Source organism: Salarias fasciatus, chromosome 18 (genome assembly GCF_902148845.1).
Source record: "Salarias fasciatus chromosome 18, fSalaFa1.1, whole genome shotgun sequence".
NCBI classification, from domain to species: domain Eukaryota; kingdom Metazoa; phylum Chordata; class Actinopteri; order Blenniiformes; family Blenniidae; genus Salarias; species Salarias fasciatus.
In genome coordinates, this window is record NC_043762.1 from 6,376,444 (window position 1) to 6,445,832 (window position 69,389).

General features: G+C 45.0%; 5 protein-coding genes across 15 annotated transcripts; 1 reads left to right on the forward strand and 4 right to left on the reverse strand.

The window, feature by feature from the left end:
• Positions 1-5,267: 5,267 nt before the first annotated feature.
• On the forward strand, positions 5,268-18,160 carry prkacbb (protein kinase, cAMP-dependent, catalytic, beta b). Of its 2 annotated transcripts, XM_030114346.1 has the most exons (11): positions 5,268-5,515; positions 13,106-13,114; positions 14,358-14,419; positions 15,238-15,366; positions 15,512-15,610; positions 15,681-15,763; positions 15,859-15,985; positions 16,674-16,769; positions 17,034-17,156; positions 17,237-17,401; positions 17,895-18,160. In XM_030114346.1, exons 1-11 carry the CDS (start codon positions 5,470-5,472, stop codon positions 18,018-18,020), a joined length of 1,065 nt encoding a protein of 354 aa, XP_029970206.1. In that variant the 5' UTR covers positions 5,268-5,469; the 3' UTR covers positions 18,021-18,160. The 2 variants fall into 2 exon arrangements, with proteins under 2 accessions (XP_029970206.1, XP_029970208.1); XM_030114348.1 differs by lacking the exon at positions 13,106-13,114 and having other exon boundaries at positions 5,269-5,515.
• gpaa1 (glycosylphosphatidylinositol anchor attachment 1) lies at positions 16,315-35,655 on the reverse strand. Of its 2 annotated transcripts, XM_030114345.1 has the most exons (14): positions 35,603-35,655; positions 35,324-35,445; positions 34,879-35,058; positions 34,692-34,803; positions 34,455-34,602; positions 34,273-34,374; positions 33,996-34,192; positions 33,716-33,912; positions 33,446-33,599; positions 33,280-33,351; positions 32,971-33,164; positions 32,604-32,774; positions 32,234-32,504; positions 16,315-16,327 (listed from the first exon to the last, which is right to left on the reverse strand). In XM_030114345.1, the coding sequence occupies exons 2-13, from the start codon at positions 35,395-35,397 to the stop codon at positions 32,261-32,263; spliced, it is 1,845 nt and encodes a 614-aa protein (XP_029970205.1). In that variant the 5' UTR covers positions 35,398-35,445; positions 35,603-35,655; the 3' UTR covers positions 16,315-16,327; positions 32,234-32,260. The 2 variants fall into 2 exon arrangements, with proteins under 2 accessions (XP_029970205.1, XP_029970204.1); XM_030114344.1 differs by lacking the exon at positions 16,315-16,327 and having other exon boundaries at positions 31,963-32,504.
• On the reverse strand, positions 20,825-29,574 carry LOC115404973 (synaptogyrin-2-like). Of its 3 annotated transcripts, none has more exons than XM_030114351.1 (5): positions 29,434-29,574; positions 24,985-25,192; positions 24,743-24,888; positions 24,300-24,468; positions 20,825-21,382 (listed from the first exon to the last, which is right to left on the reverse strand). In XM_030114351.1, exons 1-4 carry the CDS (start codon positions 29,509-29,511, stop codon positions 24,313-24,315), a joined length of 588 nt encoding a protein of 195 aa, XP_029970211.1. In that variant the 5' UTR covers positions 29,512-29,574; the 3' UTR covers positions 20,825-21,382; positions 24,300-24,312. The 3 variants fall into 3 exon arrangements, with proteins under 3 accessions (XP_029970211.1, XP_029970212.1, XP_029970210.1); XM_030114352.1 differs by lacking the exon at positions 20,825-21,382 and adding an exon at positions 23,955-24,175; XM_030114350.1 differs by lacking the exon at positions 20,825-21,382 and having other exon boundaries at positions 23,955-24,468.
• A 358-nt stretch (positions 35,656-36,013) lies between the features above and the next one.
• exosc4 (exosome component 4) lies at positions 36,014-38,568 on the reverse strand. The gene is made up of 3 exons (XM_030114349.1): positions 38,377-38,568; positions 37,274-37,480; positions 36,014-36,447 (listed from the first exon to the last, which is right to left on the reverse strand). Exons 1-3 carry the CDS (start codon positions 38,545-38,547, stop codon positions 36,091-36,093), a joined length of 735 nt encoding a protein of 244 aa, XP_029970209.1. The 5' UTR covers positions 38,548-38,568; the 3' UTR covers positions 36,014-36,090.
• Positions 38,569-39,801: 1,233 nt separating this feature from the next.
• On the reverse strand, positions 39,802-58,709 carry dtna (dystrobrevin, alpha). Of its 7 annotated transcripts, none has more exons than XM_030114342.1 (23): positions 58,378-58,709; positions 52,707-52,774; positions 52,550-52,630; positions 52,253-52,466; positions 51,526-51,611; positions 50,989-51,143; positions 50,806-50,911; positions 49,566-49,732; positions 49,076-49,200; positions 47,814-47,822; positions 47,462-47,545; positions 47,215-47,280; positions 46,319-46,414; positions 45,716-45,797; positions 45,273-45,382; positions 44,064-44,177; positions 43,890-43,986; positions 43,510-43,669; positions 43,331-43,420; positions 42,720-42,813; positions 42,161-42,278; positions 42,021-42,058; positions 39,802-41,423 (listed from the first exon to the last, which is right to left on the reverse strand). In XM_030114342.1, exons 2-22 carry the CDS (start codon positions 52,771-52,773, stop codon positions 42,038-42,040), a joined length of 2,142 nt encoding a protein of 713 aa, XP_029970202.1. In that variant the 5' UTR covers position 52,774; positions 58,378-58,709; the 3' UTR covers positions 39,802-41,423; positions 42,021-42,037. The 7 variants fall into 7 exon arrangements, with proteins under 7 accessions (XP_029970202.1, XP_029970198.1, XP_029970199.1 ...); XM_030114338.1 differs by lacking the exon at positions 58,378-58,709 and adding an exon at positions 55,617-55,673; XM_030114339.1 differs by lacking the exon at positions 58,378-58,709 and adding an exon at positions 55,617-55,633 and having other exon boundaries at positions 42,021-42,055.
• Between the last annotated feature and the right edge of the window lie 10,680 nt (positions 58,710-69,389).

Sequence of the window (69,389 nt, forward strand, 5' to 3'; positions counted from 1 at the left end):
TTTGAAAATGTTGTTTTAGAAAATATCAATATCAATGTCTGAAAATTCAGTGTTCAAAAAGTCAGTGATTCATCATCCTAATTAATCGTTTCAATCCCTGTACTGCCGAACATTGAAAAGAAGGGAATTCTTATTGCCTTATTATCAATGTATTCATTGTCTTTACACTGAATTAAACATGCTAACAATTAGTTTTAGCAGTTCTGTCTTCAGTTGAAAGAAAGTAGAGGTTGAGATGCTGCAGCCTGGTTGAAGGCTCCACTCTCCATTCAGAGGAACTGCTTTCTGATGAATCCCTGCTGAAGGCCTGCAGTTCTGCTGACAGGAAGCTTCAGTTAAAGAGATTCTAATCAGAGCGCTGACACATCGATTGTTCGATCAATCGTGATGAGAGCCGTAAAGATTCAACCTCCATTCATAAATGTCCAATGTCCCCTGATTTGGTAGAACAGTGTTTTCTATCTGGCTACAGAGTTTCATACGAGTGTTGATGGCTGGTAGGAGGTGATGCTTTATAAAGTATCGGCATTGCTTCTCTGAGTAACGGAGTAAAATAACACATTACACTTAAAATATCCTGGACAGCAGTGACGTGCTTTTCTGTCTTACTGCAGTCGTGTTTTCCTCTGTGTGTGAAGTTCTGATCTGTTTCAGAGGTGTAGGCCGTAAGGTAACCAGGACTATCCTTTCATCTCACGCCAGCCTTCGTTAACCACAACGTCTTGAGCTCATAAAACACGAATGTTTTCACTCACCTGAACGCCATCAGGTCTCCCACTTAAAACCAGCACAGCTCCTGTGATCCAGTCTGGAAATCAGCACCATGATGTTCTGAGTCGTGATACGATGGTCTGCACCAATACGGTTCCTGCTTTTCAGACACGACCTGGATGCTCCGCCCCTTGACCCTTTTGTCAAATTCCCCGCCCCTTTCTTGTGACAGCCGGGTTGTGAGGAGTAAAGTGTTGGAGACTGAGTAGAAAAGAGATGAAACTTTGCAGCTTCTACAAAGAGCAATGAGATCCCCACTGGTCGGTACTGATCACTATTGATCCCCACTGGTCAGTAGAGATCACTATTGATCCCCACTGGTCAGTACTGATCAATATTGATCCCCACTGGTCAGTACTGATCACTATTGATCCCCACTGGTCAGTAGAGATCACTATTGATCCCCACTGGTCAGTAGAGATCACTATTGATCCCCACTGGTCAGTACTGATCAATATTGATCACCACTGGTCAGTACTGATCACTATTGATCCCCACTGGTCGATACTGATCACTATTGATCTCCACTGGTCAGTACAGATCACTATTGATCCCCACTGGTCAGTACTGATCAATATTGATCACCACTGGTCAGTAATGATCACTATTGATCCCCACTGGTCGATACTGATCACTATTGATCCCCACTGGTCAGTACAGATCACTATTGATCCCCACTGGTCAGTACTGATCAATATTGATCCCCACTGGTCAGTACTGATCACTATTGATCCCCACTGGTCAGTAGAGATCACTATTGATCCCCACTGGTCAGTACTGATCAATATTGATCCCCACTGGTCAGTACTGATCACTATTGATCCCCACTGGTCAGTAGAGATCACTATTGATCCCCACTGGTCAGTACTGATCAATATTGATCCCCACTGGTCAGTACTGATCACTATTGATCCCCACTGGTCAGTAGAGATCACTATTGATCCCCACTGGTCAGTACTGATCAATATTGATCCCCACTGGTCAGTACTGATCACTATTGATCCCCACTGGTCAGTAGAGATCACTATTGATCCCCACTGGTCAGTAGAGATCACTATTGATCCCCACTGGTCAGTACTGATCAATATTGATCACCACTGGTCAGTACTGATCACTATTGATCCCCACTGGTCGATACTGATCACTATTGATCCCCACTGGTCAGTACAGATCACTATTGATCCCCACTGGTCAGTACTGATCAATATTGATCCCCACTGGTCAGTACTGATCACTATTGATCCCCACTGGTCAGTAGAGATCACTATTGATCCCCACTGGTCAGTACTGATCAATATTGATCACCACTGGTCAGTACTGATCACTATTGATCCCCACTGGTCGATACTGATCACTATTGATCCCCACTGGTCAGTACAGATCACTATTGATCCCCACTGGTCAGTAGAGATCACTATTGATCCCCACTGGTCAGTACTGATCACTATTGATCCCCACTGGTCAGTAATGATCACTATTGATCCCCACTGGTCAATACTGATCACTATTGATCCCCACTGGTCAGTGCTGATCACTATTGATCCCCACTGGTCAGTGCTGATCACTATTGATCCCCACTGATCAGCACTGATCACTATTGATCCCCACTGGTCAGTGCTGATCACTATTGATCCCCACTGGTCAGTGCTGATCACTATTAATCCCCACTGGTCAGCACTGATCACTATTGATCCCCACTGGTCAGTAATGATCACTATTGATCCCCACTGGTCAGCACTGATCACCTGCAGCGTGATGCTTCTCTCCACCCACTCATCAGTCGGCAGGTTTCTGCCTCCAGCAGCTCCATGCTGAGAAGTTTCTGTCTTCTCTACTGCATTCTTTGCATTTCTGTTTTAATTTTATAGGACAAAATCATCAGACCTTTATTTTGATATTTCTTATTGACCATTTCTTTTTTTTATATGAATCTGAGGAAAAGCTGCTTTTGTTTTCAGGTGAAGGGTTTTTTTCCTCCTGTGCTCTGAGACTTGGGCGTTTTTCTTTTCACAGGCGGGGATATTGATCTCTCCAATAGTTTCACATTAATCAATAAACACTGTGGACAGGACAGGTGATGATACGGAGGCGATGTTCGAGTGATTTTACTCGCGGGATTTATGATTGGGGGGAGCTTTGTTTTGTCTTGAGCTCCACTGAGTTCCCAGCAAAAGGTCTGGACCAGGTCTGGACCAGGGTGTGAACCTCCTGCTGGTCTTGTGTCAGGGTCGGGGTGTCTCTGGTGTGACCAACCAGGACCATCTGGTCTGGACAGTTCCCTCTACCTTATTCCCTCTCTGCAGGCTGTTATTATTGACAGGGCTAAAAGCTGAAGAACAATCCATGAATCCGATCTTGCATGTGGGCGTGTGGAGTCCAGCTGTTTAACAACTAAATCTAAAAGCGTTGGAGCTAATTAAGAAAGTCAATTTAATTTGTTTATTTGATATAAATTTAAGTTATGGAGGATGGTGTTTGTTTTTGTTTTGTAGATAGTTATTAGTCTGCGTCTCTCCTCCTCCCAGTCAGGCCCTCCTCTCTGCAATCAGGATAAAAGCGCAGGTGTGAGGTGAGGCGAGGCGTGGAAGGAGGAAGGAGAGAGACAGTTTTCAGTAAAGGCAGGCACAGAAAATGCAGACGGATTTGATTTGTTTCGTTATATTTTGAGATAAGTCAACAGCAGAGAGTATTTTGGTTTGTTCAAATAAATTTGGAACTTTGAGTTTAAGGAAATATCTCTGCTAGTGCTTTTTGGAATCTGCGAGTCGGGACCTCCCCCTCAAACGGCGACTCTTGTTATCTTATTGTTGGACATTGGCACGAAAGAGTCGCCGTAACAAAAAGAGTCAGACTTCATCATCAGGACCTCTTTTTGCCTTGGAGGTAAACCGGAGTGGATCCAGTTCACCATCTTCACCAAACAGCTGACCACTCCAGACTCTCTCCATGGATGTCAGGGTCCCTGGTCTAGAGTCCTTCAGGTCTCTGGGTTTGCTGGATGGTTGATTGATTCCACTGTTTTGGAACCGAGTCCAAGAGGTGCTGAAACAACCTGGTAAACACTCCACCTAGCTCCACCGAGCTGGCTGGAACAGCCCTCCAGTCCCCTGCCCTGAGCCTGTCTGGACCAGCTGCCCTGTTGGGGTTTACTTTGTGTAGGACGGAGGTTACCAGAGGGGTGAAGGAGGGGTCCAGGTGGGGTCCAGGTGGTTGGTGAGATGCTGTTTAACTGGGTGGAGAAGGTGTTGAGGTGTTATGCTTGAGAGGCGGAGTCTGGACAGTGGACCGCTGCAGGCCTGGATGACCTGCTCATCATGATGTCTGAACCCTGCCAGGCCTCTCTCGTCTCACCTGATGTTCATCTTGCTCAGGTTGGCTGAATGGTTACCTGTTAAGTTTGGGTGACGGTTCTTCACAGACGATCATGTACGAGGTGACGAGGTGAGTGCGTCACAAAGTTGACCAAAATCTATATATCTATCGATCAATCGATCTATCTATTAGGGCTGAAAAAGATTTATTTTTAATCACAATTAGTCATGTTGTTTCCATAGTTAATCACAATTAATCAAGCTTTGAAATGCATTGTTTAAATTGTGTTGTTTTGCATTTCGAGGCAGTTTTCAGTCCAGAGCGTAAAGCATTCATCAGTCCGAACAGTCAGTTTTTAAATCAGAATTTAAAGTCATTGTTGAAGTTTCAGCATGGAGACTTCCTGCAGCCACTGACTTCTGACCAGAGCGTCCTGACTGAGAAAGAATTTCCTTTTTGACCTTGTTGGGTTTTCTTTCAAAATAAAGTGCCTTGTCGACCAACTTAATACCATGTCTCTGCACGCTAAAAAATGTTGGGTAATTTTGTTAACTGGGTTATGAAATCAGTAACCCAATTTGGGCTATTATAACCCGCTTGGAGTTGGGCCAACCCATTTTGTTTGGTAAACATACTGTTGGATATTGATTAACTGTTGGGTTAAAAAATAAACCAATTTGGGTTGTTTTATACCATTCATTTTTTAGGGTGTGTTAAAAATAGTCTTCAAACGAAAAAAGCCCTAAGACTAAGTAAGTGATTAGTTAAAAAAAAAAAAAAAAAAAAAAATCTGAAGTTATCCCTAATCAGTTATTTGTGATTTAGATTTTTTTTTTATTTTGACTTAGGCTCTCAGAGTTAATGGCATTAATCGTGATCAATTAATGTAAGCTTGACAAAAGATACATTTTTTTTAATCGTGACTTATATGATTTTGCATATAATCCAGTGAGCGACAGTAAAGATGTATTTCTTTGCATTATGTGTGTAATAACTGTATCATTAGGATCTATGGCCGATCTGCTCACAGCTTTAATCCGTTTTCATTATTGACATATCGATCTGTATTATTGATACATAATAATGAATTTAATGAACTCGTCAATGCAAAATGTGTGTGTGCGCGCGCGTGTGTCTGCGTGCTCGCGCGCGCACGTGTGTGCGCGTAGCAGCTTAGTCACAGCGTCCGCTGCAGCTCCTGTAGCAGCAGCAGGAGGAGAAGGAGCAGCGGGAGCGCGCACTGCACCTCCTCGCTGTTTACCACCGCCTGCTCCGCCGCGGCTTCACCTGCTTCGTTTTAGGGGGAAAACACGCACTCATCAGCGGGGAGGTTCGCCGTAGCCGCCGCCGCCGCCGCCACCATCTCTGCTCCGGGTCTTCCGCACCATGGGCAACGCAGCCACCGCCAAGAAGGGCAACGAGCTGGAGAGCGGTGAGTCCGGGCTGCGGCGCGGCCCCGCCGGGGAGGGGATTCACGCCGCGGGGCTGGGAGGTCAGGAGCTCCGGGGAGCTCCGGGGGAGCTCCGGGGGGGAGCTCCGGAGCAGCGGAGAGCCGGGCTGGAGGAGGCGCAGGGCCGCCTCACATCCTACGACCCTCCGCCGCTCCGGACCCCCGAGCTCCTGCGGCCCGTGTGACGGCTGCGGGATGTTAGCATCCAGCGGCGGGGTGGAGGAGGCGGGGGTCACCGGGGGCAGGAGGTGGAGGAGGTGGGGGCGCTCCGGACAACCTGTTACCGCTCCGGGCCGCCCTAACCTCCTCCGTTAAGCCGCCCGGTAAGCGGCTGGCCCGTCACGGGGCTCCGGGAGCTCAGCTAGCCGGCTAACTTTAGCCGCGGGTCGGGGGGATTAGCCCTCCAGAAGGCCCCGCTCAGACCACCGCCTCCTCCGGCCGGACCCCGCCGCCCGGGGCCGGCCTGTCCCGGGGAGACATCTGGCTCACAGCCGGTCCTTCTGGGCACCAGCCAGCCCAGCTTTCTGGTTCCAACTCACACTTTTTATACTTTAATTTCCAATTAATGTATGTTAAATCACTTTCAAATGCAACTGAGAGCAGACGAGTAACTGTTACCGTCAGTAAAATGTCTCATATTGGATCATATACACTCAATTTACTGTAATAAAAAGTATTATAGGCAAATATTACTGTTATTTTCAAGTGTGTACTACTTATTAAGTACAATTTTCAGCATTTAAAATATGTTATGATCATAACAGGTGGTAGCAATGAACTATAAGAACTCACATTACTGTAATTACACAGTATGCTACTTGCATTACTTCTTTACAAGTCTGCACTGCACTGGTAATCTTCTTCACTACTCTTTAAGCCATATAAAAATATCAGTAATGGATTACATTATATTATGAATGAAAATGTACTTTTTCATTTATTGTTTTTAATTTGACTCACTGATTTTTTTTTAAGTCTACAGAGATGAGGTTAGTATTAAGCTACATGTCGATGTTGTTATAGTTAAGTAGTATTTCAGGTATTTGTACTTTGCTGAGAATTTCACACAATTTTAATTGGATTTAGCAGATTTTCTAGATTATTTAAAGCCTAAAAGAACACATGATACTGTTTTCTCCAAACTTTTAAAGCTGCAGTACGAATGGAATGAATAATGTCATGTTTGTGCTGTAGGAGGCGTCACTGAGCCGCTGCTCTGCGTTACTAAAACCAGCGTCTTCATCATATTTGTCCTTTGTTTCTGTCACATTCTTTTTCTGTCTTTGGTTTGAATGCAGTGAGAAAGTTCCAGTAGCTCACTGCACCGTCTGGTGGCACAAAGCGGTATTACAAGACTGAAACGCTGAAAAGCTTTCCATGATCGTTTGATGATTTAGACTAAAATTCATCTTGATGTCCCTGGCAGCATGGTTTCAGGGGGTGCATTAATTTCCTGGTCTTCTAGTGACACACAGCTGATTGTGAGCCCTTTAATGTAATCAGGATTTATCTCTTTGGGCCAACTTTTGACCCTTTGCTGAATCGTACTTTTCACTTATTTCACAATTCAATCTGTGTTTCAAATGGGCAGAAATCTACATTTTTGACCATTTTCAACAATTGAAACCAGTTTTCCAGTATGAACTTAAAAGGAACCAGATACCTTTCGCCATTGATCCTTAACTCCTCAGCATTAACTCCTCAGCCGGATGGGTCACTCTGTGTTCGGCCATGATCAGGTAGAAACACCTGAATCTAGTGTGGTATGACTGTATTAGAGGAGAGTTAGAAATGTCTCGTCGAAGTCTGAATTTGAAGCAGAGGCAGCGAACGTCCCGCTCTCCTCACATACGATGCATATTTTGGACATATTTCTCAAACTGAAGTTTTTGTGAATGAAATCAGACAGATTGTTCTCATTTGTACTCAGATAAAGTTTGGACTAGAACAGAATCTCTCTCTTTTTCCCGACATGCCGGCGTGCTGGAGCTCCTCCAAACACACAGTTAGATCTGTTCAATCCTGGCCAGATTATCCCGAATAGGCCGAAGATTCCCTCAAACACGGCGTCTGTTCGGGAGCGGGTGAACAAATCTCCTTTAACCTGCAGGAGATGAGCAGAAAAACCTCTCTGGACTGCGGTTCAGCTGCTTCCAACTCACATTTACATGTCAAACCTGGATTAAACTATCCAAAAGAGACTGAACTTTCATCAGAACTGGTGAAAAGTTCCATTTTTTTTCCTGCATTTGGTCTTAGTTTAATTTAAAAATACACATCTAGAAGATTAAAGTCATGAAAACATAATGAAAATGTTCAGACTTCGTCAGATCAGGTCCAACTGAAAGTAACGGGAGCTTTAGATTAGTTAAACCTGGATTAAACTTTCAGAATAAAGGTTTACATCACCACGGAGAGGATAACTTTATTATACACCGATGAGAATCCTAACAGGGACACTGCATTTCCACCTCACTGGATCTGTTAAACCTGGATTAGATAATCCTAAAGGGAAACTGTCATTTGTTTGTGAAATTCTTGACTTTTTGCTTTTTGTCGTTTTCTGTCCACATTAAAGCTTTAAAAATAAAAACAAATCAGTTTTTTGTCGTAAAAACTGCCTTTGTTCAAGACAATGTCTTAAAAGTACTTTTTTTTCTTTACATCAGTTTAAATGAAAATATTTGCACTTGTTTAATTCGGACTAAATGCTGATAGAGGCCAGATATTCATTAAAACTCTCCATGTGTTTGGAAATGTGCAGTAATAGTTTTAAGAAGTATATTTCATATCTATATATGAGATTTAAATTAGAACTACATGCTGAGAGAGGAAAGAGACTTTAAGCCGGAGGACTTTAAGTCACGCTGAATGTGGGACTGCAGGGAATCAGGTTTGGGGGTCAGACTGCACGCGTGCGTGCGTGCGTGCGTGCATGTGTGTGTGTGCGTGTGTCTCCATGCTTCTCCCCTCGGCTGCATAAACAAAACTCTTCGTGACCAAATATGGTGAAGAAATGACAAATGTTCTGTTTCCATTCATAAAACTGCGACCTACTACTGTCTCACTGCTTGTCCCTCTCTCTCTCTCTCTCTCACACACACACACACACACACACACACACACCCTCCTGCAGTAATCTGTGGTGAAGGTCTGTCCGGCCCCTCGTCACTCACCTGCCGCTGAGCAGCAGCTTGTCGACGGACCTTCGTCAGAGGATAAGAGGTTTTACAGGCTTTGAACACCCTGACATAAGCTTAACCCGGCCCCGGCCCCGGCCCCGGCCCCGGCCCGGCCCCGGTCCTCGGCCCGGCCCCGGCCCCGGCCCCGTCTCTGCCCCGGCCCTGGCCCTCCCGTGTTCCCGTGTCACCAGTCCGATCATCGCCCCGGGGTCTCGTGCACAAACTCCCAAATCCTGCCCCACATCAGTCGTGAATGCAACACCCGCAGGAGCTGTGCTGCGTTCAAAGACTCAGCAAACTGTGGGGAAAATGGCTGGAAATGACAGTTTATTTCCCGTCAGTCTATTGTTAGAATTATTTCATTTTGAGTGATTAAGTTTGTAAGTAATTTAAATCAAAAACACTGTTTCAAAATATTTCATAAAATCGTTTTCCTTTAAACTGTATTGTCACAAGTAAAAAAAGAACATTCTTAAATATCTGCACTTTTTCAATAATATTTAACTATAAATCATATTTAAATATTTAATATTTAGTGTAAAAATCTGTTTGAATTCCTTTTAAATTAATCCCTCAGAAATGGGACCATATCTTAAACCATAAGATCCACTGAAATCTCATTAATTTGAAGTATAGTGCCTGTAAATCCGTACTGTTTTCATGAGAGCATTTTAGAATCATAATGTAAAAATAAAAATAATAACTTCTAGAGATGGGACAAGATCTCGTGTTATGAGATCTCGCGAGATCGAAATACCGCGAGATTGAGTACGTTTATGTGTACGTTTTTTAACTGGAATATTGACGGAATAATACATTACATGGCGCACACACAGCCATATAAAGATGTGCAAAACCCCGAATATGCTCATATTCATATTTAAAAACCCGGTCGAAAGGGACATGAAATACTGTTCTGCGCATGTTCTATCTGCAAGGAATCTTGGTCTTTTGAGCACACAAACTACTTGTGATACAGTTTGATTGCTACGACATAAATAAAATGTGCGGAAACGATCGTTCAGTTCTTCTTTTTTATTGAAAAAACGGTGCATCGCATGAACATTTTACCACGTCTTGCCGGCTCACACTCTTTTTCTAACAACATGCAAGAGAGAGCCTGCAGCGGCTGCGGCGCCCTTCTTGTTCTGTGGTGTCTGTGTAAAATAAGGTTGAACATGCAAACAGCACACCTAGTGGCATGAAGTGCAAATGCAGTCATGGTGTCGTCTGCGCGCCTCGGTTTGAATGGGAATAGGCGAACTAGGTGAAGGTGCAGTGTACTGGGGGGGGCACCGTGGCCGTACAAGGCCCCCCCCCCCCCCCCCCCGTCTCGTCTCGTGGACTCAATCTCGTGAGACATCTTGTCTCGTGGAATTTGTGTCTCGTCCCACCCCTAATAACTTCTAAATATGAAAAACAGCCTTAATGATTTGTCTCATACCTTTAGAGTTTACATTTCTTGTTATTTCTGCTGATTTATCATAATAATTCAAATATCAGTTGTAGGGCTGGGCGATATAGGCAAAAAAATAAATCTTGATTTTTTTTTTGCTTGAAATCCGATAAACGATTTTAATCAATTTTTTTCTGTGTAAAGAAGCACAATTAAACATTTTTTCAAAAATAGGATCTTTGATCGAATGGCAAAACCTCAGCATTTAACTGTATAGGCAATATAGTTATACTACTAAGGTAATTTTAACAAAAACACTTGCATGGGCCTTGAAATAAAGAAATAAAAGGAAAACTGGAAAAAAATAAACAATTTATAAAAAATCCCACACAGATCAAATTTAAGCGCTGACAAAACACGCAACCTAATTTTCATTTTCATTTTTATCATACCGTAAATCCTCTAATAATTACCTGTACTCCATTAAAAGCCCGTCTCCTTTAATGACCGGGTGCGGTATAAACGGTATAAACCCTATGCAATATAAATTTGGCCCACGGTGGGGATTTTGGTCATACTGCCCAACCGCGATAGCACATTATGTCCTCTAGGTGGCAGTAATGCAACTTTTTAGATGCCCGGTTCCCAGAAGAAGTAGTACACAACAACAGCGATGGTGGCGAGCAGTGGACAGACAGAGGAAGAGCTCGTGAAAAAGATTGGTGCAACATCTATAACCGCAATCTGTAACTGGCGGCCCACCGCCCAAAAAACAGTATCTGGCCCGCCAGATGATTTTGAGAATTTGAGGCAGCTGCTTCACGGAGGCAGTAACACCGTCCATTAACCCGTTAGTATCCAGCTCCTCCTAAACCGCCTTCATTACCTCTGAAACACCTGGAAACCCTCTGATTCAGTGAACAACCGGAGCCCTGCAGCTCCTGCTGCCTTCAGGGACGCGTCGTAAAAGTAGCTGCTGATAGACGCTACCGGTGCCTCAGTCAGCTGTTAGCTTAGCCACCCACGAACGGGGATCAGTCAAAAAAAAAAAAAAAATTGGCCTGACGCCAAATCAAGTTGCCGACCCCTGATTTGTCATCTGGACATGGTTTGGAGTCAAAGTAACTTGACTTCTGTTATTTAATAGTTTAAAAACTACTTCCTACTTCCATGCGTTCACCATGTGCTATGGTAACCATTAAAACACTGTTATGCTGAAATTTATATATCAAGTTATCCCGTGATATAAATTTTCGGGCATATCGCCCACCGCAATGTAACACACAAAGACCGATACCGGGAGAAATTACGGATTTCAGGCTTGCAGCATGGCCCGTACTTGAAGCCAGCCCCCCTGTTCCAGCCATGCACGGCTGACACTCAAGAACCCCCCAACCTGGAGTACGCCGACATTTACTGCTATCTAATCGACAGTTCTTTGGCGTACACAAAAGCAGCGATGAAGGTGTACAAGAGCCTGGGTTCCTACAAGTTTTTCGTTTCCGGCTTTGTGGGAGCACTGGGACAACACGGACAGCGTTCTTGTAAAGTCTCAGGTGTGTAGATCTGCTAACTCGCACGTCAGTGTTAAACTCCAGGCCAAAATGGACTTGTTCATCACAGAAGTCATTTTAACCCGTTCGGCCCGACGGTCCCTGAAAATCCATATGCAACAATTCGACGCGCCCCCTGCACCCGAACCTCCCGACACAAAATGCAACACAACGCAAGATCCGTGTGCTCCACCCCAACATATTGGATATCATATGAAACTAGGAAATCTCCACTTTAAGAGACAGCAGGCAGAATATTCTCTGAGCCGACCGCCTCCCGTCAGCGGCAGAACAAACCCAAAACCGATCTTTACATTTCACAGCCAACACCTCAGATCGCATGTTTCTCACACACTTCTTCACCAAATCTCAACGCTATTCACACCAAACACAACATATTTTGTGTCTTTACCGTTTTGTGATCTTTTTCCATCTATTCACGCTCTCCTCTGACCAAAATTAGGGGCATAATCCTCTCGAATAGTGAAAGAGCCTCATACGCCCGAATGTTTGTTTTCACTCCAACATGACGGCGACTACCCGGCGTGCATTGCGAGGCTGGGTGTATGACGTCAGCTGCAAATACTCTATAGTGCCCTGTATGTTATACAAAGCAGTTGATACCACATCTGGCCAGTAGATGTCGCCCTGTGACACCAGAACACTGAGACGTGAAACTGTCGCCGCGATGAAGACAATAAGACGACCGATTTACAGACTTCATAGTTTCAGAGTACGTCTTTAGGTGCAGTGGTTGTGGTGGATGGTGTCAGGGAGGTGTTGGGTGGTATCAGGGGTCTGGTGGCCACCGGGGGGGGGGGGGGGGACGGGATCAGTCAGCCAGCCTTGAAGCCGTGTAAGCCGCCGACTTGACTTCCTGATCACTTGTCTGTGTTTACTGTTTATAGATGACACCAGCTGGAGCAGCGCTCGCTCGGTGTGTGTGTGTGTGTGTGTGTGTGTGTGTGTGTGTGTGTGTGTGTGTGTGTGTGTGTGTGTGTGTGTGTGTGTGACAGTCATATAGGACATATTTAAACAGACTTGATCGACAGTGTTTTTTGTCATTTCACTTTACTGAACTCAGATTCCAGCTGGCTTTTCCAGAGCTTTATCTCAACAATGTGACGCTGAACGTTGTGATTTTCTATGTGTGTGTGGGTGTGTTTGTGTGTGTGTGTGGAGTGTGTGCCGACGCGTTTGTCCGTAGAGAGCCTCACTCTTCGTTTCTCGCCCGTCTTTGAGAGAAGCGATGGGAAAGTGATTCATTGTGTGAGATGAACCAGTCTGCTCCACCGGTCCGTCCGGCGGCGCCGTGTTTGACTCCCGCAGGTTTCTGTGTGTGTGTGTGTGTGTGTGTGTGTGTGTGTATGTGTGTGTGTGTGACGCTCTCTCTCCTGTGTGTCTCCCTCCATGTGGGTGGTGTTCACCTGCTGGGTATCAGAGACCTTCGGTAGGCTCCTGCTGGATGTGCCTGCTGCTCTGCTCCGCCCGGCTCCGCTCTGCTCTGCTCTCTAACCCTTTTCATTTGGTTTTCCTCTCATCTGCTTTCTGTCACTCTGGATTTCTGCTGCTGTCTTTCTGCCATTGGTTTGTTTTGCTCGCTGTTTTTTTGGTAGAGGAGCCTGTACTTCCTGCTGTGGCCCCTCCTCTTCCTCCTCTTCCTCCCTCTGAACCAAGCAAACTCCGTCCTGTTTCACCATCGGGGCTCCGCCGAGGCTCAGCAGGGCCTTTCTGATTCTGGACAAGAATTCCTGATTTATTCAAAAAATATAAAATGTATTTATTTATTTATTTTTTTTAAAAACACCATTTCTAGCTCATACAACAATAAAACAAGTATCTTATATATTCTGAAGAAATCAGTGGAGGGTAAAACTCAAATAATGTCCAGATTTGTGAAAAGAGGAGGTAAACTAAAACTAGAATAAGATTTGCAGTTGTGGACTGATTGAATAGATATTTCAATATTAAAAAAAAAAAAAAAAAAAATTACTAGCCTGTTTCTTGTTTTCAGCTTTTAGGTCTTAGAACTGTAAGTTTGTCAAAGTCCCAGACACTGAAACAGATTTCAGTTTGTTAAGTTAAACATTTCTAATATATTGGACCAAAACTCCAATTGATAATTATTTATTTATTATTAGTAAAATTAACTAAATGTGATTCTGTGGAAAATCTGTGCAGCTTTTTTAAAACAGTAATTTAGTTTTGGTGCAGTTTTTGGGTTGATGTGACCGGCTAGGCTAACATGCTAGCAGCTGATTGATGTGAGGCTAACATGCTAGTGGCTAACTTGGCTGGCTAGTGTGCGATGGAAAATAAACGAAACTGCTGAAACATTCACAATGCCGCCGTACAGTTTACAATAAAAAAAAAATCAAAGCCAACCCCCTGGTGGCGCCCCCCGGTGGTGACAACAGGAAGTGCAGGGAGTTTGTCTGCCTGCCTCTTCCTCTGTGACGTGCTCGTTTTGGTTTAGACTTTTTAACCTTTGATTTCCATCCAGATGAGAGTGGACTGTGCTGTCTTTTCTTCTGATTTACCGTTTCTGCCCTCCCCCACCACCTCCACTACCCCCACTACCCCCCCCACCCCCACCCCCGTCCCCCGTCTGGTGAAATAGTTTGACTTTAATCCAGAGACGATGCTTTAAACGAAGCAAACTCACTGATTGACTGTTTCTTCTCTGTGTTCAGTCAAAGAGTTTCTAGCCAAAGCCAAAGAAGATTTCTTACGGAAATGGGAATGTCCGCCACAGGTGAGTGTGTGTGTGTGTGTGTGTGTGTGTGTGTGTGTGTGTGTGTGTGTGTGTGTGTGTGTTTTCTGTTTCAGTTATAATCAAGGAAAATCCAATAAATAATAATAATTGTTGTTGTTGTTGTTATTACTATACATTAAACAATTTGTTTTTCAAAACTGAACACAAAATGTATTTAATATTTGAGTTCATTTTAACAATAATATGTTAAACTTGACGGAATTTGAAAGATTGATTTTTTACATTCTCAATTTAAATTCTGACATTTCCATATTAAACATGTTGATGTCAATATTTTTTTTCATAATATTTCCTGAAAATCAACCTTAGCTTAAATTATTATAAAAAAAATTTATTTGACAGTCTCATTGAAGAAAATTATCTTCATTTCATTAAAAAAAATTCATTAATTTTGAGTAATGATATTCCTAATACAAAAAGCTTAAATAGACCTAATCAAAAATGCAAGTGCTTTTAATAGAAAGACAAACGAACAAGGCCAGATTTGTCTTTTTTTACTTAATTTAGAAAATGTGATTTAATCCCACAGATTATTTTTCTTTTAAATATTTCAATGAATTTTAACTTTAGTCTAAAAAAAATGTAAAAATGTACTTTATGTACAATTATACACAGAATTTAAAAGAAAATAAGAAATATTTTAACAAACTTTTATTCCATAGATTTACCATAAATCCCAGAGATGATTCTGTCAGCAGTGTAGTTTCCGTCAGCTCGTCTGGTCCAGAACCCGCCGCTGTTGAGGAGGTAGGAGGAGCAGAACGCGTTGATGGAATCGGAACCTTCTCCCCCTGCAGAGCACCACGTGCCTCGACGACTTCGAGCGGCTAAAGACGCTGGGAACCGGCTCCTTCGGCCGAGTCATGCTGGTCAAACACAAAGCCACAGAGCAGTACTTCGCCATGAAGATCCTGGACAAGCAGAAGGTGGGAGGAGAGCGCTCACAACTCTCTCCTCAGACCTGTCCTCTGAAGAGCATCAGTATTTTAACAGCCCCTACAGAAAATGGCTCTAAACGCAACTTTGATGAAAAAACCCTGTTGCATTCTGGGTGTTTTCGCTCTACTTCAGGTGGTGAAGCTCAAACAGATCGAACACACGCTAAACGAGAAGCGGATATTACAGGCGGTCAGCTTCCCCTTCCTCGTCAGACTGGAGTACTCCTTCAAGGTAAGACGCGCCGCTCCCGTCCGCCTGGCGCCACCCGGAATCTGACCGGAGACCCTTCCCCCCCCCGCAGGACAACTCCAACCTCTACATGGTGATGGAGTACGTTCCCGGAGGAGAGATGTTCTCACACCTGCGGCGGATCGGCAGGTTCAGGTAGGAGGCGGAGCGCCGCCCCGGCTCCGCCCGGCTCCGCCCCGGCTCCGCCCGGCTCCGCCCTGTGGTTTGACTCCCGCCGTTCTCTCCTGCAGTGAACCTCACGCCCGCTTCTACGCCGCTCAGATCGTCCTGACCTTCGAATACCTCCACTCCTTAGATCTGATCTACAGAGACCTGAAGCCGGAGAACCTGCTGATCGATCACCACGGATACATTCAGGTCCGAGCGCAGCGCTCCCGCCTCTCACTTTACTTCCTGTTTCACACTAAATCACTTAAAAAAAGAAAGGAGATCATTCCGTTTATTTCAACCTGCTTTATAATTTTAACTCACCAGTCGTGAAAATTCAAAACTAATCTTCAAGTGTCAGAATATTTCCATCATTTTTCAGATGGAGTTTCATTAAAAAGTTCAGAACTGTTGAAAAATGAAGCTCTGATGAATGAAGCAGCTCTTTAATACATAAAACATTGAAAGTAACTGTTAGTATAACCTGCTCTGTGCTTCAGCTTCACTGTTAACCCTGAAAATTCAACCAAGGTTTTTATAGTTTCATTCAAACTGACATTTCTTCCCTTCATTTCAGATAAAACTTTTTGTTTTATTCTTCTTAATTTAGTGTACACGTCATGAAAAATATAACTGTTCCTTTTTTTTTCTCACTATTCACCATTTATTTTTCACTATTTCATCATCATCGGCCATAATTCATCATAATGAACATTAAAAAATTCTTTGAACTTTTTACTCTGTGAGATCAAAGAACTGGAAACTTTTTTTCTTTGATGTTTTCTTCGGTGTGTGAAAGAAGAAAGAGAGTTAAATCAGGTGCAAAGAGATACAAATATGGATGACCTCCTCCTCCTCTTCCTCCTCCTCCTCCTCCTCCTCCTCCTCCTGCTTCCAGGTGACAGATTTTGGATTTGCTAAGCGGGTCAAAGGTCGGACCTGGACGCTGTGCGGGACGCCAGAGTACCTGGCTCCAGAAATCATCCTCAGCAAAGTAAACCTCTTCTTTTCTTTTCTTTTTTCTTTTCTTTTCTTTTCTTTTCTTTTCTTTATTTATTCCCTCTAAATGAATCTTATAACATCTGAACAATCACTGGTTTTTTTTCTTTGTATAGTTTGAGATTTTTCTGTCGTCTCTAGAAAAGCTGCACAAACTGAAACATCATAATGATGTGTGTGTCTGTGTGTGTGTGTGTGTGTGTGTGTGTGTGTGTGTGTGTGTGTGTGTGTGTGTGTGTGTGTGTGTGTGTGTGTGTAGGGCTATAACAAGGCGGTGGACTGGTGGGCTCTGGGCGTCCTCATCTACGAGATGGCAGCAGGTTACCCCCCCTTCTTCGCCGATCAGCCCATCCAGATCTACGAGAAGATCGTGTCGGGGAAGGTGCGTTCGACTCGCCTCCGCCCGGGCCGTCACACCGCCGCCGCCGCCGCCGAACTGACGTGCTCTTCCCGTGTGCGCAGGTTCGATTCCCGTCGCACTTCAGCTCGGACCTGAAGGACCTGCTGAGGAACCTGCTGCAGGTGGATCTGACCAAACGCTACGGCAACCTGAAGAACGGCGTCAACGACATCAAGGGACACAAGTGGTTCGCCACCACCGACTGGATCGCCATCTACGAGAGGAAGGCAAGGGCACACGCAGCAAACACACACACACACACACACACACCAATCATGTTTGTGATCCAGTAAAGTTCAGCTGTGATCATTTTAAGTTTGTTTTTTTTGACCTTTGACCTTTGTTAACTGGTTGACGAGTCGTCCTGAAAACTCAGCAGAGGGTTGAAGACTCAGTTTACACACAAACACTCTCCTGATTCCCGATGTGTGTTTGGTAAATACTGAGTGGAGCGCACACGCACACACACACACACACACACACACACACACACACACACACACACACACACACACACACACACGCAGGATGTTTGTCTGGACTCTAACTGCACTCGTCATCCCAGCGTTGACCACTAGAGGTCACTGTGTCTTCAGAAAAACCTCCATCACTATTGGATCTGACTGTTTCATCTTCTCAGTGCATTTTGACCTAGAACACACACACACACACACACACACACACACACTGCCCGCCTGTTAAAGTGTGTGTCTGCCGCAGGTGGAGGCTCCGTTCATACCAAAGTGCAGAGGCCCCGGAGACACCAGCAACTTCGACGACTACGAGGAGGAGGAGATCCGCGTGTCCGTGACCGAGAAATGCGCCAAGGAGTTCGCCGAGTTTTAGGCCACGCCCACACGGATATATCAGGGAAACCAAGGGGATGTTTGCACTCTTCTAAAGACTCGGGACGGAGCGGAGACCATCTGTTTTCTTCAGAGGTGGTCCTCTCACTGTCACACACACACATACACACACACACACACAGACACACACACGCCACCTTTCCTTTATTTTCTACCCTCCACCCTTTCTTTGGTTTTTTTTACTTTGAAGCAGGTTTTCCTCGACGTCCCAACCTCCACCTTAAACCGGGACACTCTGTGAGGCGTGAGGAGGAATCGCAGCCGGTACGGGGAGCGGGGGGGTCCGATCAGGGCCGAGGGGGGGTGGGGGTGGATCTGGTCCTACGTACATATCCGTCAGTTTGTGTTAAAGCATGACCAAATAGAAAGGACCCCTCCCTGTCTGACGTCTGCCTCAGAGCGTGAAGATCTCTGGAGAACGGAGACCTGCGGCCAACACAAGTTCTTTAATCAGTACGGAGAACCGAACCTTCAGGGTCACAAACGCAGGAGCGTCTGGCTTCAGGTCTAAAGGTTCAGGAGCTAAAACGGCGATGTTTCTGTATTTCCTGGACTATAATTGAAACCTTTAGTGTTGATTAATCCTTCGGAATGTAGGGTTCTTACCACCTGTGGCCACTAGATGTCACTGTACGACAGCAGAAAGCTGCAGAACCCTGTTTTAACAGAACATTTCTCCACAAAGATTAATGTTCTCAGCAGAATTTTAAAACTAGTGCTGTCAGTTTTAATTGCGACTAATCGAAGGAGGGCAGTAAACGATTAATTTTTTTGGAAAATGCGATTGAGAGCATCATTTGTGAACTCGTTAATCAAGCTTCAAATGAAGAATCTTATCCTCATAATTCACCCGTTCTGCACAGGGATGAAAAAAACAATGAGGTCCCAATGACGGGAAAATGACTTTTATTTCTTTTCGATGACAGCCTTCCATCGATTGATGCGATTTAAACGGACAGCGCGAGTAAAAATGTTCAAATGAAGAGTTCAGAGGAAGAAAACAGAATGTCTGTGTTCTGAAAGCAGAGGAGCTGACTGAGCTGGATCATCAACACATCTGAACACGGACAGTGAAGTCTTCAACTTCTCCCCTGATTTTCTGGCAGATCGGATTTATAGTCCAGAAAATATGGTTACGATTTCAAAAGCTTTAGTAGCTGATTGTTATCAGGTTTGCGTTGAAATGGTGACGGTTCCAGGTTTATCTCCAGTCTGGACTCCCGTCATACTCGGTCCGGCCACCGGGGGGCTCCCCGTCTCCCCCGGCCTCCTCCTCACGGCTCCGCCCGTCTCGCCTGGAGTTTCTCTGTTCCGGCTTCGTTGTGTCCTGTTGTCCGTAGAAGACTGAAGCGTGGAGCGATGTGGAGCGGCGTCGGCCCCGAGCCCCCGCAGTGTTAGACGAGAGTTTTATTAAAGCGTTTTACAGAAAGCGTTGGGGGAGGGGCGGGAAGGCGGACCTCCCGGGAGACGCTCCGTCCGTACGTTTGGCATTATGAAAGCTTGATTTCCGGGTTTTCCTCACGAGACACTGGCTGAAACACCAACTGCTCCTTTGTATCACATGTAACCGTCAACGTTCAGCTCGCCACGTCACGTCATACGCATCGTTTCATATATGTTTTTATTTATACACATTAGAGATGCTAATAAATTTTATTTTTAAAAGTGTTCAGTTTCCTGGCTGTGTTTTCTAACCCAGCAAACCTGCGGCACGCGGGCCAGAAGCAGGTCCGTCATCGGTAATTCATTAAATATCAGCTTCTTAATAAATGTATTAACACTTTGTCACAGTAAAGCAAGAAAGACGAGAAAAACGCCGTTTACTTCCGGGAGACGTCAGTACGTCACAGTCACCCCCCGTCCAATCAGAACGCTCTGCAGACCCCGGCATTAAAGGGGATTTAATCCTTTGTTTTTCCCATGTAAACACCAAGCTCATCAATATAATTCCAAATTACTTAATTCAAAATAAACCAATTCTGAATTAAAAACACCATGGAACCACCCTCACTGAAGTTAAGACGGTTTCCGAAGGTTTGTCACCCCGTGTGTCCTCGGGTAACCTTGTAAAATAGTAAAAAAAAAAAGCTGCTGTCTGGTGTTTTGGATTAACTAGTTTCCTTGCTAACTGGTGACCAATCTATTTAAACTTCTAAGCAGATGTTTAATCTCTGACACAAATCTGTAGCTGTCCTGGTGAATTTACGAAGGAAGTTTTGAAGCGTCGTACCTTTTTTTTTTTTTTTTTCAGTTTTTCCTCCTTGGTTTGGCTCGTTTATTGAAACAGAAATCACATTGACAAAACTCTTCACATCTTTTTTTCAAAACCGTTTTGCAGTTCAGCACAACACCTGTTGAAGCTCACATCTCTCCCAAACCGTTGACTCAGGTGTCGAAGCTAAACTTCCGTGTTGGCTTCGTGTTTGGAGCCAGGCTGCTGCGTACCTCTTCTATACACTCCATGGTCCAGACAGCAGATCACCACTTCCTGTTCACGCTGATGATGAAGCATCGAACAGTGAAGACATCCACAGAGCCAGTAATGCTGCCTTCAGGGACTGTAGGGAATATGGGTACAACATCTCTCCTGAAACTACTTCATGCTTACCTGCGAAAGTTCATTTGGGAAACTTTTCTTTACTTTACTACGGAACCCCAGACATCTCAAGGAAGACATTCAATTATGGCCATGAAATAACACAACAACAAAAAGCCATAAAATGACAGCAAAAGCCAGAATGTAAATGCTTTTGCCACAATGTAAGCACAGTGTTTGGGGGGATATTTATTTATTTTTTCTTTAAATTGCTTTTCCATACATTGAACATTGTTAAAGGCACTTATACGAGCAGCACTGAAGATGATAACAGATGCTTCATTTGAGCTGTTTGCCGTCCAGAGGGTCTCATGTTTTACATTCCTGGAAAGGTACTTTTAATATCAATTGTCCATTGATTATTGTACTGATTTCATGAACTGTTTCCAAAGTGCTGAAGTAGCATTTTAAAGCATCCGTCTTACCATTTCAAGCTACGTCAAATAAAAGACCAGACAAAAGAAAACAGCTTTAAAAATCTAAGTGAAGACCAAAGACAGGACGATGTGGGTTGCATTAGCTGACGTTGAATCATAACAGATCACACTAGTGCAAAAATGAAATGTCTTTATTTCAGACGTTTGAAATTCTGATGAACCCACTGCACACCCTCAAGTTCACGCAGTAAAGCCATCGCTACGCAAAGGAGCACAGAGGAGCTGCACTGAGGCTGAAGGAGGACCAGCTTCACAAACCACCAGTTTTTCTTTGGTACAGCGGAGTGAACCACGAGACCGCGGGAAATACTGTAGACACAGAGTGAAACAGTGAATGCGAACAACTGCACTGCTCAAGTTGTAAAAAAAAACAACAAAAAAACAACTGGTTCAGCATGTATCCTGTGGATTATGTGGCAGGACAATCATACATGTGTCACCAGCGGGCCCGGGAATGGAATAAAATATGGCAGATGCAGTTTCAAACTCAAGACACCCAAATCAACTACATGACAGCACAAAAAGAAACTGGTTCAGTGCGTAACAGTGATTTTTAGTGGGTTTTTTTTTTAAAGGTCAAATAAATGCAGCATTGCAGTATCAATGGTGAGGATATGATCATTGCACAAAGTGAAGCTTGCTCTGAGAGCCAACAACTATTGCAATTCTCTTAGTTGTTGGAATGGTACACAGCTGTCAATTTGACCTGAGAAAAGAGTTCTCAAAGAAAACTTTTTGTTTGGCACTTTTTGGTTCTCAATCGTCACTCAAAAAACTGGGGATCAGCCGGTCACTGGCCGGGCTTCTGATTGGTTACACTCAGAGCCAGCAGGGCCAGCAGCCAATCAGCACAATGTCTGCAGAGCTACAGATATGTGCATAGAGCCATAGATACATGTGCATAGAGAAGACAAGCCATGAAGCTTAGTCAGTGAATTAAACTCTGCAGAGAAGAGGTTTGTCTCCTGACTCCTGATTAATCATGTAAAGGCTGAATTCTGCTTTCCACGTGGACGTGTCGCCGTAAAACACAGTAAATCACAACATGCATTATGAATAAAGTCCCACTAGCTTAATGCTACCTTCTATGAGAAAACCCATTGACATGCTAACAGTTAGCACAATAGTCGTGGAACTTGTTGAAACAAATTAAACTGAGAAACATTCAAAACGCTAATTATTTAAATACTAACAGGCATATATTTCACTCACTCAGAAAATGATGAACAACGCTGAAAAGCCCTGAAACTCTGAAAACTCTGCTGTTACCCTACAAAGCACAAATCCAGACACAGCATTATCCACTGTTATTGATGTACGTCTTTTGTTGGGAAAATATAATTTACACTGTAATAAATGGAAGAACAAAAATCCCTCCGTCAACTGTTTTAAAATCGGTTTGATCTTTATTTTTTGTCTCTTAAAAGGATGTCTGGTACTGTCTCCCAAAAAATTAGCAGAGATATGTCTCTTTTTCTTTTGATCTGATTTCAGCACGTAAGGCCCAGATGAGTGCACATTTAGACCGATGCTCACTTGTGTTGGTTTGGTTGCACCTTTGTTGATTGTTTGCACCTGCGCCTTTTTTTTTTTTTTTTTTTTTTTGCTTGTGTTCTCTTTTCTTGAGTGTCTGAGTGCTTGCCTCCCGTTTGTATATGTCCTTCCAGAAAAAAAAAAAAAAATGGAGTAGCTACGGAGGCCTGAGAGGCTTTACACTATTCAAAATTTTGACACCAATATTTTTAATTTTACTGCAAATGAATATCAGCAGTAAATATCGGTTATCGGGCTCTTTGACTGCCGAGCGTCGGTATCATCCCTGAAAAACCTGTATCGGTCCATCTCTACTCAAAACTAATAAAAACGGGCATCTGAACAAGTTGTTTTGATATAAGGACAGAAGAGCTTTACAGGAGCCGTATCCTGATTTTCAAAGCCTTCCAAAGTCATCTCCAGTCAATAAAAAGCTATTTTAGCCCCTCTAGCGCTACAAAGACTTTATATTCTGAAATACTAGTAATTCTATCTGCCCTGTTTTCAACAGGAAGTCCAAACAGCTGGACTTGTTGCCCCGGAACCTGCATAACAGCATGATCATGATAAGCAAAGACATACTGACCATAGGCCCCGCGCCGACTGTGGACAGACAGTCTACCAAGTCTATATTGTATGTATCTACGTGCCTGTGCGCTGCCATCCTGTGGAAGTTGTCGGTGAAGCAGCAGTTGATGAAAGTCTGGAGCTCAGAGGTTCTCCTCATTGATACATACATTAAAGACTTGATGTGTGACCCGCGCTACCGGCCAGCGGAGCCGAACGTCCGCACTTGGCGGCCATCTTGGCCCAGGCAGCTGGCTCATTCAGAACACTGCGCTCTTCCACTTTTAACAACTACAACTTGATCCGTCTTACCGATTTTCTACTGATTTTGAAATGGGTTGGTTTGTTCTAAACTTCAGAGATGCAGTTATAATACTGGATACTGAGGAATAATTAGCTCGGACTGAATATTCATATAGATTACTCAAATATGCACTAATGAAGAGAAACGGTGATTTAAAGGTGCTGTAGGCAGGATTTTGCTAGTCAATGCTAATTTTTCTGTGTTTTCTTTGGATTAAATGTTAGAGTATCCATTGATAATCCTTTAGGAGTGTAGCATAATTGCAGTACTGCGAGGGCGCAGCGTTTCCATCTGTCTCTGTTCTGAGCTGAAAAGGAATCTCGACAGCTCCAGGTATCTTTGACCAATCAGAAGAGCCCCTGAGGCTCTAATCGTGATTGGTCGAGGGGCGTTTGTCGCACGTTCTTGTGGGAGGGGCTTAACATGCGTAAGGGCGTGATGTCAGAGAAAACAGGACAGGATTGGCTGTGCTGGGTTTCAAATGGCCATCTTAGATGGGTCAAATCGCCATCTTGCTTAGGTAACCCTAAGCAAGATGGCAGAGATGCGGAATCCTGCCTACAGCACCTTTAACTGAAGTTTTATGAGGTAACCACACACTAACAATGTTAAAAGCTCATCGAAGTCCCTTTTTTCATGATCGGGCTCCTTCAAAGGATACAGAACCATTTCACCTGCACAGCAAGAAATCCACCAAACTGAAAGAAAGTTACAGTACATGAAAATATGCAAACACAAATCTGGAGTGCAGGGAGCAGCGGTCGGTGGAAATGGAACCACTGGAACACGTCTTTATTTAAAAGAAGAAGAAAAAACACTAACTTCCTGGTGGCATTCATGCCTGTGAGTCAGATGGAGGCTGGGGCTCCCCGGTCTGCCCTGGCTGCGGGACACAGGTGATGGTGCAGGGGCGGCATTTGTCAATGTGTTCCTGGTTGAAGTCAGTCACTTCCTCACGATAGTGTTGATACGCAAAGCAGAACAAGACGCTCTGAGGGAAGAGGATTGAATCGATCAATAGACTGAAACATTCACACAGCCACAAACATCATCAGATGAAATAACCACAAAACGAAGCAAAGGACACAGCCAGCAGGGAATACACACAACATATGAATGTTCAGCAGCAGCATTCTGTTGTCAAACAGTGAAATTGCTTAGTCTTCTGCTAAAACTGAACCACACTCCACTTTGAGATAAAGAAGACATAGTCTGCCATAACAGCCTGGAGACTGGGCTCCATGTGGCGGGAGGGCAGATCTCACCCAGGATAGGATGGAGAAGAAGGAGAAGCCGAGGACAGGATGGTGTTCATCGTCATTTCTCCTGTACCAGCGGGGATAGTGGAACTGGTTTTCCCACAGGTTCAACAGGAAGCAGAAGCAGATGAACCACAACACGGTCCAAAACCCTGTCAAAGGAAAACACACCGAAGAGAGGAAGTGATGACAGGACTTCTACTTCTACTTTATTCTGGACTGTGGGAGAAAACTAAAATCTGACTGACCTGTGAAGATCAAATTCCCTGTCACGATATATTTCCTCACTTTGGCATTGCTGATTTTCAGGAAGAAAACATCCAGTAGGAGAACCACAACACAGCCCAAGAAGGTCAGGATTCCAACTCCCATTGTGAGGCTGCAGGTCTGGATAAACACACACTTGACATTCACCAGAGACGACGCACCGATCGTTAAGACCGCAACAGAAAATGCCTGCAACAAAGAGAAACACGGGGTTTTACTGCCAGAGGGGGGTGAGGGGGTGCAGTAGTACTCAACATCTGTCAAGCAGATCTGGGTCCATTTCAATACTACAGACACCGCTTGAAAAGAAGTGCTTCTTCTGATTCACAGCAAATCATTTCAACCCACCCTGAGAATAAAATGTTGCTGTTTATGAACCCAACCAGGAAATAGGAGGGATGCTTTGGAACCGAGGCCTCGGTTTGTACAGATCACGTGATTGGTTCGCTCAAAGTGTTCAAACGCGTCAGACGGCGAGAGACACTGTAGCGAGGTGGAGCGAGGTGTACACTGTCTCTTTCTGGAACTCGTTCTGTAGCCTTGGCCAGCAGCAGCAGCAGCGGAGAGCTTTGTTCCTGCAGGACTTCAGGATCTTCTCTTTCAGGTCAGCTGATCTCTCCTCGAGCCGTTCTGAGGGAAGATGGTCACTACTGAAGGGTTGAACTCCCTGGAGTGGTAAGGTGTGGTCAACGTGATCAGGAAGGACTCCAGACATTCTCCATTAGCCTCCCCAGTAGAACCATGTCAGCAAGGCTTTACATCTTCCAGCTCCTTTCTGAACATGCAATGTTAAATATGGTTGAATGAAGTGGATCGCCATCTGGCAGCCCTTCGCATGGCAAGAGCTGAGGATCCAGTGGAGCACCGGAGGTGCGTTGAACTGTATGAGTTGGCAGTGATGTGGTTGTGCCGCCCAGCATCCTCAGGTTTTTTTTCAAGGCAGCAGAAATCTAGTCTGAAAGGAGAAACCTCCCACTGAGCAAAAGTGGTCCAAAACATGTCTGTAAGACGTTACCTCTGCACATCCAGAAGACGTCTTCAAAGGAGCCATGCAGAACAAACACACAGCACAGCAACACGTCCCAAACACGTCTTTTCAAACTCGCTTTTTGCACGTCCAGTTCTGGTCCCATGACGGTGACTGTAGCATCAACATTAATGTTGTTCAAGATTCAAAATATTTATTGTACCCTTAGGTAAATTCAGTTTACAGTGAGTGAGTCTTCCCATTTTATAACACACACCTAAAAACAACACAAGACAAGACAAAGAGACGACAGTGCTGCAGCTAAAACCAAGGAGATAGCCCCAATAAAACCATAAATAATACTAATTCGAAAGGCAACTATATTAGTTATATTTCAGTTCCTCTCATTTGTTTAGAGCACAAATTGCTGCTGGTACAAAGCTGCTTTTATAACGTTTAGTTTTACAGGCAGGTACCCTGAACCTCCGACCTGAAGGGAGCAGCTGAAATTCACCGTTCAGAGGGTGGGAGTCATCTCTTACAACCGAGTTTGCTACCCTCTGTAACTGTTTGGTGTACAGCAATTGTGGGTGAAGCTGAGACTCTCCAATCAGCTTGCTGGACCATTTAACGATTTGGTGCAAGTAGCTTTTGTTTTTTAAGGACACATTTCCAAACCATGAGACAAGACAAAAGGATAAAACCGATTCGATAAAGGCACGATAAAACAGGATCAACATAGTCCTATCAATGTTAAAAATGGACAGTTTTCTCAGACAAAACAGGCGCTGGCGTCCTTTTTTACACACAGCTTCACAGTTTGCTTCAAATTTCAGTTCATTGTCGATGATGGTTCCGAGATATTTGTATGTGTCAACACACTCCACTATCTGACCCTTTAAAACTGTGGCCTCTTGATTGGGAGGCCTGTTTTTTCCGAAAGTCGATGATCATGTCTTTTGTTTTGGAGATATTCATCTCAAGGAAAGATTTACTGCACCAATCCAGAAAATCATCAACAACTGGGCCATGGCTCGTCTCGTTTTTCAACCGGCTAACAATAACGGTGTCATCTGCATACTTTAAAATAGTTCTGTCCTCTCTGCTGCTGCGGCACATGTTTGTATACAGAATGAACAGGAGAGGAGACAACACACATCCTTGTGGGGATCCAGTGGAGGATGTAACCTGATCCGAGACAGTTCCATTCACTCTCACTTTCTGTGTCCTGTCAGTTAAAAAGTTCAGAATCCAGCCCACAAGATTGTGGCTAATGTTAAAATGGTCTAAACGCCTTGAGGTTAAAACATGGGGTTGGATTGTATTAAAAGCAGATGAAAAATCAATAAATAAGAGTCTTGCATGTGTTCCTATCTCCTCCAGATGTTTAAAAAGCAAATGTAATAGAGTGACTGTAGCATCTTCTACCCCTCTGTTAGATCTATAAGCAAATTGCATGGGATCAAGGTCATGCTCAGTATACTTCAGAATTTCAGATCTAACAATTTTCTCGAAACATTTCATTACAATCGATGTCAGTGCGACTGGTCGGAAATCACTGAGGGTTTTAGGGAAACTAATTTTTGGGGCAGGGATGACAACAGCATCCTTCCAGACTCTTGGCACATGCTGCCTCTTTAGAGACTGATTAAAAATGTGCTGAAAAATAGAGCTCAGTTCCTGTGCAAAAAGATTTCAACAAGCGGCCGCATATGTTATCAGGACCATAGCTTTTGTTTGGTTTGAGGGAACAGAAGGATTTTTCCAACATCCTTCGAGGAAATAAAAAAGTGCTGATCGTCACTTACTTCATGACTCACTTCCTGTATTTCCTGACTAAAATCAAAAGCATCAAAACGTGTATAAAAACAATTCAGTGCATTTGCAAATTCGAGGTCTTACTCAAAGCCATCTAAAGAGGTGATACTACTGGTTTTGGAGTGTTGGAGGCCTGCAATGGCTTTCATGCTTGACCAAGCAGATCCAAGATTATTCATAGCCATCTTGTTCTCCAGTTTCCGTTTGTAGTCCTGTGCTTTTAAAGTTGCTGTAGGCAGGATTTTGCTAGTCAGTGCTAATTTTTCTGTGTTTTCTTTGGATTAAATGTTAGAGTAACCATTGATAATCCTTTAGGAGTGTAGCATAACTGCACTACCACGAGGGCGCAGCGTTTCCATGTCTCTCTGTTCTGAGCTGAAAAGGAATCTCCACAGCTCCAGGTATCTTTGACCATCAGAAGAGCCCCTGAGGCTCTAACCGTGATTGGTCGAGGGGCGTTTGTCGAACGTTCTTGTGGGAGGGGCTTAACTTGCATAAGGGTGTGATGTCAGAGAAAACAGGACAGGATTGGCTGTGCTGGGTTTCAAATCGCCATCTTAGATGGGTCAAATCGCCATCTTGCTTAGGTAACCCTAAGCAAGATGGTGGAAATGTGGAATCCTGCCTACAGCACCTTTAAGATGCCTATTTTCACCTCCTTAGTGGCTGTGTGCAGCTCGGAGGCTGCTCCTTGCTTAAAAGCCAGTCTCTTAGCCTGTATACAAGCCTTAATCGACTCAGTGATCCATGGCTTGTTATTTGGAAACACTTTTACACGCCTGCAGGGAATGATCACGTCTCTGCAAAAAGCGGTATATGAACAGATGACGTCGGCAAGTTCATCAAGATCCTCTCCACAGGCTTCTTTGAACATATCCCAGTCAGTGCAATCATAACATTCTTGTAGGCATTGTACAGCCTCCTCAGTCCAGTCCTTCATCTCTCTTGTGTGGGCCTTTTCCCTGTATAATACAGTTTTCACTGTGATTAGTTAATATGAGTAAAACAAATAATAGTAAGTTATTACACTTCAAAAAAGGTGGACAGTGAAATCAGACTAAAATTCTTTTCCAGATTTATGTCTACAAGTATATTTACCATAAAGTTCTCCCTACTTGAGTGCTGTGGTTGTTTACTTCCTTAATGTATTCTGGAAGACAAAGTTCTTTCACAGATACTACTTGGTACTACCGGAGCTCATCAAATCTCAAAAGCTGAGCAGGGTGGGGCCTGGTCAGAACCTGGATGGGAGACTGAAGAGGAACACCAGGAAACCTGGTTGGATGCAATGGAAGGGGCTGATGGGTAGCCGTGGCTAGCTACAGAACACCTTAGAGACGTGTTGTGGACCACTTTTTGCTCAAACCTGAATCCCAGCAGCATTAACTGGTGTTTTTGAATAAAAATACCTCTTGACAAGTTTTTGTTGATATTTCTGTTCAGAACGGAGCTCTGTGTCCCTGCTGGGGTCCACATACGGACACATTCATATACTACAGAAAAATCCATGATGTTTCTGCACACAAAAGTCCTTTCGGCTCAGGCCATGGGTCTTCGACACTGACTGCAGTACTACTTTGTCCAGCAGGTGGCAGTGTACCCCGTTTCCCCAGGTCCGAGGACCGATCAATCATGAGAAACTCACCCAGAGCAGAGAGCGCAGGACGGTCTGAGGATGCTTTATAGAACTCCCCGGGTCGAAGCCGTGAGCGCCGCTCTGCATCTTTCACCCTGAAACACCGAACCGAGCGTCTGTGGCGGAGCCGGGAGCGTCTTCCTGCCCGGAGAGGAGGACGTTAATTGACGCGCAGTTTCCTCACAACTGTTGCGGCGCGTTCAGGGACAGCTGGGAAATCACTCAACTTCCCCTCCCCGAGTTCTCCTTTTAATGCTGCTAACACAGAGAGCGCCAAACTGATATTCACGGTTTGATTTATTCAGTAAACTGCCACAGCCATTGTTGGCGCTGATTTAGTGCTCCAGCATTCTGAAATGTGACTGCAGGGTGATTTCAGTAAACCCTGCTCTGACTGCAGTGGCTGCTTCACGTCCTGCTGTCCTTCTTTACCAGAGGCACCATGGGAGGTGTGCTCAGTTAACACAACTCCCACACAAATGATTGATATTGTTGCGTTTTACTTATATTCTCCTTGTTGTTGTTGTTTTGAGTAAAGTCCAGAATAGGGAGAATGGAAAAGTTAGAAATATTGATTCCACTGTGAACTGAGCAGCCCTGCAAGTCGGAGTGAAACCAAACCGATCGGGGTTTAGCATAATTCTTCTCGATGCTCGGCTAAAAGAAAACCCTGGAAGCTCGTGTTGTTTTTCTTTACAATAAGGGCTACCGTCTTGTATTTTTAAAAGAGGAAGCTGCAGGTGTGATAAAATCTGAAATCAGAGGTTTCACATGAAGACATCTCAGGAAACAGCAGCATAGTTTCTGAATGTCTTTGAGAGGCAGTTTTCCACCGGGAGATGACACAAACCGGTACTTTAAAATTCATGTGTCATATGTCTTTAATAATTGAGTCCCATTCAGTTTTCCAGATTTTCCTCAATTATCTTGTTTTTGATCATAATACATCCTTTGTAAAATAAATAAATGAATAATTTATTTCTAACTTTTTTTAAAAAAAAAGACACTTTTTGTATCACAACCCTTCTAAAGCCTAGATGCATTTCCTATGGTGCTTCATGTACAGTTGAATGTCTGTGGCCTGCTTGAAAAAAAGGTTTATGTTATCATTTGCTATTTTAATTATTTAGTAAATATTCTTTTTGTATTTTAGTCCGAATCCTCATTTCTATTTTCTCTTTCCTACTTGATGAACGAGGCTAACTTTTGTACGTCCTAAACCTCCGTCATGCATTCACGACTTTATTTAGTAGGAACCTTTAGAATCTGTGCATTTGCAATCAGGAACAGTTTACTGAGAACTACTTGTCCGTCAGACATTTCATAGATGAGCAACGGCGGCTCCCCTGCATGCCTGTTACAAGTCATGTTTCATTTATTTATTCTAATCTTACCAAATAAAAAAATGGTGAACAGTGAAAATAAATGTAGAGTAACTGATTAGGCTTATTTTCTAGCAACATATCAATCTTATTTTTCCAATGTTAGCATGTGTATGTGTTTTTTTACTTTTACTTTCTGTTTAAGCAAAATAGAAAAAAGAAATCTCTTCTTAAAGGGAAGTTTATGTGTGAAAAATGACAAGTAAAGAAGCTTTAAACATAAGTTGTAGGCACAAATCAGCTAAAGTGATTATTTGAAGCAACATATTGCAACCGTTTATGAAGACTTTCAATTGGCGTCTCCTCCGTCAGGTCAAAGTGGGGTCAGGGTCAGGTTAAAGGTCAAAGTGTCAGCCACATTACCCAAAGTTGGATGAAACTAGAAACACGGTTCTGTTTTTCTGAGGATTTCATTTCATTTTTATCAGATGAGTCAAACCAGTGGAGAAAAACTAAAATCTTCCATTACTGGAAGTGCTGAGGACAGTTTCTCACCGGTTAGCAGGGAAACCAGATAATCTGAAACACCGGGCTGGCAGCCTGTAAACAGGAAGTGGTTCTCAAACCAGCTGATCTGGAGCTAGAAGCACCTGAGGAGCCTATCTATGTCTTAGATATTTTAAATAGGAAGTTTGTTTTTATATTTTTCCATTACAGTTTTGTGTTTGTTTTTTTTTGATAGATTCTCAATCCTATCAAATAAACTCTACTATAGTGTATTTATGACTTACCAACACCACAGATGGACTTCAATGACGACCTACTGGCCACTCCGGTATGGAAACACAGAACTGCCTCAGTGAAGAAATATATTCATGAGCTGCATCTCGTAGCGAGATAATGTTCTTGTTATTAACAGTTCAGTGATCACTTCCCCTGCCCTGCAGAGGAGCCACACTGCTGCTGTGAGGAGATGGAGCCATGCCGAGGATCATCACAGAGTCGAAAGATTCCAGAGAAATGTATTCCTGAACAGTCCAGTAAAGTTGGCAACATATTCACAGATTCGGACTTTCAGTCTCAACAACTCTAACAAAAAGTATGAAAAGTGATTAAGAGTTATTAAAATGAAAACCTGCCCTTGACTGGTGCTGCAGCTTCGTAACAAAAGGCAGAAATACTCGGGTAAAAGTTTTTAATCTTTTATTTAGTCAGCAATAAATATGAAATAAACACATTTCAAATGGAAAAAAACAAACTGTATAAAAATCTTGCCAGTAGTTTCTGTCATCAACAGTCTGATCAGATAAAAACTGTACAGTCAGTTCTTTGTATCAATTAAAAAAAAAAATCTGTAACACTTTATAAAAACCTTCTTTAATAAATGGAAAAATTAAAGTTTGTCTTAATGATGAACATTTATCACCGATGGCTTTGATAAAGCGTTACTCCCCAAAACCTCTTCAGCCAAAGTCCAGTCAGAAAACAGAAAAGTCCAACGTCTGCGAGCGGCTCTACTTCCAGAAGAGGATGTTCCAGAAGAGCAGCCAGCAGGGGTAGAGCAGCAGCGCCGCCAGCGGGAAGAGCAGCGAGCCGTACAGGCAGTGGTCCAGGATGCCCTGGGAGATGACCGACAGGTACAGCAGCCAGCCCTCGTGGAAGCTCACCGGCGTCTCCTGCAGCTCGTGGAAGAAGAAGACGGCGAAGAGGAGGGTGCAGGCGGGGCTGAGGAGCACCAGGACCACCGCCGACAGCAGCCTGGCCGGGGGAGGGGTGAGAGAGGAGTGAGTAAAGTGAGGAGAGGGAGAAGAGAGGACCTGTAGCAGGGAGTGGTGTATCCCTCTCTCTCTCTCTCACTTGGGGATGTGCGGAGTGACGAACGCCGCCACAGGAACCAGGCTGAGAGCCAGGATGAAGCCCAGAGAGAAGTTGATGAGGGCGGTGCAGCCGAGCAGGACGGCCAGGTAGAGCAGAGCCAGCAGCTTCAGCACCTTCCAGCCCTGCTCCGTGCCTTCACCAGAGAGCAGCCTGCACACACACACACACACACACACACACACGCACGCACACACACACACCTCAGTTTATTCAACCAACAACACAATAAAACACTGAAAACAAACTGCTCCCTGTGTTTCCTTGCTGCGATTAATAAAGTTTTTTTTTTCTCTATTTTAAAGTCGTACATGTTAACTGTGTGTGTGTGTGTGTGTGTGTGCAGCACCTTTGCGTGTTGTGCGGCAGAGCCAGGCCCGCGGTGTAGATGGCGATGGCGGTCAGGACCACGGCCTCGGTCTCCGACACGGGGAAATGCTCCACGGCGACGTCCTGGAAGCGCACGGGCAGCGAGTAGAGCGCGGCGCCGGTCAGGTGGCTGATGACCAGCGGCGTCAGAATGGAGAGCACGCCGGGCGCCGTCTGGAGGGGACGCACAGCCACACACACCCTGACACACACTGCACGACGGTGCCTCCGCCCTGCTCGCAGTCTGAAGGCTCCAGCTTTTCTCTCGGGGTTTTGTGTTTGGTCTCACCTGCTCCACGTCCGTCACTCCGTCCTCGTCTCTCTGCGGTGCCGCCGAGAGCTGAACCCACAGGTCTAAGGCCTTGGTCAGAGTCAAGGGAAAAGACTGAAACATCACACACACTCTGCCCCCTCACACACACACACACGCACTCCGGGTCGGGGTGTGAGGATACTCGCAGCAGCAGGATGGCGGCCAGCAGGCCGAAGGCCGGCATGTAGTATCCGATGGAGACGAAGTGAGAGAGCGACGGCATGAGGTAGAAGAAGTAGGACTGATGGAGGCGCTCCAGCAGGTTGTTCAGCTTCCGGTACATTCCCTCCAGCAGCCTGCAAGACAAGCAGGAGGGAACCATGAGACCCACGAGAGAGGCCGACATCCTGGCTTTCTCTTGAGTGTGTGTGTGTGTGTGTGTGTGTGTGTGTGTGTGTGCGTGCCCTCGGACCTGCCGACGGTGGTGCAGTCCGTCTTGTAGGGCCTGAAGCTGTTGATCCCTCGCACCGTGGCGGCCTCGATGTGGTAGCGCAGGAAGAGGCCGTGGTCGCCCCAGGGCCGCCCGCTGGCCTGCTTCAGCACCATCAGCATCATGGTCTGAACGGCGTGGCTGTAGCCCGACACGCTGTCCCAGTCGTTCCTCTGCAGCTGCACGCACACGCGCATACACACACTCAGAGGAGTCACACACTGCGTGTGTTCATTAGGTTGTCTCACACACACACACACACCTTTCCCTGGATGGTGCACAGCACTCCGATCTTCTGGCAGAAGGCGTAGAAGAGGTTGGCCAGGTCCAGGTTGGGCAGCTGGCCGTTGAGTCCCTCCAGGATCAGGTCCAGACTGGTGACCACGTCACTGCTGAGCTCCAGAGAGAGGGCGGCCTGGATGGAGCCGGCGCGGCCCTGCAGGGGGGACCAGTCCATACCTGGACCGGGGGGGGGGGGGGCTGGTTAGAGAACCACCTGCAGTGTGGGGGTGTGTGTGTGTGTGTGTGTGTGTGTGTACCGGTGGTGTTGGTGTGGTGGTATCCCTCCAGCCAGGCCTGCATGCCGATCAGATCGTGCTCGTTCACCAGGAAGATGATGTCTTTGGCCCAGAAGATCTGATCTGAGGAGGAAACATCAGGAGTGAAGCGCCGTCAGGGAGGTTTTCACCCGTCGCTCAGGCTTCGAATCCAGTCTACTGACTCCTGAAGTAGGACGCCAGGCCCAGCAGCAGCCCCACCGCCTGGTTGTTGTGGTCTCCGGGGCTGCAGGGGGCGCTCAGCACCAGGGCCTCGGTCCGAGGGGCTCTGGGGGCCCGGAGGATCCCGTAAACGTTGGTGCCTTTCACCATCTGCAGGCAGAGACCAAGAAACTGTCCGTGAGCGAGAGAAAAACACCAGAGCGCCACGGTAACCGAGCAGCCGGTCCAGCGTCTCTTACGTATCTCTCCTTGTCCTCGTCGGGGAACGGCAGCGTGCGGGAGAACCTCTGGGTGAACACCTCCAGGCCCCGAGCCTGCATCGTCTTCACCAGCCAGTCCACGGGCATCCCACTGAAACGCAGAGCGGGATGACCCACACGCCCACCGACACGCCCTCCAGCCTCCAGCGTTCAGCCAGGGACTCACCCGACCCTCTTCTTGTGAGCGGAGAACTCCCGGCCCGTGGCGAGCGCCCGCTCCCCGGCCGGAAACCGCTCCTCCACCATGGTGGAGCCCATGGCGTTCTCCGACATGTACGTCCGCAGGGTGAACGGCTCGAAGGCCAGACCCATGAACCACGCCACGCCCGCCATGTAGCACACCACACTGCAGGAAGGGGGCGGAGTCAGACGCAGTAACAGGTGAGGAACACATGTTGAACACCAGTTCTGTTACTGTTGCACTTAACTCCTGTTTACTGGGGAAGGAAAGTCAATCAACAGCGCCAAGAACTATCTGCGTGTCGGTAGATTAATTTAGCGTTCTCAGTTTATTTCCACTGGAGTTAACATCCAGATTACAGAGCATCTTCCTCCTGTGATGTAACTTCAGCTAACATCTAGATTACACAGGTTAACCCCCCCTCACAGACCAGATTGGGGCGTTGAGGCGGGTCAGCAGGCTGATCAGAGCCCGTCTCCTGGTGGGGTCTGACAGTAGTCCCATGCTGGGGCGGTGGTCCTTAATACTGAAGCCTGAAAACACCGGACGGACCTGAAAGCAACACACAAACAGCTAGAATCAACGAGTGAAAGAACAAAATATCTGATTCCTCTTGGTCGTTTATTAATGTCATAAAGAGCTGCCAGAGTCGTGGTTCAAAAGACTCGGTTTGAAATGAGATGAGAAAAACCTTAATATCGACACAAACCTCAGCCGGTCACATCCACCTGCCCAGGAGAGAAGCGTTCCGTTTCCTGGTTCCCACCGGAAGGTTGATGCGACGGACACACTTCCGCTCAGATGACCGGTATTAAAGAATGAAAAACTAATTTAATGTTTAAATTATAGTTTTCGGGACATAAATCGGCAAATAATGCAATTCAATCACTTTACAATCGTTATATTTTACTCTGTGATGTAAATATTTTGAATTTTTTAAATGACGTCACAGGAAACGGCTCCGCGTGTCTCCTGCAGTCTGTCCGTTCTCTTTCTCAGTTTAATCTTTTTTTCTGGATCACTTCTAAAGCATTAAAAAGGAAAAGTCCCCCCACCCGCCCACTGTGGTTATTCGGTCATTTTTAAATCTTGTATCTGCTCAAGAAACACTCAAATCGCACACAATCCACACCTTTATTAGACTTTCTGCGTGCAAACAGTAACAAAGTATCGAAAAGAGTCCAGAGAGTGGTGCGTTCAGGGACACACGTTGAGCACGGCCGCCTCCTGCAGGTGCTGCCTCACCACCTCGTCCAGCACTTTGCTCACTCCCTTGCACGCCGTCATGGCGGCCTCCATCAGCGCCTCCAGGTGGTCCTGGTGCAGCCGCGCGTCCATCTGCAGCAGCGCGATCTGGCCGCCGCGCGGCAGCAGCGCCACCGACAGCGAGCTCACGCTCTCCTCCGCGTAGCACAGGTCGGCGAGCGGCGTCTCGTCCACGAAGCCCACCGAGCACGCGCACACGTAGTCGCGCATGGGGATGCCGGCGTCGATGACGGCGAGCGTGGCGGCGTTCACGCACACGCTGTAGTTCCCTCCGTCAGACTGAAGGATCTGAGAGGAGAAAGTTCAACCAGAAATATTAAAGTAAAAGAAACAAATGAAATAAAGAAAAACATTAAACTTTAAATATCAAAGAAACACGAAGCACAAAATAAAACTATAAATTCATGACAAGCAGAGAAAACTAAATATCAAAATACATTTATTATGAAATATGCAGATGATAACTGATTTCAAATAATATAATTCTAAAATAATGATATAGTTAAAAAACTTCTGTTAAGCCAGAAATGGGTATTTACAGTATACATGTATGCACGTCTAGATAGCCATGTGTACAGTGAACACTGGATATATATATATATATATATATATGTGTGTGTGTGTGTGTGTGTGTGTGTGTATTATAAAACCTCTGTGCACTTGTATATACTGTAGCTATATATCTAGATAAATTCATATTAGTATAACTTGTTTATTTGTGTGTATTTTGTATTTTAAATTGCAATGAAATAAAGAGAAAAAAAATACAAAAATATTGATCATGTAAAAAAGGATTTCAAAACTGTAACAAATACTAACATGAAATACTGTAGATAAAAACTGAAGTAAAATTTTATCAATTAAAAAAGGTATTGGAAATGTCAAAGAAAATAAAGAAAAAAAGGGAATCAAAGTTAAAAACGTTTAAAACAAATAAAACTTCCAGTCAAAGTGTCTGATTGAAAATATGTTTCGTACATCAATAACTCAAACTTTTAAGCATTTTAACAAGAACCAGTAGAAGTTGAACTTCTGAAGCTTATTTTTCTTTATTCTCCAACTTCGAGAAGCTGTGTTACCCTCGCCCCTCCCCGGATTCCCCCTCTCCATCCACCTTGACGTAGATGTCGATCTGCGAGCGCGGGTACAGCTGCGTCATGATGGCGGCCTCGAAGGTCTGCTTGAGGTGGAGGCTCATCTCGGTGGACTTGCGGTCTCCGTGCGGCCTCCTCTTCCTCTCCGCCGTGCTGAAGGTGGCCATGCTGTACTGACAGTTGATGGCGGCTCGATCGTGGAGCGTCCGGCTGCGAGAGCCTCGCATCTGCAAGGAGGAAAACATTCAGAACCAAACTGCATCTTCTGACGTAAACGTCCACTCATGTCATCAACAGGACCCTGAACGCCACTCGTCTCATCTCCCTTCACATCCACAGGAAGGATATTTATCCTCTTCTTTCCCCACATGATTCAACTACACTGAAGCTGGGCCAGTAATCAGATTACATCCACAATGTCTGAATGAGGAAAGTTTCAGCTGCTGAAAACACATTCAAAGAAAAAAACGCATCGTTTTTGCATTTCCATTTCAAACACTTTTCATGCACACGGCAACATTCTGAAAACGATGTAGTTTCCATGTTACACTTTCTGCAGAGATTAATTCTTTATTGGTCATGTTGTAATAAAATTCGGAGTTGTAAAAAAGCGTACTTTGGTTCTAGAGATGCTGAAGAAATAGTTACTGCAAACTGAGTTTGTGAGATTATTTCAGTTTTTAAGAAACTATAACTCGCCAGCTGTAAAAATGAGTTTGTATAGAGCTATTGGGCGATTTGCTTGTTTTTATTTAGATTACCTGTGATAATGGATCCTGACACGAAGAGCACGAAGAAATATTCGTATTAATAACTCTATTATAAGAGTTCACTGAATTTGCTTAGATGATCTTCGTGTTATTTTAAATAACATTTTAAAAGGCTGTAGTTGATGTGGATGTTTATCTTCACGACAGTTCGCGACAGTGATGCTTTGCGGCAGTAAACTACTGACGGTAAAACTACACGTTATGGTTGTATTTTGACTCGTGTTTGTACGTTACTGTTCTGATAATAAATGAAGTTCACACAGCGAAGCCCCCGTCTCCAGTGAACAGTAAAGAGAAACTTTGCTCTCCCCACCGGGCGGCCCTCTCCTCCCCGCTCCCCGGGGAACACTCACCTCGTGCGGGCCGTAAACCACCGCCAGAGCCCGGGTGTTCCCCTGCTCCAGGTACGCGGAGCCGTCCGCCTGAGCGAACACCCCCATGCGGGCCTGGACCTTCCGCAGCTCGGTGGCCTTCCGGCCGTCCAGCCGGTAGCCCTGATCCGACAGCAGCTCCAGTCCCGCCATGTCTGCGCGAGACGCTACTCAATGGACTACATTACCCAGAATGCCGTTCACCGAGCAACGGGTAGCACGGAGGGCCAAACCGAGTCAACGTAAACAATGAATCGGCATTGTCGATTAAAGAGCAAAACACATTTTAAAACATTTTGATACAAACTGTAGTTTAAAAAAGCCTTGAACCGATTGTTCAGTTATTTTACCTGACTGTGAACGTGTTTGGAATTTCATTCAAAATAAATATTGAGTATTATTTCACTTTTTGGGGGAGAATGTGTTGTTTGGAAGATTTGATCAACCTTTTGTTCCTGATGTCAAAGTATGACATTCACTGATCAAAATACTGTTGATAAAAGCTGTTTTATTGCTTAATTGCTTGACATCTTTCTGAATGAAACACTGACAAATTAAATGTAATTATAGTGTTAAGTTGTTAAAACAATAGAAGTCTGGAGTTTGCTGGATGTACTTATGAAAACTCAAACGTGAACTTGTATTGTTCATGTAATGATTGTTCACTGTAAGCAGTTCACGTTTAAAATGTGTTATAATGAATAAATTATTATGAAAAGTTTTTTTAAATGTCAAAGTAATTAAACCTTTTTGGAGCCAGGCGCCAGAGATCAAACGATCTCTTTGATGAGGAAGGCCCAGCAAAACGGACAAGAATGAAATAAAGAATGACAGACACACATGAAGAAGAAATTACACATGAAACGCAAGGAGAGGTTTAAAACATTATATAAAGAAAAGTCTACTGTAAAACATGGTGGAGGGACCATCAAGTCACGTGGTTGCTTTGGTAACTGAGGATTTTTGAACAGGCATTCTATCATACGTTTAAACCTTCCATTGCCGTGGGAACAGCTGCCTCCTGCATGAGAAAAATCCCAGATCTTGGATCTTGCAGTGGCTCAGCGGGTCAAATGAAGCTCCTGCTGACTGGACTCGATAAAACCAGCTGCTTTAGGCTGAATCACCCTGAACTCTCAATGAACTAGGAGCGACTGCTGACTGGAGCATCTTCCTCCTCTAACATCAGGATTATAGACCATCTTCCTCGTCTGACATCGAGCTCATAGAGCATCTTCCCCCTCTCAGACTGAACTTCAGCTGATTATGAGTAACCCTAACCCCACTCTGCTAACATTACAATAAAAAAGAGCTTTGTCTCCATTATTAATCCAGGACATTACAGGAAGCTTAAATCCTATTTATCAGTAAAGCAACTCTACTCCACTTAATTTTAAAGATGAGTTCAAATTGGTAATGTGTTGAAATAAATTAAATCAAGTCCAGGTGACTTTATTCAACTGCAGTTTCCTCTTGGACACATAAGAACATGCAAAGAACACGTTTATTAAACAAATTACTGCAATCAAGTAATGTTCACAACAAATATCAAGGCTGGATGATCCGCCAGCATGTTTCAGCTGTCAGTGAATGCATCATGTTTCAGTGAAATCCTGCCATCAGTTCATTGATCGACCAGCAGAGGGCGCCGCACAGCTGCTCTGCTGCCTTCAGGATTCACTGCGTGATGAATTACAGACAATAAGGCGGAGGGCGCTCAGCGGAGCGTGTTTGACAGATAATAAATGTGCAGCGCCAGAAGAAGCCGAGTGGAACGGGAAAAAGAAGTTTATAGGTTGAAACGGAGATATTGTGCCAACAGTTTATTATGTGTCACCACCATGCGGGGATCAGTAGGAAGCAGCTCACAAATCCAACGGGACACATTTCACACATTTACAGTGTGTGTGTGTGTGTGTGTGTGTGTGTGTGTGTGTGTGTGTGTGTGTGTGTGTGTGTGTGTCTTAAATTAATCAAATGAACCTGATTGAACCTTATTTTCTAGTTCCATGCTCTTCCACGGCAAATCCTTAAAGGTGCAGTATATGAAATGCCAGTAATGCCCCTCCTGTGCTTTAGGGGGCAGTAGTGAGTCAGTATCGTGTCTCCTTCAGTCAGCAGGACAGATTGACTGAACATGCCACAGCTGACAGGTGAGCAGGTTAATGATGTTTGTTCCTGAACGTTTCGAAATCAACACACACCTACATACTGAACCTTCAGTGATTTGGATGAAGCTTTATGAAACACGGACCGAAGTCACCGTGCGCGTCTCCCGAAGCGACGCCGTATCGGTGTTACGGTCAGGTCTGCATCGCAGCAGAAGCGTCCCCTCTGCAGGAAGACGTGAACTACGGCACATGTAGTTTAACATCGTGGACTCTGAGGCCCCATTTCCATGACAACGCTGCTTGGACTCACTGAAAACACAACTGTTTGAAAACACTCTGATTTCAGTTTGTTTTCTGCATGTGTGTGTGTGTGGTTTCAACAATAAACAAACAACAGCTCCCACTAGTGGCCCAACATGAAAGCTACACTGTTTTCAGTGTTTCTGCCGTTTCTGTGCAAACATGAATCGTTTCTGAAACGAAACTGTGACGACGCTGCGCTGAAACGTCACCGGGGCCTGGAACTCCTCCGGGTTCCACTGGAAAACTGCCAGAGCGTTGATTCAGAGTGTGAAGCGTGTGTGAGGGGGGACGATCCTCTGCGGGGATGCAGAACTCGGCGTAACACCGGCGGCGCAGCAGGAGGGGAGCTACATGCTGAATGAACCGCAGGGGCGGGTCATCAGTCAGCTAAGGCAGTGTGCGTCTCAGAAACCAAACCGAACAAACACAAACAGCAAGAAAACCAAGAGGAAGGAAACAGAGACTCCCGGACAACACGGACAAAACGCGTCCAGACGAAGGGCTGGAAGTGGTGAGGTGTTGGTTTCATGGCACCTGTGGTATCGACGGCCGACCGCTCAGCGTCTCATCTCTTCACAGTTTGAGCTGGGTCCGCCTCGGCTCGCTGTCACGTCGCTGTGAAGAAGCAGAAGCACGGTCAGGTTCCCACAGAGCATCAGGACATCTTCCGCTCCAGAAAGACTCAGGCGAAAAGACCTGGAAGCACAACATCACTCCATGATGAGACATTCTGTTTGAGGGTTCCAGCACTGTCAATATACAATATATCCACTGCAATCCACTCTAGATTCTGGTTGCACACTCGTTCTGTAAATTCCCCTCTGCTGGTTCTGTTCCAGATTTGAGCTATTTTGGGGATCATAAGCTTGGTTAAAACTCTCTGTTTTCATTGATCTCACTGATTTAATTGAATTTCATGACTGGTTTGATATCATGACGAGACTGAATGGTTCATGACACTGAGGGAGGAAGAACAAGAAGCAGCTCTGAAAAGGTGACCACTCACCATACTGGATTCTGCAGAAAGTACAGCAAACTTCAGTGGAAGATCAATCGATACGAAACCGACTCATTCTGGGTCCCTGATCTGAGACTTTCTGCCGCCTCCTGCTGCTACACCTCCTCCTCCTCCTCCTCCTGCTGCTGCTACACCTCCTCCTCCTGTACATTGATCATTATTGGACTGTGTACTTTGATTGTTATTGAACTCACCAGCCAGATAGACTCGATCACTGCTGCAGCGTCACCTGCTGGACAGAGTCAGAACAGCAGGTCAGAGAACTCTCTCTCACTCTCTCACTCACTCACTCACGCACACCGACACCCACACACTCTTTCTCTCTCATTCTCACCACGCAGGCCTTCTCGGCCTCCTGTCTCGGCTTCAGCAGCTCCTCCAGCGACAGTTCGTTCTCCAGGAGTGACTCCATGTCGTTCTCGAAGCGGTCCTCCTCTGCAGAGCTCACGGGTCTGCAAGCAAACACAACTAGACCTCACACTACATCACCACAACACTACATCACCAGGACATTATGTCCCCCCAACACTACGTCACCAGGACACTACTTCAGCCCAACACTACGTCACCAGGACTGTACGTGACTTTGGGACGGTGTGGTTGAACATAACTGTTGTAGCCTCGGCACCACAATGTGACTCAAAGCACCATCATGTCACATAAACTCAGTCCCTACAGGAAGTTACGATGCTGCAGTTTCAATAATTTCAACTCGTCTCCATCAGTTCTGTGTGACCTTGCAGTTTTGTCAAGTCTTGAGCGGACAAAACTGCAAAACTAAGCAGAACTCATGGAGGTTGGTTGAATTTTTTTACTCCTTAGTTTAGCAGTGTGTGTGTGTGTGTGTGTGTGTGTGTGTGTGTGTGTGTGTGTGTGTGTGTGTGTGTGTATACCTGTGTTTGTATGGGAGCAGATGCTCTGAGGAGGTTGACAGGTCACAGCGGCCCGGCTCCGAGTCCACTGTGCTCTCCGACTCACTGCCACCTTCTGCACACACACACACACACACACACACACACAGAGTTGTCTGTGTTTCTTCATGTTCCAGGTCCAGTCAGTCTCTGTATGTAAGAACTGTTCTCTCTCTATGCAGATGATGTTCTGGTAAATGGTAACAAATGTTCACTTTGATGGAGGAAAGCTGTTCATTTCTAAAGACTGAGCATAGCAAACACTCTGAATCCTCCACTGTCGTAGATCTACTCACACATGATTAGAAAAGGTTTTCACGATAATCGTAGAGCTCGTGTGCAAACTTTTGTTTTCTAACACTCTGGAAGATGAAGCCAGTCTCTGAGGAGGATCAGGATTAGTGGGTCAGTGTGGCTTCAGAAGCTACTGTTCTTGATCCAAGCCCGGAGCAGTCTGAGGGGGACGTCTGCATGAGTACGGGGCCTTTAGAGCTATTTTCTGGAGAGCTGCAGGGCCCCTGACAGGCTGCAGGGCCCCTGAGGAGTGCAGGGGCCCCGCTCTGAGTGATGAAGCCGGGCTCACAGGGTTTCACCTGAGTGGAGCTCCTTGACCAGAGACGACATGGTGCTGGTGATGGAGTCCGCCGCCATCAGCAGGTCAGTCCGCAGGTTCCTCCGAGGACCTTCGACAACACAGACAGCAGTCAGATGGAGAGGGCTTGAGTGTGTGTGTGTGTGTGTGTGTGTGTGTGTCTGTGTGTGTGTGTCTCACCCTGAGCGAAGGCCTCCTGCACGTCTCCCCCCACCCCCATCAGAGAGTCCTGAGGAGTGTGAGTCGGGGTGGAGCCGGCCGAGTCCGAGTGGACCGGGGTGGGAATGGAACGGCTGAAGGTGTGACTGGGAGAGGAGCGCGGAGAGCCGGGACCCTGAGTCTGAACACACACACACACACACACACACACACACACACTATTATCCTCTCGGACGCCATTAACATGATGACACTTCAAGTGAAAACTCATCAGTTTTGCATTTACACAGCAACATTTGGAAAACACCTGACAAGAAAATGATGTAGTTTTCATGTTGCTCCATGAGTTGGTGTGTGTGTGTGTGTGTGTGTGTGTGTGTGTGTGTGTGTGTGTGTGTCACCTTGAGGAGCATCATGAGCTGCTCCAGCTGCACCATCAGCTCCCTGCGACTCTCCTGCAGAGTCGACATTCGCAGCTCCAGCTCGTCTTTACGTTGCCTGACAGCAGAAACACAAACAGATGAGACACACACATACGCTGGTGTGTGTGTGTGTGTGTGTGTGTGTGTGTGTACCTGAGAAGTCGGAGCTCGGCGAGCAGCATGGGGTTGTGTTGGCCCTTGTCGGGCGGCGGCTGCGACGCCTCCTCGTGCTGCAGACGCAGCCGCTGGATTTCCAGCAGGATTTCTCTGAGGGGAACACAAACGCATCGTCACGTCGCATTAACTGTGTTTCTGAAGTGAGTGAAGGACAAAAAGCTGTCTGAATACCAGCAGGGTAAGGTCCGTCAGCACAAAGTAACGTCATGATGGGAGCATTTCGGTGACAGGAACATTAAACGTGAGCTGTAGGTTAGCTGTGGTTAGACCTCCGATCAAAGATCAACTGAGAACCACGAGAAAACCAAACACAACCACCTGGAACCAGTTTGAGATCAAGTCCACTTAAACAAAGAAAACCAATTCAACGGGTCAAACTCATCAGAGTTGATTATTAATCAAGACAATCCACCATGAAACCAGTCAGAAGCCAGATCAAACATCAAACAAGGCAATTCAGTCAAAACCGGTTGATAAAAGTCCTTAGAAACCATTTGAAACTAGTCAAAACCATCAGGATCCTTCAAAAACATGTGAGAAACCAGTTTGAATCAATTAAAACTGTGGCAAACTAGGTTTAAACTGTCGACAAGTTTAAACTCGGTGGAAACCAACAGAATCTGACTTTCTGAACCCTGACAGAAAGCTTTATTCTAGAAGTCCAAATCTCAGTCAGAAAATAATCCAGAAAGAAGCAGACAGAAAAGAACAAAAATGATCCTGGGATTCCAACTGTTCAGAAGTGACGGAAACAGAGCTGCAGATATTTCGGTCCAGGCACAGTAAAAATATTCAAACAAAGAACAAATATCTGAAGGACAGAGTGTGTTCTGAATCCGTCTGGGTCATCTGGTCGCAGCAGAAACACTAAAACACTGATGACTGAGAGTTAGTGGAACATTGTTCTCAAATTTCGGCTTTTAGAGGCAATCATGGCCCTACTTCAGTCGTGTGTGTATTGTTCTGATGCTAACATGCTAATCTGTCCTGTCCTGTAGTGTAACATCTGGGCTGGTCTATGATGTAACATCTGTCCAGTCCTGCAGGTTGAACATAAAGTCTCAGTGCCGCCACTGCTGTCTAGTGTGTACTGATGAACACTCATTAAATCAGAGGAGATCGTGTTATTATCGTAGTGTAAACGGTGTATGTGTGGTTGTTGACCAGCAGGGGGCAGCGTGTCACCTGTTTTTGCTCTCCAGCTCAGCGATCAGCTGCCTCTGCTGCTTGTTGGCGTCCAGAGATCCTGGGAAGTCAGTGGGAACTCTCTGCTGCTGCTGCTGCTGCTGCTGGGCCTGCAGGTCAAAGCAGCAACAGTAAGCTTTAGATCAGACAGGAAATAAAGCAGGGCTGCCAAACATAAGGCTGGTGGACCAAAACCGGCCCACGAGAAGCTGTAATCTGGCCAAACCAACAAGAAAAGTGTAAAAAATTTAAACTGGGATGAACTAAAATCTGTATGATATAAAGAAAGTGTAAGAGTTGAAGCTTTTAAACCAGCTGTGGTCTGTGAGAGTTTAGAGTTAACTGTGTGAATTACTGACTGACTTCTTCTAACACCTCTGTGTTCTGTGGCTGACTGAAACGAGGAGGGTGTGTGTGTGTGTGTGTGTGTGAGACTGCCTCACCGCAGCGTCGGCGGCCAGCCGGGCGGCGTAGCGAGCGATGAGGCTGTGCTCTTCATCCTGATGGCTGCTGCTCTCCGACAAACTGACGCACAGGGGAACAAAGACCGACAATCAAACGCAGCAAAAACTCACAAAAGACGTGAGGAAAGAGGTGGAGGAGCGCAGGTCTGAGTTAGTCACCAGGCGGATTTCACAGCACAGCAACAACTCATCACGCCAAACACAAGGCGGCACTTGTTCCCTCGTGCTGAGAGGTGGAGGCCTGGTGGACTGAAGGAAGCTCTGAAACTCACCTGCTGTTTGAGCTCTTCTCAGTCTGGAGTTAGGAAACAGTAAAGCACGCCGGCCATAGTTAAAGTTTGGAAGTTCTGCAGAGGAAGCTCCAGATGCTCCAGACTCCTGTGTTTTCACTGATCTGCTTATGATCTGCATGAACCTTGGTTTCACCGGTTAATGAGTGTTAATGCCATCGAGCCAGTCAGGCCTCGAGTCACACACGGCGTGCAGCGTTGTCACGGTAACACACTCAGAACGAGGGCGGGTTAGCGGAGGCGGGCCGGTCCCGCCCGGGTCGAAGCACAGCACCACTACTGACCAACTGACCAGGAGGGAGGCTGCTTCTGCAGCAGACTGACATAGAGGCCAATGAGGACGTGCTCGTCTGCCAGTCTGTCTGCCACGTCCAGGCTGCAGTTCACCCTGAGACAGTGAGACAGGTCAGCCGGAGACAGTGAGACGGGTCAGCCGGAGACAGTGAGACACGACTGAGAGGACAGAAGCAGGTCTTTACAGCTGACCGGAGAGAAACAAGGCAGCTTTTTGTTCCAGGGGGTCGGAGCAGAGCTGAACGGAGGGCGCACACACACACACACGCACGCACGCACACACACACACACAGCAGCTCTAAACAGGTTCTATTCTGCACCTCTCTCTCTCACACAATGTTACTATAAACTGTAATAAAAAGAAAAAAAAATTAGATTTTTGTGCCATACTGTATTTAAAACTGTTAATCAGTCACTTTTCCTGAGCCGTTTATTTTGGGAGAATTCATGATCATTCTTACTTTTCTTCCATTTTCAGAATTCTGTCATTTTGATTGCAAAACATATCAAACGTGACTCTTTCTGTTTTTCATTCCTATAATCAAATCAATCTGATATTTAACATGTGTTTAATCTCTATTCTTAAGAATATGGGTTGGATGGAGGATGAAATGAGGAGGAGATAAAGAATGAACAGAAAGAAGACAAATGGACATTCTGGACTATTTGTGAACCAAATGTTTGCCTGTGGAGGATTCTAACATCAGACATTAAACCGGATGTGTGTCGGTACATTATTAGCGCTGTGTTTCAGGTCAACACACTGAAGTGTGGTGTCCACAGAGGGAAGGATGAGTTCCTGGAGAGGAGAAGCTGGACGAGAAGGATCTGAACGTCACGAAAAAATCGGAGGCCGGGGGTCGGAGGTCAGAGATCAGCTGACGGCTCACTTACCCTCTGCCTTTCAGAAGATGAGGAGCAGCTCCAGTCAGGGGCTTCCTCTGGTCCACGGCTTGATTCCTGCTGGAGGAGAGACGTTTACACTCGGGTGTTCAGCTGCACCAGGCACCAGGGACACACACACAGTGTCTCACACACACACAATGTCTCACACACACACACTGTCTCACACACACACACACACACACACGGCCGGCTGCGAGGCGCGGTGCGGCGCAGCCTTTGTTGGAGCTGGACTCACGTTTTGGTGGAGTACGGGTTTCCTGAAGTGGGCATGGAGTGGCACAGGGAGAAGTCAGAGGACAGGTTGACCGGTCTGGGAGGCCTGAGAGGAAAAAACACCACAGCTGGGAGTCAAGACTGAGCAGGGAACCCCGAGAAAACAGCCAGAAGCACTACCTCTCATCCAGAACACTCAGACAGGATTCAAGAAAACAACCGAGGAGACGCGAGGAACTCGGTTATAATGGAGACAGACATGAGGATGGACGGATGGATGGATGGATGGATGGATGGATGGCTACAGTTGGATCGACACATTCACACATGGACAGGAAGTGAATCTAGGAGTCGACGAAGCAAAGCGAACTCACCACGTGTCTCTATTCAGAGGACAGCAGGGAACAGAGAGGAGAGTAAAAATACTCCATTACAATCCAGTCAGCAGAGCCACAACACAAGCAAAATACACACACACGGACACACACAAAATCCAGCAATTGATTTTTTTTTTAAATATAATCTGACACCAAACACTGTCTGAACATTTATTAATTTATTTCTCAGGTCCCCTGATAACTCGGGTATTAAATATTCTTTATTATACATCTTATTACAACATTACAGTAATCATTTTACTTTATTTACTTCCAGTCATTTCAGTCCATTGTTAAGAGTATAATTCACTCAAATCGACTTGTTCTTGATTTGGAAGAGGTTTTTTTAATATACTTGTAAAGTAGCGCTGTCAGTTTTAATCGCATCATTCGAAACTAATTAATGGAGGGCTGTCAATGATTAATTTTGTTTAAATTGTGATTAATCCCAGAATTAGGTTTAGCGATTGGCTCAAAGAAACAAAATGTGAAAGAAAACTCATTTTCCTGTCACTGAGACTTGATTGTTTTCTGTATCTGTGTGTGTGTGTGTGTCCTGTGATGGAGCCAGCAGACGGGCCGATGAAAAACTACTGTAAAAGTTCAGGTTTCCAGGTAATATTTGACTGAGCCATGTGTTTGCCACCGTCCTCTTGCCGTGGCGAGTTAAAGGTGTAAAACTGAAGGGAGACTGAATTGTTAATGAGCTCAGTCAGGAGGAGGCGGTGGCCGCCGTGCTGCTCCAGGCTGCAATTAAACCTCATCGATCCGTCCGACCTGAGAGATCGACTGAGCTCACACTGAGATCAGCTCCTCTGACTCCTGCCTCACTGGAAATTCACTTTAATCATCCGGCAGATCCAGAATCTGCTCCGCTAACCCGGCAGTCTGCCTCTTTTATTCATGAGCGCTCCTGATTTCCTCTGAGGAGGCTGCGGACCCCCCCCCGGATCTCTGATTGGCCTCCACGTCGAAGTGAAGACAAACAATCTCAACACACAGCGAATGTTAATGACTCCTTCTGGTGCGAATTACAGCGAAACAACCCCAAAAAACGGTTGCATTGTGGGTGTTTCTCCAATCTCCCCCTGACAGCATGGCTTCCAGGCTAATGCTAGTTAGCTAGCTCCCACGGCAGCATCTCCGATGTCTCAGCTCAGCTCTCAGCGTTGACTTACGTCTCCACTCTGAAGAAATTTGTTTAGAAAATCAATGTTTTGCAGCGGCAGTAAACGGAGAGGTGGGAGGAGGAGACTCACACGATGTGGGCGAGGTTGAGCGGCTTGTCGGGCATGTCGGGGAACATGGGGTGGAGAGGCTCCCTGCTGGACGCACAGCTCAGAGACTTACTCAGCGCCTGGGACAACTTCTTGGCAGGAGATTTCTGAGCATGGAGAGGCGACACAGGTTGCAGAGTAATCAGATTACATGGGGAGCGAGCAAGAACAGGTGCCATTTCATCTTCGTGATGACTTCCTGTGATTGCTGGTGAGCCGGAGTCAAGTCAGACTCAAAAACATACATCTCTAACCAGTCTAAGTCAGAAGAAATTCTGTTCAGAATCATTTTTCTTTCTTCTGCTTATTTTCCTCGTAGTGTGATTGTTGTTGACACCGACGGTCGTTTCCGTTATAAATAAATGGAGACGTGTGACACAGATGGAGGTCACCTGTGTCCTGACACTGTGGAGATGAATGAGAAGACAAACAGCCATGATGAGCCCCCCACCCCCAGGCCCCCACCTCTTACCCATGATGTGTACTCCTTCATCTGGTGCTGGTTGCTATGGGAACCGCTGGCATGCCCCCTCCAGAAGCAGTCCTGACACAGCTGATAATTATGACATTGCTGGCAGCGGTAGCGGAAACCCATCATGCTCTCAGTGTGGCAGTAGGAGCACTGGACCGGGTGGAAGACTGCAGGAGGAGGAGGAGGAGGAGGAGGAGGAGGAGGAGGAGGAGGAGGAGGAGCAGGAGGAGGAGGAGGAAGAGGAAGAGGAAGAGGAAGAGGAAGAGGAAGAGGAAGAGGAAGAGGAGGAAGAGGAACCAAACCCAAAAACAGAGCAGAATCAGTTTTCATTCATGTGAAGAGAGAAGAGCTAAAATCAGGAGTGTGTGTGTGTGTGTGTGTGTGTGTGTGTGTTTGAGAGAGGCACATTAAAAAAAAAGATTTTGGGCGAAAACATCTTTTAAGGTCGTGCTGTGTGGTCAGAGCAGAGTCAGAGTCAGTCCGAGTCCCAACTGGGACCCCCATGGGGAGCGCCACTCATCATGGGGGGGCTTGAGGCTTTGAGACCAGACCCTCAGGTTGGTGGACTAGACCTGTACCTTTGAAGGAACTCAGGATCAGACACTTGATAGTATCTAGGCCAGACCTGGAGCCTGAACAGGGTTTCAGTGTCTCGGAGTTTCGTGTGTTTCGGGGTTTCAGGGTTTCAGAGTTTTAGGGTTTCAGAGTTTCAGGGTTTTTAGGTTTTTAGGGTTTCAGGGTTTCAGGGTTTCGGCTCCCCAGCCTTTCTTAGGCTCCGTTCACACCACACCGTTTCCAGTGAAAACGGAAAACTCCTGCAGCGTTTCAGGAGTCTGTTTACATGACAACGGTGCTTCGAGTCATTGACAACACTGCTTTTTGAAGACACCGCCTCCATGGAAACGGAGGAAAGAGCTCCTGGGTCTGTCCATCACAGCCGCCGTCACTTAATGCTGCTTTACTGAAATGAAAACACACACTCGAAATGTCGTGGTCTGAACGGAGTCTTCCAGGTCATCTGGTTTCCATGGCGATGCAGCTGTTGACCTCTGAGTGTCAGGTGTCTTTGGGGGGTACGGTTCTCCTCGGTGACGCAGAATTCAGCGTAACACCTGAGGCTACAGAAGCTAAACTAAACAACCTGTTCTCTGGAATCTGATAAAACCGGAGGAGAGAAGAATAAAAAGTTTGGTGACTGAGTCAGAGCGTCAGCGTGACGCCGCCCCCCGAGCCGACTCACCGTTCTCCACGTTGGCGAGGCGGTGCATGAGCGGCAGCCACACCAGACACTGAGGGGGCGGGTCCGACATCAGCGTGTCCAGGAAGGCGTTGAGGGAAACTTTTTTCTGTTGACACAGAGCAGAGCGGATTCACCGCCGGGCCGGTCTCGGCGCGTCCGCACGGCGGCGGCGGCGGCGCTCACCTGCTGCGTGAAGCACGCCCTCGCCGCCTGCTCCGAGTAGCTGAACGAAGGGCCCTCGAAGACGGCCATGGGCAGTTTGAGCGCCTCCCGCAGGAAGTGGTCGAACTGCGAGTGCACCATCACTCCGGCGGCGTCCGAGATCTGAGAGAAGATATCTGGAGACGAGGCGTTTCACAGGATGAGTCAGATCGAACGCCAGCCGGGGGAATCATCCAATCGCGCAACACGATCATCTGACTTATTGTGGGAAACAAATCTGAGTGGAGCAGTTATTCAGATCAGCTGTGAGGGTAGCCTCCTCCTCCTCCTCCTCCTCCTCCTCCTCCTCCATTATGTAATAAACTCCTTTACTCCTTCAGATGGGGAACAATGAGGCCTCCTGAACCGTGAAGCCAAGCCGGTGCGGCGTCTCACTTTTTGTTTCACCACATACATAAAACACACTCACGACCAGCTGCTCCTGGAGCGCAGCGATCTATTACCGGGAAAAACAGCTGATCGTCATTTCAGTTTTCACAATTGGGTTGCGCTTCTTACATCTTAACTTATCCAGGATTTTGCCTCCGCAGATGGTCGCTACAGCCGTCTTCACCGTGAAGACGGACATCTTCCCGAGGCCGTCGCTGAAAGACGCCCAAGAAACACCAGAACCAGTCAGAATCAGTCAGAAATACAAAATTTTCCAATCTAAAATGTTTCATAAAATGTGAAAAATCACAAAAAAACAAAAACATAAAACAGAAACCGATATAAGAATACACAAACAAATGGTAACTCTTTAAAAACACATGTTAAAATGCTGTGATCACATGACCAGACGAGATGAACTCATGACCTTTGGCCCCTTTTACACAACGTCTCAAAAGAAAAAACATCATTTTTGCATTAAACTTGGTTTTTTTATGTCTTTGCTGCCAACAAACATTCACGAAGGAAGACTGCTACTATTTCTGAGTCTTTTTAGGAACATTTCTGAGAGCCTTTCTGTACTTGATGCTTCAGGACAGTTGGTTTACTCTCACTCAGTGGTGGAAACATTCTCATGTATACAGTAACAAGAACTCAGCACTTCCTGGAACCGACTCCACTGTTTGGATTAAAGGACATTTTCATCCTTTAAAGGCAAACTTGCCCTGAAATGATCGAGATTTTAAAAAAAATGTTTGTTTTGGCGTGATGCTCGCGCTCGCTGGCAGGGTGGAAGGCGGAGGCGGAGGGCGCCGGTCTCCCCCCAGCCGAGCCCGCGCCCACGCGGCGTGCTTACGGGTCGAACGCCGCCAGCAGGAAGTGGAGCAGCAGGCTGACGGACTGCTCCACGGCGATCTGGTGGGTGGTGGGCATGCGTTTGTTCAGCTGGTAGAAGATGGTGGACAGCACCGCTTCCAGGCGGGCCACGGACAGCTCGCCGCCCGGCTCCATGGCGTTCAGCCCGTTCTCCCGGAAGGCCTCGATCACGTTCCAGATGTCCACCAGGTGCACTGAAACACACGGCCCACGGGCGCTCAGGCAGGCGAAGGGGCGGGGCATCGGTGCTCCGAGGTCACGGAAAGGTCACACTCACAGTTGCATCGTTTCTGCACGAATCGCAGTTTGCAGGCCGTCCTGTAGGTCGATAGTCGTATGGAGTCCAGATCGTGAGCCCCTGAAGAACAGAGAACCGCCGTGAGACGTGAAAGTCACCAGGAAGACGCTCCCGTGTTCTCTGGTGAAGAACTCACTCATCTCCACCAACAGCTGCCGTCGATCTGCCATGTTGTCCCCGCTCTGCCCGCAGTCATCAATCATTCTGATCGACCAGAGAGAGAGAGAGAGAGAGAGAGAGAGAGAGAGAGAGAGAGAGAGAGAGAGAGAGAGAGAGAGAGAGAGAGAGAGAGAGAGAGAGAGACATGTTACAGCTGCCCTCGGTGGGATTCAAACCCCCAACTAGGGACACGATGCTGGACAAGAAACACTCAACTTCAAGGACTGAAAGGTGTGACGCTACGAATAAGAAAGGAGGACCTTCACGGTGAATTCAGGTATCCGAAGTCAGTCTCAACATTAGCGACTCACGACACCACCTGATGGTTTTAGATGGTATTACAGTAAATGACAAGCCTGTTAGAAGGTAGTTTTGGTGAATATAAGGAGAAAAAAAATTAAAAACGAAACTAGTTGGTGTTTGATTTTAACCACAGAAACAGCAAAGTGCTGCTTTCACATGATCTGAGTGAGGCTGGCACTTTCAAAGCTTACTTCACACTCGCTTCATCAAGTAAAGCCCGTTTTTACTTTAGAGAAATTTCATGCTTTCACGACAACATTACGAGATCGGTGTTGTTTTTCACAGACATGGAGAAAAACACTGAGAACACTGTAGTTTCCATGTTGGGCCACTAGTTTGTTTTTGTAATAAAACCGAAGAGAACAATACACTCGAAACAATCACAATGGAGAACACAGGCACTCATGTGGACAGAGCACCAAGTTGGATTGTTGTCACGGTGACTGTCGACTCCAAACCTACCAAGTCCAGGAGGATCTGGACTGGAACCAGGAGGATCTGGACTGGAACCAGGAGGATCTGCACTGGGAGTCATGACACTCTGGAGGAAACCATTGTTCTGATTGTTCTACTGAGCAGAACAGTGAGCAGGACCAGGAGCAGCGATTCAGAAAAGCTGCAGTTCCCCCCGTTGCCATGGAGACAGAGTGTTTTCAGAGAGTTGTGCTTTCCCTGCTTCAACGAAGTTGGAGCATTTCGAAAAACTTCCACCCTGGGAGTCATTTTCTGGTAGTTGTGTTTTCAGCAGCTCTGAGGAGCGTTGTCTTTGTGTCCATTCAGGATTTTTCTAATTTACCTCCATCTAACTCCTTTTTGATTTAATTTGCACAACCTACATTTTTAACTTCACTGTATTTTAATTACTTTAAATTTTTTTTAATCTAATTGATGTTTTCACCTTCGTTCATTTTATTGAACAGATTGCTGACAGCATTAACACACAAGTTTTTGAACAAACTTGATTTTCTTTTTTTTTTTCCAACTTTTGCTATTCAGCCTGTTAAAAAAAAAAAAAAAAAAAAAAAATCAAAGTGGAAGCTCCTGGCAGTGCCTCTGAGGGGAAGTTCAGGTAGACTGGAGGAGTTTGGAAAGCAGACCGAGCAGCAGAGCTCAGATCACGGCTCGCTGCACTCTGTCCCAGGCAATCTAATACACCGGGTCATGTGGTGCGTTTCCATGGCAACACAGACCCCAGCCACTGCTGGTAAACACACACACACACACACACACACACACAGAGAAAAGTTTCTCTTTCTTTGATAAGGCTTGTAGCTGGGAGCACGGTGGCAGAACGTTTCTCCTCTGAAAGCCGGCCCGTCGGCCGTGTGATTTCTAATGACTCTGACAGTAATTGGATGATTCCAACGACACGCCGGCACAGATCGGCGGCCAGGAAATCAGACTTCACCTGCTTTTAAAACCGCAAACAACAGCACAGTCGCAGGAATCTTTGGAATCCTGTTAAGGAGGGAGGAGATTAACTCCCGTGAACCTTTTTTTTAAAGGAATTACTGCAGGTGAACGTCAGCTCTACATGCTGAGACGTTCCGCCTCCGGGGGGCGCCACACGTTACTTCTCACATGGATTTAGTTTTTGTTAATGTGAAATGTGGCTTCAAACTAAATTATCAGTAAATGTTCAGTTTCAGTTGGAGGGAAAGAAAAGCTGCAAAGCTTCAAATTATCACCAAATTATGCTTTTAGCTTTCCCACTACTGAATCAAGATGTTGAAGAGCTAGCTTAAAAGCTAGCGCTAGCTTCAAATCGAGAGAGCAGGAAGTTTCCAATGTGTCGGACTGTTCACAAGATTACAGGAACAATCCAACTCCCACTGTTCATGTTTAGACTGTACTGTTCTCTGCAGCGTGTGCGTGTGGTTTCATTACAGAAAGAAGCTAACAGCACCAACTAGTGGACCAACATGAAAACTACACCGAACCATTTCAGTGATTATGCCGTTTCCGTGGAAACGAGCATCGTTTTCAAGATTTCTGAAACGAAAATGCCAAAGGCAAAGCGTTTTCACTTGAAATGTCGTCATGTTCCTCTGCTCTGCCGTTCTCTCCTACAGAACATCAGAACAGCTCGCAGAACCTTGGAGTCTCTTCCTGACATTTCCTCGACTAGAAACCAGGAAGTAAAACAGCAAACACCCAGTTTCTCCAGAGTAAGTTCTTGTGGAACAGCAACAGCATCTCATCATCCACTGACTGAGTGCTGTGACAGCGCCTCCTGCAGGCCACACACACACACTCAACACACAGACTTGAGGCGGTCAGCGCTCGTCAGGCTCCTCAGCATGTTGGACAGCGCTCAGTCTTTGTTATTGTAGCTGCATTGAGGGAACGCCGATTTGTTGAAGAGAGACAAAACAAGTTTTCATGCACAGATAAATAAATGTGTGTCTCAGCAGCTGCTAATTAAAGCAGCCTTGACAGTGTGTGTGTGTGTGTGTGTGTGTGTGTGTGTGTGTGTGTGTCCTGCTGCAGCTGACAGGACAGTACCATCCTAAAAACAACACACACTCCGAGACCTGAACAACTGAAACATGCACGTTAAAGATGAGCTGTCAGCGGACAGTACCTCTTATAAAGCACCATGCTGGACGCCGTCCTCCGTCCAGCGAGTCTCCGTTCTCGACCACAACACCACGCAGAGCACCCCCCGACCCCCCCAGCGCTCCGCCGGCCCCGGGTTGGACACCCTCCGCCTCTATCTTTAACTCCACAGGAGGAGGCGCCACATTCCTCCGCCGGTTCTCTGGTTGCAGCTCGTTCCACCGTCGCCGAGTTACTTCTGAGGTCTCTCTCTCTCTGCGTCCCGCCCCAGGTGTTAGCATTAGCATTAGCATTCAACACCTACACCGTCACTGAACTCCTGATTACGTGTCCATCCCTAACTTTATTATCTATTTTTACATCTTTAACCAAGCACGAAGAATCTGAACAGTACAGGAACACGTTCACCCCCCCAGACAAGAATAATCAGAGACGTTGTTCAATTTGTTCAATTCCCCGTCAGTCGTCCTCTTCAACCAACCACTTTAATTCCTTATTACTGTAGTTACTGGAACTACTAACGTCAAGTACTTTCCCTGTTAAACTAGGTGACAACTCTACTAACTTTTAAAGTCACAACTCCTGATAAAGTAGCGACAAGAGGAAGTAACTTTGATAAGTAGCACCTAACTACTTACTTTGACTGATAAAACCTGGCAAGCTTATAAGTAATTACCTGTTTATTTACGACGAGCTGTGAGAGTAAGATAAATCAATTAACAATAGATCACTTTGAGTTTTATTTTCAATAATTCTACTATTTTCAAGATTATAACTTGTTAAGCGAGGAAAGAATGACTTACATGCTGTTAGCAGTTGCTAGCTAAGCAACTGAAGTAGTTTTCATAGAGGTAACTTGTTTACTTCGTGGAACTAGGAATACTTTTGTAGAAACTGTTTAAGTAACAGTACACTAAGTTACAAAGTCACATAATCAGCACTGTTTTGCATTGAGCAGGTTAACTTGTGCCGATCAGAGGTCAGTGACCTGGATGACAGTAACTCCAGAGGGCTGTTTGGTCTGAGCGTCCTTCAGACGGCCTCCTCTGGCCGGACGCCGCAGCTGTCGCTCTGATTGGTTATTTTTACATCACAGGCGATCAGCTGCGATTCAGCTGCTCGCACCCGCTTCCCGCCCGTCGCACCGGCCGCCGCTCGTCTCCACGGCGACGGCCGCGAGGGGGAAAACACCGCGGGGACGTTAAACGGGGGGCGCCGCCATAAATCTCACCTCCGCCACGTCGTTCCTCCTCCTTTTGTGGTCGACAACAACATGACCGTAACTCCTCCACCGTGGACTGGAACCAGCTATGGAAACTAGTTACTCAGCTGCAGTTACTCTTTACTTTTATTCATTTTAAAGCTAATCTTTTTTGCTGCAATTTTCTTGACTTGAAGGTTCTTACTTTTTTAAAACTAACATTTTTGTCATTTCACACTTTATTTTCATCATTTGACTTTTTTCCTCAAAGATTCAGATTATCAGTCTAACATAGTTATTTTTGTTCTGGTATTTTTCCCTTTTGTTTTGGTTTTGTTTTTTTGTGCTTTTTTTTCAAGTGAAAACATTGCTGTGTGTGTTCGTTTCAGAAAATTTCTGCGTTTACACGGCAGTAGCAGAAACACTGAGTGACGCAGTTAGCACGCCAAGAAAGCTCAATACTCTCACAATACTCTCTAAATATTAACAATGGGAGAACGCGAACATTGGTAGTTGGACTGTCATTATGATGATTGCAGTTTCAGTTTCCCCGGTTTCCATGGAGATGGAGAGTTTTCAAAAAGTTGTGCTTGCAGTGACTCCACCGTTGTCATGGAAACGCTCATCCTTAATGCTACAAACGTTTTCCACTTTAAAATACTGCAGTGTGAACAGAGCTGGAATTTCTACATTTTTTCCACTTTCTTCAAACTTTACCACATTTTTATTTTACCTTTGTTTTCACTATTTTCATATTTACTCTCAGACCTCGTGCTTCTTTATCATCTTGTGCTGGTTTAAGTGTACTCTGAGAGAACTCTGAAGTGAATGCTCATCTCATCATTTAGGCTTTAAAATCAACAGTGTGTTTATTTTTAACCGAGTCCTTACAATTTCATTTCATTCAAACTTTTTCTGAACATTCCAGCTTTATTTTTCTACATTTTAACATTATAGACTCCATTCAGACTAGAAAAATGTAATTTCAGCTCATCATTTTTCTTTATTTCTCACTTTAATTTTTTTCTTTAATTGATATTTTTTTAAATCACATTGTGTAGTTAAAAACTACAGTGGATTTGAGTCAATAATGTTATTCTCAAGACGCCGTCTATAAATCAGAACTCATTTAGCATTCTTTCACATAATTTCAAACCTTCTTTACAATCATTTGAGGACATTTCGTCTTTAATCAGTAGTTTTCATCTCCATCATGATGAACTTGTTCATGTTTTTGGTGAAAACTTTGGACACTCAGTGAATAAACGATTCATTAGTGTACCTGACGGGGTCTTCAGGCGAGCACGCGCCTCCAGGGTCCGGCTGTGCGCGTGCATGCTCACCTGTCAGTCCGCAGACACCTGTGTGCACGCACGCCGACACCTGCACGCGTTTCCCCGCACTTTCTCCGGAGGTTGATGTCGCGGCGGCTCCACCGGCTGCTGCCCGGCCGGAGTGACCGGAGGAGGTCCGGCTCTCCCCCGGGTCTCCCCCGGGTCTCCTCCGGGTCTCCTCCGGGTCTCCTCGAGCCTCCCGCCGCCTCCTCCTCCTCCTCCAAACCTCCAGCGGCTTCATCGGGACTTACCGGAATTTATCTCCAGGCTCCGCGTGCGAACGTCGCTGTTCCCCGTCGCGTCGTCCGGTGTCTGCCGCTGCATGTTCCCCGGTTCTTCCCCCCGGTTCAGTGCCGGCTCAGTCCCGGTTCGGTCTCGGTTCTCCAACCCGGTTCGGTCCCGGTCTCCGGTGGTCCGAACGCTCGAGCGCCAGCCAGCAGCAGGCGCGCGCGGAGCCGAAACGAGGTGACGTAATGCGTCGCCGCGTCCGCAAAGTGTTGAAGTTTGAGGATAAAAAGGAAACAGAAAGACGACGAGAAAAGAGGGAATTCACGCACAAACACACCCGCACAGGTGCTCAGCGGGAGCGCGCACACGCGCAGTGTGCGTCACGGTTACTACTGCGTTTTTTTTTTACGTTTTTTTCATGCGCATTAAATAGGATGACGTCATGTAAACGAACCGTAGTAAATGTCCAAATTAAACACTGAAGGATTATTAACAAATACTGCTATTAACAATAAAAATAATAAGTGTTCATAATTAAAGAATATAAAAACCGTGTAAATGGTGATTACAATTGATCAATTATGTAAAACAATCCAGTATAAATAACGTTTTAATGTCAACAACAATCTTTATCATTATTGCAAATAAACATATGATGATTACATTATTTCGAAACAAAGTTGTATAAGGGACATCTGACTTTACACATGATGTTATCCCATGACAAGAAGAAAATAATAAAAAAAAATAATGAACGTAAAAAGGCATGCTAGTGCAAATGTGTAAAATGCAAAAGACATCTATGTCAAATGTGCCAAAAAGTAAAATATCACGCCAGTGTTGTAAAAAAAGATTTAGTTTAGTTAACATACAATATTACATATTGCATTGTATATTACACAACAAAAAGGACAATAATAAAATCTAAATTGCATAAAATAAACAAGATTTTCACACATTGTAAATAAAATAGATAATGATCAAAGAGCAAAGGGTTAATATAAAGTTTTGTTTCTATTTCAACCTCTGTCAGTCAACAATATTAATCCATTCAATGATTTATATCATTTATCGTATATTGATATCAGATGTGAGGATTATCCAAAGGTGAGTCAAGTTCTCTCAAGGTCACATTGTTTTACATCAGCACGTTTTAAAAGAAATAAATTCTAAAACATCTGTATTAGAGTGTCCAACATCTGCACAGATCTCATTCCAGTGAATGAAGTGCAGAAAACCAGATGCACCTGAACGCATCTCACCTTCCCTGTTGCTAAGCGACCTCCACAGATGATTGACAGCTGATGGTATTGCAGAGAAAAGTTGATAAAATGTTAATTAAATGTAACTTTCAGAAGGGAAACTGCACAGAAGGACACAATCGGTTCTTAAAATACACTCAAGTGAGTTTATTTTTTTAATTAATGCTCAAAGAGAGGACTGATTTGTTTATATGTGAATATTATTAAGAACATTTGACATCTCTTCATGAAAATATTGTTTTGTTTCAGCTGAGGGATTCATCTGAAGAAGCAACGTTGGGCATCGATATCCTGTCTCTGAATATCACTTTCACACTGACTTTAACTCATATAAAAACCCCAAAAAGACTAATTTATAAAGAAATTTTGGTTTTTCTTGTACTTTATTACTCCCCTTTCTTACCTATGATTTTCTATTATTAGCTTTTCCCTGATTTCTTTTATGTGACTGTCTGTACATGATTGGTAATAAAGAAAACAGTATGAATGTCAAACTGAGGTGTCAATATGATAAAAACTACTCGAATAAATAAAGTGTGAACATCAGGAAAAAGCCAAATTTAAAAAAATGAGTAAAAAAAAAAACAAAACAAAACATAAATATGAGTAAAGATCTAAATAAAACATTTCATATTAAAACATGACAACATTTAGACACAAACCAAAAGCAGGTGAAAAATGTGATGGGTTATGGGGTCAAAGTTCAACAGGGTATGAAGGCAGAGAGGAAACAAGAGCAATGATTCTAACAAATGTTTACTGAATTAATAAAGAATAGCAGGTTTGACTGAAAACATTTAAACCTGCGTCTGAGAGGGAAAACGCTGCATGAATTCAGAAAAACATTACCAGGGATTTGTTTTTTCTACATTCATCCATCATGTTTCCAGGATGTAATGGGCAGCCGCACTGCTGGGGGTCAAAGGTCATGCTCAGGGAGGCATAGTGGTGACCTGCACACTGTGGGATTCTAACCGCCAAACTTAAAACCTGAAGTCTGGTCTGAAGGGACGAGGACCTCTGAGCTTTATGCGAAGCGGTTGAACTCACACTCAAACACATTTTACACCATTTAATCCACTTTACCGCTTTTAGGACTCACGAGTGGCAGGAATAAATTACAAAAAAATCTTATATTAAATTTTATATTAGTCTCATTACTGGTTTGGGATACTTTTGTTTTCATACATTATTTATGTACTACGTATTTAATTCATTTTTACTGAGGTGGAAGTCAACCAAATCAAATTAAACTTTGAAATCAACAAAACAAAACAAAAACAGTTCAGATTCAAATATTAAGTAAACTTTCGGAAGATGTAAAATATTTTGTGATTATGGGCTTTATTCATTTTTCTTTAATCTTTTCACATTTTTATTGATTACTGAACAAATTGCTTGATGTTATTTTATTACAAGGATTTTTATTTTCTATTTGTACAACATGGATATGAGGAGATTTGTTTTTCAGTAACTGGGAGGATTGAATATGAACTCTTCCTCCCACGCTTCTTCCAGTAGGCCTACCTCTGAATGTTTTATGCATATCTTCCTTATTTTGATCTATATATTTAAACGAAGTCAATTAGTTTTCTCCCAGTAATCCAGTCCACTCCTCTTTAAGATGATCACTAACTACATCAGATGTTGAAATCTTTTTATTTGCACGTTTGTAATTAATAAATTGATCATTTCAATAGAAATAAATATATATCTACACTTTTTATTTTGTTTTGCAGTTGTCTATTTTTATTTTCACTTTACACATTCGGACAACTCATTTTATGAATCAAATGTGATTTATTTTGAAAGAAATGACTCACACGTCGGGTATTTTTCCCCACACCTGTGCTCTGACTCGTAATAGATGACAGGAGTGATTACAGTGTGACACTCGAGCCATTTTCCCTGGTCTGGTTCTGCAGCTGCTTGTCTTTCTCAGTCCGTCCACCAGGTGGCGCCCTCTCACCACTCACATTAGTGTCCTTGGTTTGTCTGCAGCCTGAAATGAGTCGTCTGTTCTCCCACTGATGGTCTCTGTCTTATTTCACAGCCAAATAAATTTTACTAATTACTTCTCTCAGTATAATTAATGGAGTTTGTTGAGTTTCGGTTGTATCTTGGCGTCAGGAGCCAGGTGAGCATTACAGACAGGGTCGGATGTTTGATGACACTTCTGGTCAATTATTCCATCTTACAGGACAGAGGAGAAAGCCTGAAGTCAGCAGGTAAACTAACAACTTCGAACAACTTCAATCTAACGGATGTAAAAACCTCTTTAAGGCACAAGATCTACTTCTTTTAATGCAAAAACATGAAAAATTGCAATACCTGGTTCCACCAGAAGGTGGTGTAGTGAGCCCATGGCTGAAGTCAGGCTCACTGCTGCCACCCAAAGGACAGAACTGTCACTACAGCAACTGCTGCGAGTCCAGACAGAAAGCTCAAACCTCCGGAAACAAGTCGGGACTCTGGCAGAAATACGGCGACGAGCGGCGAATCAGCGGAAAGGATTCAGGATAAATCCCCCAAAAACTCTCACGCAACCGACAGACATACAGATCCATGAAGAGCCACAGCGCTCCGTCCATTGGTGTCACAGAACAGAAAAATAGAACAAATAACACAAAAATCACTTTGGATTCAGCAAAATGTTTCTGACTTTTTTCAGGTGAAAACTGTTCGAAAATGCCTGAGAAACAGATGTCTAAATAAGTGAGAAAATAAACAATTTGGGAAAAAAAATCTATTAAGTTGTGTGAATTTCCACTGAGTGAGACTGACCACCTCAATTCAGCCTTAAATAACTCCAGATATCCTACTAACATGCTTTTGGTGTAACTAAGCCAAACTTTGATTGATTTTCTTTTTCTTCGGATCTGAAAGTGACTTAAAATTGCTGATTTTTTTTTTTTTAGATTTGCGCAGGAAAAATGTTTAAAAAAGGAGCTGAGCTGTTGTTGCTGAAACATCCCGAACGTGTCCTGAGAAGTTTGTCTCCTGTCTGCAGGAGGGTGGAGACACTCGGGATTTCACTGTTTGTTGCCGTATTAGTCCTCCGTCCCCCCAACACCTCGGTCCGCACTCAAAACGCTTGCTTTTAACAATTGAGTGCTTTTCCATTAAATTCAGTGCAGATGTTGGTGGTCCCCAGAGGACGGATCCTAATAACTTCAATAATTTCCATTTAGCTTTTCCACTTCTTAATTTCTGTAGTTCTTGGTGGGATGCATCAAAATGACCAAATTCTGCCTCGGCTGTGTTTTTGGCTTAACGCAGACGGGAAAACATGAAGGTGTGTCGGCCTTTGTTGTCTGATAGATCATCTGGTAAAACATCTAAGACAACTCCGATTTGATTTAGTTTTTGCTCTTCATGTAGTAAAGTGAACTACTCATTAAGAAGTAACGTCACAGTAAACGCACGAGAAAAACTTTTTCTTGAATTAGCATATTTTCCAGACTGTACATTCTGCTCCTCATACCTGTAAAACAGCTGTGAACACTGACAGCTCACGACTGAAAATTACAGCTGAACTCAGCTCAGGCCAAAAAAAAAAAACCACACAGAACATAGAGAATATTCTGTGTTTATAGTTTTAAGAGCAGATTAATGTTAAAAGACTTCATTGCAGCAAATTGACAGAATTCCTGTGCATTTTCTCGCTGGATCTGAAGGAAACGTCAATCCCGAGGTGAGTGAAGAGTGTGCAGCAGGAGCAGGGGACAGACCTGCGTCATATCTGATTGAATATCGGCATGCCGCATATACTCACTAAGGTGTGTACATGGCTTCACTGTACTGTGAGATTTGTGTTAGTGGGAGCGCAGTGAAGCAGATGTGTGAGGAGAGGAGGCAGATGCTCCAGAAAATCACTGACAATGACGAGCAGAGGGAAAAGGCCAGGGACCAAGTGACCCGAGTCGCCGCCCAGCACAGCGAGGCGCAGGGAGCCACGGTCGGCCTGGACATGTGTACGTCCTCCACATATCCTGGAGGGTCACGGTGCACAGTGAGAACCTGAGGGACTCAGTGTTTCTGCAGTACGACTCACTCAGAATCAGAAGAAAACTGCAGGAAAGGTGATATAACCGCCTCATAAATAACCACCAGATTACCATCTAATAACCAGCTGATTAGCACCTGATCACATCTCATAACCACCTGATAACCAGCTGATTAAACACCTCATAACTACCCGATTACCCCCCCATAGCCAGTTGATTTCCATCTCATAACCACACAAAGACCACCTCATAACCAGCTGTTACCACCTGATAACCAGCGGATTACATTGCACAACCACATGACTGCCATCCAATTACCACCTGATAACCAGCCCAGGGCCGCCTCTCAGCCGCCTCATAACGATCCAGTTTACCAATTTACCCTGAAAAGGTGATGTAAGCTCCATAAATATGAGGCAGAACAACAGAAAGATTTATCAGAAACACATCTTTATTTCCACAATCTCAAACCAAAAAACGAGCTTTTTCCGATTCTCAATCTCTGGCTGCTTTATTTCCCAAATGCTGAAATCTGTGATTGATTTGAGTTCCTCAGTGAGCTACATGATGTGTGACCACATATGTTCCACGCTGAACACGCCGAAGAGCAAAACAAATCAACAGCAGATCTCATCAAGATCCACTAAAAGTCACTAGAACCCACGAAGATCTACCAAGAGTCAACGCCCAGGCTCAGAGGAGATTTTTTACAAGACGTTACTAAAATCACAAAAGGATCCCAAAGAGAAAGAGCACTGTCATTGAGACCGTTCCATCTCTGACGCCAGTCAGCGTTTGTATTGATCAAAAACCAGCTTGTTTTCGTGTCACCATCAGCTGACGTGCGGCGGCTGCGACGGCGACGCAGCCGAACCTCACATGCGCAGGCGGTGATTTGTGACAGCGGAATAAGTGTGAGATGAATGTGGTTTAATGAGAGTTGGGTTTGCTCCGCAGAGGCTTGCTGGCGTGGAGAAAGGCGGGTCCGTGTGGCTCTGTACATACACCGCTGTGTGTGTCGGCGGAGGCTGTAAAGCAGCTCCTCGCTGTTTGTTTGTGTGTGGATTAGTGTCAGCACATTGCTTGTCACAATACTTCCCTTAAGATACAGAGAAAAGAGCTGTGTGCAATTAAAATTACAAGCCATGGTCAATCTCGTTTAAGTGCTTTTCCCACAAATGACGACTCACTGTTGTTATCGTCTTCTGTCTGGATGGATTTGATGATGCGTGTCCTGCTGAGATGCTGTTCTGTTACCTGTAGGCCAACATTTTCTGCAGCAATCTCTGCGCAAGCCTGCACCTCACTACATCAAATAAGCATACAATCAGGAGAGGGTTGTTTTTTGTTTTTTTTTTTCAAAGATATATTTCTGTCTTAGAAAAGCTGAATGTGCTGTGCACAAAATAGCTGGCAGTCACAGCCCTTTGTAAGAGAAAGCCCGATTTATTGTAAGGTTTTCATCTGCAGGATTATCAGCCCCAGCCAGAGCCTCGTTGCTGATGGGGGTTTCACATGGCTTATCTAATGTGAAATCGCCATGTGGTATATAGTTTCATTAAACGGTGATCAAGAATGCATTAGTTCAAAACAAGAAAAGGCAATGGAGCTTAAGCCGCCATGCATCCAAGTGCAGCAACTTTAAAGAAGTTGTTGGCGTGAGACAATTTGAGAATTAGAAGTCTTCCTCATAGACACAACTCCCATTAGCCAGATAAAAGTTAGCCATGCAGAGACGGCTTTAGTCTTTTTCTCACAAGACGAAATAAGATGATATCACAACAAAACTCCTCGCCAAATAAAAAGATCACAGTGAGGCTCAAGTTCGCAGGAAATTGGTCACTTTAATCACGGCGCCGCTGACATAAAGCACACATAATGTCTGCATTAGCATAACATAATCAGCCCGGTGTGCAGCGTGCATGAAGCACACACACGCACACGCACACCCACACACACACACACACACACTGATACAGGTCACAGTCAGATACACTAATCACACACATCTCACCGTGAGGTGTGTGAGCAGTGTGTGTGGTGTGTCTCAGTGTGACCTGATTTACAAACACTGTGAGAAACACAAACAAGCCTCAGACACCATCATGGTCACCTCGTCTCATGCCAACACTTCTGTGTGACTTCCTGGTTTAATGAAGAATAAAGTTGAGAATCCATCAGTTAGAGGAGGAAGATGCTCTATAATCTGGATTATAGAGGAGGAAGATGCTCTATAATCTGGATACTAGAGGGAGGAAGATGCTCTATAATCTGGATGCAAGTGGGAGGAAGATGCTCTATAATCTGGATACTAGAGGGAGGAAGATGCTCTATAATCTGGATACTAGAGGGAGGAAGATGCTCTATAATCTGGATGCAAGTGGGAGGAAGATGCTCTATAATCTGGATGTTAGAAGGAGGAAGATGCTCTATAATCTGGATGTTAGAGGGAGGAAGATGCTCTATAATCTGGATGTTATTAGACGAGGAAGATGCTCTATAATCTGGATGTTATTAGACGAGGAAGATGCTCTATAATCTGGATGCAAGTGGGAGGAAGATGCTCTATAATCTGGATGCAATTTGGAGGAAGATGCTCTACAATCTGGATGTTATTAGACAAGGAAGATGCTCTATAATCTGGATGCTAAAGTGAAGGAAGATGCTCTATAATCTGGATGTTAGAGGAAAGAAGATGCTCTATAATTTGGATGTTAAAAGGAGGAAGTTGCTCAATTATCTGGATGTTAGTGGAGGAAGATTCTCTATAATCTGGACATTATTTGGAGGAAGATGCTCTATAATAAGGATGTTAGTGGAAGTAAGATTAAGTTCATTAATAAGACTCCTCCTCCAGGAAGCAGGAGTTTAGTCAATAGTAACGCCGAACACAGTATTCTTTTTCATCCTGAAGTAACTCGGATACTTTCCGGAGTAACTGTAGCTGCAGGTGGATATCTTGGGTGGGCTGATGGACTCCGTCATGTATCCCCCGGCGTGACGGAGCTGCTGGAGGACAGAGTAAACAATACAAAGTGCCGACGTTATCAGTTTCTTCTGGGCAATGAAGTGTAATTTGTTCCATTTACACTTCACAACAGCATCAGATGGGCTTTGTCAGAGCTGCTCGGAGTAATTAAACCTGAAATCAATAGCAGGCATTTGTCATGTTTACAGCCCCTCTTTCTGCTGGGTTAAACTCATCACTTTAGTGCTGTTCTGTTTTACTGCAGAGACACACTTCATTATGTCTGCAGGTAGAGTCCGCGCACGCATACACACACACACGCACGCGCATGCACACACTTAACTAGTAACAATGCATTACAAGAAATAGTTAAATTCAAGTTATTTTCTACTCACACCTGCTGGTTGTCAAACATTAAAAAACACACACACACACACACACACACACACACACACACACACACACACACACACACACACACACACACGCATGATGAAACACCTCACGACAAAATGTAATAATTCTCACCTGATATTTGGCTGAATTTCCACATGGCAGAGATTACAGCTCAATTTTTATTTATTTTAATCTTAAACAGCCTGCAGCTGATTAAAAGATACTTTAAAATGTAAGATTTTAACTGTAAGTAATTCAGGTTAAGTTCAGGTAATTTCTTCTGAGTGTGTGTGTGTGTGTGTGTGTGTGTGTGTGTGTGTGTGTGTGTGTGTGTGTGTGTGTGTGTGTGTGTGAGGAGTTTCCTGATGGGAGAAGTTGTGTGTAGGAGGATGATGGATGTGACACACTGTAATGACGGCGCTGCTCTTTATCTGTTTGGGGAGGAGAGCAGGAGGTTCCTTGCTTCATGTAAATACGGAACACTTCACCGCGGCCGCCGTCGGCTGGTCAGAGGTGAAACCTTTTGTTCCCTCCGCCTGCGTCCTGAGTGGAAACGCCGCCGCCGCCGCCGCCGCTGTTTTCCTCTCTAATCTCCACACTTCCTGACACTGTTTAAGTGGAAGAGAATTACAGCCCACAAGCAGAACCCTGCCACCAAGCCACACTGCTCCCGCAATGAAAAATACACATTATTTGTTCCAAAAAAGGACTAATACCTTTACTTGAGCAATTCCTCATCTAAGTGCATGAATGTTATCAAGTGAGAAATGCATGCAAAAATAAAATCCTGTGGACAGGATTTTCCACGCTCGTGATCAAAGCCTGATTTTCTTTTACTCTGGATTCAGCCTTCACCATTTTTGTTTGTTTCAACTGTGCGTCTCCTCCACCGCCGCCGCCGCCGCCGCCTCTGTTTTCTGCCTGAATTTAGCGTTTTATAACAAGCTCATAATCAGCAGTGTTTGTGAAACGTCGACCTCTCACATTTAATCTGATTCATGCGGCAGCCTTCCGCCGAACCCCTCTGCTCTTCTTACATTTGCAATTATCCTGCGTGATGTTATTATGTCCCAGTGTGACGTGAGCCGCGCAGACTGATCGGCCCTAATTGATTTGTTTAGAACCGGAGGTAAATGCATTTAACATTGTCAGGATCATTTGAGGGATCACAACGTCTGTGTGCGTCTGCGTGTGTGTGTGTGTGTGTGTGTGTGTGTGTGTGTGTCAGTTCAGTTGTGAGCTCACATATGTTGCAGATTAATATCACAGCACTATTTGTATTTACAGGATGCACACAGGGAGAAAACAGACACAAACAGAAAACTGGAAATAAGTGTGTTCTTCTATTTCTTTCCTTTATTTTTAACTCAGACGATAAAATATGTTAATTTGCATCCAAATTAAGCAACAATCTGCAGGGATTAACCTCAAATCTTGAAACTGCACCAAAAATTACTTTCATATATTTTCTTTACACAAGTTGAGAAACGTTCCTTAGGGCTATTTTGCAACTGGTTGCGTTTCAGATCCGAATCAGATCCGCAGCGGAAAATTACGTCATGCAGCAGGAGCTTCAAGCACAGATATATGGCCATAGATATGTATATGGCTACTAGCATTAGCCTCGTTGTAATAAACAGCTATATTTTCATCTGATCCGGAGCTTTGCACCAGAGGGTTGCCATCCCCAGACATATGCGTTGTGGAGTGCAAAGGGGGAACTTTTATTTTGAAGCACCAGCATCCGGCTGTCCATGCGGGTAAGTCATCGTTCATCCAATCCCTGGCGTGTTGGCTGCTGTATGCGGAGAAAATAGAGCCGCTGTCGGGTCACCTGTGACTCTGTTACAGCTGCAGGGCGTCAAGCCACAGGTCAAATGCATCCAGTGAAAATACAGTCGTTTATTACAACGGCGCTAATGCTAGTCGCCATATCTATGGCCGTATATCTATGTTTGCATCTCCTGCTGCACGGCGTAATTTTCCGCTGTGGATCTGTTATGGATCTGTAACGCAACTAGTGTAAAATGGCCCTTAAATGTCTTTACAGACTCCAAACAAACTAGTCCAGAAATTATACCTAACCTGTTAAAATAATCCAAACATTAGCTTTTAACTCATCCATAAATTAGCCTTGAAACTAGTTTATAACTTCTCCCGAAATCACTTTAAATTAGTCTTGAAATGATACCTTATCGCTTTTATCAGTCCAGAGATTAGTTAAAAAGTCAACTAGTTCAAAATTATCCTGAAAGTATGAGACGCATATCTATACTGCTCCATGAAATCATCAGAAATCAGTGGGAAAATGTTGTTCAGTAAAAGCTTTCAAGATGAATTTAGCTGCAAACTTTCCAAAATGGTTTAAAACTTTAAAAAAAAATCCAGCAGCTTACAAAAGT

Excerpts from the sequence above, each read along its gene's own strand:
- prkacbb (XM_030114346.1), top strand. The coding sequence starts at position 5,470 with ATGGGCAACGCAGCCACCGCCAAGAAGGGCAACGAGCTGGAGAGCG. Across the intron at positions 15,367-15,511 it reads AGATCCTGGACAAGCAGAAG|GTGGTGAAGCTCAAACAGAT; the intron begins GTGGGAGGAGAG and ends GCTCTACTTCAG. Across the intron at positions 15,611-15,680 it reads GACTGGAGTACTCCTTCAAG|GACAACTCCAACCTCTACAT; the intron begins GTAAGACGCGCC and ends CCCCCCCCGCAG.
- LOC115404973 (XM_030114351.1), bottom strand. The coding sequence starts at position 29,511 with ATGCAGAGCGGCGCTCACGGCTTCGACCCGGGGAGTTCTATAAAGCAT. Across the intron at positions 25,193-29,433 it reads TCCTGCGCTCTCTGCTCTGG|GCATTTTCTGTTGCGGTCTT; the intron begins GTGAGTTTCTCA and ends TCTTTGTTGCAG. Across the intron at positions 24,469-24,742 it reads TCTTCTCCATCCTATCCTGG|AGCGTCTTGTTCTGCTTTGC; the intron begins GTGAGATCTGCC and ends CTCTTCCCTCAG.
- gpaa1 (XM_030114345.1), bottom strand. The coding sequence starts at position 35,397 with ATGGGACTACTGTCAGACCCCACCAGGAGACGGGCTCTGATCAGCCTG. Across the intron at positions 34,804-34,878 it reads GCTCACAAGAAGAGGGTCGG|TGGGATGCCCGTGGACTGGC; the intron begins GTGAGTCCCTGG and ends TCTGCGTTTCAG. Across the intron at positions 34,193-34,272 it reads CCACCACACCAACACCACCG|GTATGGACTGGTCCCCCCTG; the intron begins GTACACACACAC and ends CCCCCGGTCCAG.
- exosc4 (XM_030114349.1), bottom strand. The coding sequence starts at position 38,547 with ATGGCGGGACTGGAGCTGCTGTCGGATCAGGGCTACCGGCTGGACGGC. Across the intron at positions 37,481-38,376 it reads TGGTTTACGGCCCGCACGAG|ATGCGAGGCTCTCGCAGCCG; the intron begins GTGAGTGTTCCC and ends TCCTCCTTGCAG. Across the intron at positions 36,448-37,273 it reads AGATCGACATCTACGTCAAG|ATCCTTCAGTCTGACGGAGG; the intron begins GTGGATGGAGAG and ends TTCTCCTCTCAG.
- dtna (XM_030114338.1), bottom strand. Across the intron at positions 51,144-51,525 it reads AATCCTGGATAAGTTAAGAT|ATATCTTCTCTCAGATCTCG; the intron begins GTAAGAAGCGCA and ends CCTCGTCTCCAG. Across the intron at positions 47,281-47,461 it reads AACCCGTACTCCACCAAAAC|GAATCAAGCCGTGGACCAGA; the intron begins GTGAGTCCAGCT and ends CTCCTCCAGCAG.